Source organism: Megalobrama amblycephala, linkage group LG14, assembly GCF_018812025.1.
Source record: "Megalobrama amblycephala isolate DHTTF-2021 linkage group LG14, ASM1881202v1, whole genome shotgun sequence".
NCBI classification, from domain to species: Eukaryota; Metazoa; Chordata; class Actinopteri; order Cypriniformes; family Xenocyprididae; genus Megalobrama; species Megalobrama amblycephala.
In genome coordinates this window covers 40,896,386-40,947,788 of record NC_063057.1, presented here as the reverse complement: position 1 = coordinate 40,947,788, position 51,403 = coordinate 40,896,386, and the positions used below count along the sequence as shown (strand labels likewise).

The 51,403-nt window shown below is 38.3% G+C and overlaps 3 protein-coding genes across 3 annotated transcripts in view; all 3 read right to left on the bottom strand.

Moving 5' to 3' along the window:
- Window positions 1-8,483: 8,483 nt before the first annotated feature.
- On the bottom strand, window positions 8,484-14,663 carry LOC125245274 (gastrula zinc finger protein XlCGF8.2DB-like). The gene is made up of 3 exons (XM_048155813.1): window positions 14,607-14,663; window positions 13,853-13,991; window positions 8,484-9,754 (listed from the first exon to the last, which is right to left on the bottom strand). The coding sequence occupies exons 2-3, from the start codon at window positions 13,935-13,937 to the stop codon at window positions 8,877-8,879; spliced, it is 963 nt and encodes a 320-aa protein (XP_048011770.1). The 5' UTR covers window positions 13,938-13,991; window positions 14,607-14,663; the 3' UTR covers window positions 8,484-8,876.
- A 4,019-nt stretch (window positions 14,664-18,682) lies between these two features.
- On the bottom strand, window positions 18,683-28,524 carry LOC125245304 (gastrula zinc finger protein XlCGF57.1-like). Its single transcript, XM_048155834.1, has 4 exons — window positions 28,341-28,524; window positions 25,883-26,028; window positions 21,639-22,863; window positions 18,683-19,457 (listed from the first exon to the last, which is right to left on the bottom strand). Exons 3-4 carry the CDS (start codon window positions 22,612-22,614, stop codon window positions 18,835-18,837), a joined length of 1,599 nt encoding a protein of 532 aa, XP_048011791.1. The 5' UTR covers window positions 22,615-22,863; window positions 25,883-26,028; window positions 28,341-28,524; the 3' UTR covers window positions 18,683-18,834.
- Window positions 28,525-39,708: 11,184 nt separating this feature from the next.
- The window catches only part of LOC125245300 (tripartite motif-containing protein 16-like), a 14,631-nt gene continuing 2,936 nt past the window's right edge, over window positions 39,709-51,403 (bottom strand). The window contains exons 4-6 of the mRNA XM_048155831.1: window positions 50,777-50,941; window positions 50,580-50,628; window positions 39,709-41,648 (exon numbers count right to left, since the gene is read on the bottom strand). Coding sequence (XP_048011788.1) covers window positions 41,116-41,648; window positions 50,580-50,628; window positions 50,777-50,941 — 747 coding nt within the window. The 3' untranslated portion in view covers window positions 39,709-41,115. The remainder of the gene's footprint in view (window positions 41,649-50,579; window positions 50,629-50,776; window positions 50,942-51,403) is intronic.

Genomic DNA, 51,403 nt, shown 5'->3' with positions numbered 1-51,403 from the left:
TTAAATATAGTGCTGTGTGATTTTTTGCCACAGCTGAGACAATGAAGTATTTAAGGTGTGGAAAGGAAGGACATCAAGTTTGGTTTTGCCCAGAGCAAAACAGTGCTCCCCAAAATGGGGAAAATGTGGCCATAAAGGAAGCTGAGCCAATCTAAGGTCTCATGAAGTTTTAACTGCTACGGAAAATAGTACTGAGGTCAATGGAAAGAGTTATGATACTGATTAAAAGGCGTTGGATAGAGAAATGATGAAAGAAGTGATAGAGGCTATATGATAGATGAGGAACGTATAATGATGGAGGATGAAGAACTAGTGTTTATCCCTCTGGAGTCTGAGGCTGATTTGGGGCTTGGAGAAGTTTTGACATGCCCTGACATTTGTGCTTTTTTCAGTTGTTCATAAACATATAAATGACAAAAGTGTCATTACACTGTATTCAGCACAAACTAGGCTACAATAATATGTGAGGAACATGTATGTACATGTTTGTATTTTTGAAGGAATAATGTTTATGCGTGGTTACTGAAAAAATAAAAACTTAAGTCATATTAAGTCGTATTGGAGGTTGTAGACTAGAGTTTTTGCTTTAGAATTATGTAAAAATTATGCTGCCTACTCCTTCATATAAAACAATATATTGATTTAGTTTTTGTAAGACACTTTTTGTCAAGAAACACAGTATGCGTGGTGGCGTGAATCTGCATGAATAATGGGCCATTTACACCTGAGAAGACAAAGGAATCACATAGTAATGATCTGAAATGACTTGCATATTAATGAGGCCTATCAGTCAGGTAGGCTGTGAAAAAAACCCTCTGTAATAATGTCTCAGCTCATCATAAACAGCAATACTGTGAAATATTATTACAATTTAAAATAATGGTATTCTATTATATTCTTTAAAATATAATGTACTGCTGTGGTGCAAAGTGTCTGAACAATTATGTTACCTCTATGGCATTTCATATAGGCTTTTAGCTTAAAAGCATGCACATTTGGAGAAATATTGATGGATTCTTATATATTTATGTCAATTTTCTATACTAAGAAATAATATTTATTGTCATCACTATGAGTGCTGGATACTGTGTTTTTAATTCATACTTGCAGCCGGAGGGCGCTCTGTACACCTTTAGGCCACAAATTTATAATATAAAGAAGAAAAGGAACTAGGAACTAACGGCATGTCTTCTAGAGATCGCTAACCATTGCTTTAACATCCAAATAAACACTTTTCAAGACAATAAATACACCATCCATTTATTGCCTCTGAATTTGCATTTCTTTAGATGTAAGTGTCATTTTTTTGTCATTAGTATTCATAAGTTACAGTTCATTTTCTGAGAACTATCAGATTGGACTTCGTTCATAGGGAGACGAGAGATCACGCATCATGTTAGTTTTCTTTATTTTACAAAAAGCACAACATTGTGTTTTTATTCTGAGTGTACACAAATAAAAGAAGATATTCTATAGTTTCAATTGATATATTACTTATGTCTCTATGACAAGAAATGACAGAGTATTTTAAGTCTGTTTTGTTGCAATGTGAAAAAAACCCTGCAAAACGCGCCGGCGCGTTTTCAGACCTCAGGGAGTTAAAGTCTCTGTAGTGAAAAGGAAATCAAGACAAAGTGAAAGGGGTCAAATCAAAGAATCAACTATAGCGAAGAGTCAATAAAGGATGGAGAAGATTATTGTATTGAGGAAATTTCTGATGACTCCTTTACTGATACTACTTCTTTGGCCAGTTTAGTGAAAAAGAGCCCTTAGGTTATACGGCGTCTTTGACAGAGAGCCTAGCATGTACAGTATTGATAAAATACTGTGTTTTCTGAGCATTTCAATAATGTTTTTTTAACTGGATCCTACAATTTTCATAGAGTTCACATGTTTGTTATTGAGAGAAAGAGGGGAAGGAGGTTTTGTAAAGTCAGGACTTTCACAGATTAAAAAAGAAAACTATGCAGATCAAATGTAAATGAAACTGAATAGAAAAACTAGGTGTTCTGAACCATGCCCGATCGCGTTTGACCCCCAAAGCCCAGTTCATTTGACTTGTGTGATCGCTCCGTACCGTGCCCGGTAAATAATGTCCTGACTTTACCAAACACAAACTGGCGGGTGAATTCATATTGTTTTCTGCAGCAACAGAGAGTGAGCCTGCAGTAATGTACTGAGAGCAGAGAGAAAGACAAAAATTGAGGCTTCTGTTAGATGCAATGTAACTTGTGTTTAAAAAACACAATACTTCATTGTATAATTGTTTCTTACGATGATAGATCCCCAGTAAGACATACCACTGAAGACGAAGATGGATGATGCATATATTGAAGACACAACGCCCAACAGGAGAGTCAACAGACCAATCATTACCTCTACAGTCTGTATAATTAAGTAAAACAGTATCAAATTTTAAGGAATAATATTAAATATACAATATAAATTCATGGCAGCAGTACTGTCTAATATAAGCTGGACAATAAAAAATATTTAAAAACTTTTCTACATGTGTGGAACTGTCATTGTATGAAATCACATATTGCATTGCAGATGTGCACATTTGTCCATCACTTCACATTTTTGATAGTTTGCAACTCCTAAAACATTCTTCTCTGTGACCGATACTGTATATTTTACTATTTTACTCTGTAAATTATAAATCGTATCTTATATTACTGTTTTTTTTTGCAGTGTCACCAAAGCAATAAGCCATATTCTTCAATAAAGATGTGTATGCTTTACTGTGTACCATTCCTTTTTTAGAATGTATTCATTTACTATCCTTATTTCACACTGACATACACAGATAATTATTAGGATTTATGAAAAATGTCTCACCCCAAGGGCTTTTGGCTGACTCTTCAAAAATTCCTGAATCTCATGAAGAGGTGAAACTCGAGCTAGCTGTTGTCCATAAACAGGCACAGAAACATTTGTCCCAGTCCCTGATGTGGTTTGTGTCGGTGGTTGAACCTGGATGACAACTGTTGAAGAGTTCATAGTTCATGGGACATTCTTGATTCACAATCCAAAATTGACTGTACAAAATCATAGTAAATCAAACCATGAAACGGATATGATTATAAAATAGATTTATGTAAAACCCTATCCCTTTCCTTTCCACGTTATAATTACATTTATACAACAGTTCTGTCTGGTTCTCGAATCTGATTGGCTGATAGCCATGCGATATTTCAGTGATAACAGCACTCCAACTGCCTTTTCACCGTTTGTATCACTCCGCTTGAAGTGACCGTCATGGCGGCCGATCAAATCAACCGTAATTTTTACAAATACTACTTCTTGTACCACGAACTGTACTTTTAATAGTTTTTTAGGCGCGAATGTAGTTGTTTAGACCTGAAATATGTGACTCATATTTAATAACAGCGCCTATTTCACAATTTGTTTTGACGTTTTCGGAGATGCAAGCTCGACGGCCGTACAGTGCTTCTGTAACCGCCGACAACAGCTTCATCCCGGCCAGTGCCTCGGGGTTTTGCCGCTGGCTCTTATAGTGGTTAAACATGAGACATAATTCAATTTGAGTACATAGAACGGGCAATCTTTGGTCTTATTAATCTATTATTTGTTCCAGAGCAAGTCGAATTGTGCTATATTAAATTTGATAATAATAAACTTACATCCTTATATAGCATATTGGCTACAACTAGACGGGACATATCAGACTCTTCTCTGCTCTTCAAATACGTAAAACATTAAACTTTATAAACATATGGTTTTTTGAGTAAAGAAAACGCTTTACAATTTTTTTTCAAACATCAGATATTTATTTACCTTTGCATTGCACAGAGGAGATGTCCAAACTGCGTGCGCACTGTATTCAGGAGGTGAGGCAGATTAATGAGGCTTGATTGACAGTTTGAGGATCCAATGGAGTTAGGAGTTATTCTTTTCATTCGTTAAATATTTGTAAAACCCACATACCAGCGTAAATGGTGACCTTTTTTTTTTTTAATAACTAGTGCTTTATGTTTGACTGTACAATTGTGCTTATTTGTTGTTCAATAAATATTATTTTATATAATATGTCCATTAAGTAATATGGATTGAGTGAACATTACACTAATACGCCATTAGATGGCGGCAACACTTTACAGGAGAATGAGTCAGTGAAGCACAAGAGACTTTTAAATTGAAAGGAACTTTTGCAAAAGGAAGTTGTTTTAGCGCTGTAAAAAAGGACAAATACAAAGATCGCTTTCCTCAGCGGACATTCAAACGGACTTGTATAAAGGATATAATATTATGGACATCGACTTGAAGAATGAATGTAATGAAATATACCAGACACAGGTAATAGCACTCTCTCTCTCTCTCTCTCTCTCTCTCTCTCTCTCTCTGTCTCTCGCTCTCTCTCTCTCTCTCTATCTCTCGCTCTCTCTCTCTCTCTCTCCAATACTGTACAAAATTCAATGTGTTTCAATGAAGCGACTCAACGTTCCTTCGTTACTAGTTCTGAAGTGACGTTTTAGAATTAGTAACGGAGGCTTGGTCCAACTGTCAAATTCAGATTTGAATCCGTGGCGGAAGGAAGTAGTGCTGCACAAAAGAGGGTTTTAAAGACAATCCGTTGTTGTTCTTATTTATTTACACACTCGTGCCGTCGAACTGTTGTATAAACGCAATATCACACTCGTAGCCGTGCGATATGGCTGTATATCAGCACGCTGTGATTACCTACGGCACTCGGCCTGCGGCCTCGTGCCTACGGACGAATCACAGCGTGCTGATATACAGCCATATCGCACGGCTACTCGTGTGATATTGCTCATTTAATATTTGTTGTCTTCACATTGTTCAAAAGCTTATGAATGCAGTTATGATAATAGTATTATTACCATTGGTTAAATTATTGTTCAATTAATTTAACAATTCAAACACATGCGGCGGTTGACGGATCAAAACTATCCTACTCCAGCCACTGGCTTAAGTGTGAAGGAAACTTTTGTTATTTATCAACAGCTTTTGCTATATCAGTTTTATTTGGAGGCCTTATGCACTCTCCACTTTTTATCCAAATTGAAGGCACAACGTCAACCTCATTTGTGTTGTCAAAGATAGCAATGTGAAACATCTAGAGGCAAAATCAAGACAACATTTCTTAGCTAACTACAATACAAAAGCGAGTAGAACAACAACAAATTTGCTCTAGAATGGCAATCTCACATACTTCTGCAGCTTCTTTCCGATCATGAAACACTTGACATTTGTGGAGAGGATGGAAACCACAAATTCTCAAATCTTTAGAGTAGTTAGGATATTTAAAGAAGTGTTCTACCTGTTTATATTCATTGCCCACAGTGTACACCAATTCTTTGGACTAAAACCAACGTTTGATCAAATTTTACACAAGAATCTCTCTCTTAGAGCTTCACAGCTATATCATCAATAGCAAGAACTTTAAATTGACAAACTTGTCGTGAGAAGCAGTCTTCCACTGGCCCATCCGTATGCTCTTTATCCAGTTTTTGAGTTGCCTCTTTAATATCAGGACAGTAGCTGCCATTTTTCGTCTCTGATAATCTGCGTATCACCTGGCCCTCGTACCAATTTTTAAGGGAGATTTTCAAAGGGAAATTCTGATATAAGATCTAAATTGCAATGAATTTTGACATCTTCACTGAGATGCACCAGACCACGAATATCGTAAACCAAAAACTCTTCACCGTAAAGATGGCCAAAGTGTTCAATGAATTAAACCAACAGAGTATTAGCAAGGTAATACTCCATACAATATTTTGGACTTGCCAAAATTTACACACCTACTGACAAAAGCATGAAATTTCCATAGACCTAAGGCTGTAGAATACCCCTCAGCACAACTGGACCAGTTTATAACAAGAATTGGTGAAGTTCTGCAGCTTTCAATCTAGATCATTCCGCCAGTGCCCGTGGCCTTCGAGCAAACTCACTTGGAAACAAGTGACCATGTCAATGCCAACCTGGTTGTGTGCTGGATGTTGTGTGGTGATCTATTGCTTGCCTAAAACTGTCATCAGTTCTGCACCTTGCATTGACCTCAGGAAACGTCATTCTGTTTGATTTGTGGATACCCATTTGGTGGCAATCACATCCATGACATGCAGTGTGTGACTTCACACCTCTGATGAAGGCTTGAGCTGGAGTATCACACACAACAGAAACAACATTCAAAAAGAAGGTTATCTGCTTGAACAGAAACCCATCTCTCAACATTTTCAGCTTCTGAACCAGATTATGAAGATACTGAGCCAATGAATTTGGCTTAGAAGTGCAACAAAACAGTCCAATCAACACTGGTTTCTTAGTGTATCCTTGCAACAAACCAATAATTGGCCAAAACCATGTCCTAGTACTTTTGAAGAGGGGTAGACCATCAAAATTCAACTGTAGTTTAAAGGCATGTCTGTCTGGCACTTTAGACCAAACATTGTCAAGGAATTTCCAAGTGGAATTCAGAATCCCAAAATAATGGAACACACCAGCAGCTATACTGGTAATGTTGTAGCTTGTTTTTGTTTTCAGCAATGTTCTTCCATCCTTTGGCAGAAAGGGATGATAGACTTTGAGGATGCTGAGAAGTGCTGACAGTGCCATTTGAGGAATTGCTAAATCAATTGCCCAATCAGAAGCTACTGTCTCTTCACTTTCTTCAACACTAATTTCCATGTCAGATTCTCCTGAATAAACAACACAAACACTTAACACAATATTGTCACCCAACTTCCCTCCCCTATGCTGCACATTTTCAATAAGTTCATTGACAAGCCTTAATGCCCTTCTTTTCCATAAAGTCTTTTCCATATCGTGGCATTAATGAAGTCTTTCGTTCTTCAACCTGGATCAAACTAAAAAAGAATATTACAAATTATTAAAATATTTCATAGAAAATCTAAATATATTTTAATAGATTAAACTGAGAATCAAATGTCAATGACAACAAGCTATTTTTAGCCAGTATTTGTTTACATTTTGAACTAAGATCTGTAACAGCTAGCTATAATCATTCCCCCATTACAGAAACATAACGATGTTATGTTATACTGGATATTATATGTGCCTAATTATGGATTGTTTTATTTATTTTGAATAAAAATGCATATTTAAAACATATTTAAAACATATTAAAACTGAAGTAGAAAGATGTTTAAATGGCCAAATTTAAAAATCCTTTTCAAGACTTTTAATTACACCATTATTACACAAACCTATAAAAAAACTGTAACATTGTTCAAACAAACATTTATGATAATGCAGAATTGTTTTATGTAATCTGTTGAAGGCCGTTTAATATCTGTATCAATATCTGATAATAACGTCATCGTTTTTTTCAGGATTAGTGACATGTTAGTTGACCTAACAGGCGATGAGCGCAGCCATTTTAGTTTGTGCCACAAATTCATCCACTTCTCTGAAATGACAATAAAATAAGTGGCCATTGAACTTGGAGAAAAACTATAGTTACCTATACCTAGTGTGTTTCTGACATGAATAAAACACATTGTCAAATTATGTTTGAAAGGTTAATTATTGCCTTTTCCATATACATCAATGTGCATTTGTGTATTTAAATGTCTGCAACAAAAAATAAACATGTCTATTTACACAAAGTGCAAATAGTGTCCCTTGTTGGCAAATGCTATTAACACTAGCTCCGCCCATTAATGCCTGGTTGGACCACTCAAGTTTTTAAAAAGCTGTTTAAAAACAAAATTCAATGTCTTCAGTGGCACAGCATTAGCAAGTAGGGATCAGAGTTCTGGCTTTTAACATGATTAAAATCTGCCTTTTAACATGATTAAAATCTGCCTTTTGCTAAGCTCGCATTATTTTTATTGAAAATAAATGTTCTAAAAGTGGAAATAAACTGCGAATGAGTGTTTAATAATATTAAAAGTGTTTATTGGGTGGGGTTGGGTGGGAAGGAGTAGGCAGGGTTTTTATTCTCACAATAAGGCAGCATCCATTTAATCATTTTAATAAATATAATCATTTACATTCAATGATATTATTGCATCCTGTTAATGTTCGAAAAAACTGTGGTGCAAATAGTTTCTGTTAATATATAGATAGCATCTATTTACTTTTACATGGTGTAAATAGAATCTATTGCTATTTTCACTTAGTGTAAATAGCCGCTGCCATATATTTAATGCAGTGTAATATAGTTGTTTGTGAATGTAAAAGGTCTGCAAAGTTTTAAAGATCATAGTGCATAATAAATACATTTATTGTCTTCTAAAAGTAAGAACCGACTCAGAACAGCTTAAACGAGGTGTTAGGAATTCAAATCCCCCTTTTGTGACCTGCCACAACACAAAGTAATGCATTTGCCTAATTCATAATTAAATCATGTTATTACTGTATTACGGAAACAGTTCTGCTAATCAGCTGTTGGCCACTACTACTCAAAAATGGCTCCATTAATGCAGACTGTCTGTCTTTCTTACTATGTAATGATAAAGGATGGAGCAAGATTTGTTTTACAAACTTTAATGTTACATCAGTCATTCATGTTAGCGCTCGGCTAACATATGCACCGTTATTGATACAGTTAATGATATAGTTCACACATGTGCACCTCAATAAATTAGAAATATACACATGGGTTTGTTGATGGACTTGTTGCTGATGTAGAAGAAATCACAGTTGCAACATCTAATAATGTACATCAAACTAAGTAGCGTATCACTGAGAAACGTCCTGCTCAATTTCGTCCTTGTGATGGAGGTTTTGGTTGAATAACTAGTTCTTCCAACGTTAAATCATCAGGTCTTGCGCTCAAACTGACATTGAAAAATCGACGCCATCATTACGGTCCTTACAATGTGAGCAATTGCTGAGCTTCAAGAAGCCTCCAGAGCAGAGATTCACATAATGGGCTTTTTGTTTCTACGTGCAGTAACCGGTAGACCAATAACAACACTGTTATTTCCAGAATGAGCTTTCAAATGAATTTTCAGGTCTCTTCGATATGTGAAACTCATCTCACACTGAAGACAAATGAAAGGTTTCTCTCCGGTGTGAAGCCTCATGTGGACTTGAAGGTTTCCTTTTTCATTGAAACCTTTTCCACACTGTTGGCAGGTGAAAGGCTTCTCTCCAGTGTGAAGTCTCACGTGAACCTCAAGGTTTGATTTGCTCGAGCAAGTCCTTCCACAGTGAGGGCAAATGAAACGCTTCTCTCCAATGTGAGTTATTACATGTTTCATAAGGTGATCGCTGTCTGTGAAACTCATTCCACACTGATGACACATAAAACAGTTATCTTTTGAGTGAAGCCTCATGTGGCCCCTGAGGTTTAATTTACGTCTGAACCTCTTTCCACACCGATCACATGTGAAAGGAGATTCTCCAGTGTGAAGTCTTTTGTGGTAACTAAGCGTACCTAGATGTGCAAAACTCTTTCCACACTGTTCGCAGGTGAAAGGCTTCTCTCCAGTGTGAACTCTCATGTGAGCTTTAAGGCTTCCCTTTCCAGTGAAACCTCTTCCACACTGTTGGCAGGTGTAAGGACTCTCTCCTTTGTGAACTTTCATGTGAGCTTTAAGGTTTTCACGTTGTCTGAAACGCTTTCCACATTGAAAGCAGGTGAAATAACGTCTATCCCCTGTCTTTCGAGCTCTTTTTCGTGAGGAAGTCTTTTCAGTCTGTGAGCAGCTAAGATCATTTTCCCCAGTTATGAAATCATGTTTCTCTTCCTTTACATCATTCAGATCTTGAATCTCCTCGTTCAGCGGCATTTGGTCTAAAGTAAAAACAGATAAATATAAGTTTAAGCCCAGTTTAATGGCACAAAATGACAAATACATTCATACTCACCACTTTCTAGTACAGTGTAGCAGCGCATTAATTTAGAACAGTAAGTTTAATCAGGGTTGGAACTAAACTCATATTTACTGTAATTCTCACCTAGGGAGTAACATTGCTGTTTTTTGAAATCTGCTGCTTAACTAGAAGAAACTGAAGTCATTCACACATGTATCTCTCTCTTGATGACTCAAAATATAGCTGGTAGTGCAATGTGGAGCAGGAAGAGCAAAAACAGCTGGTTTTGAAGTAGGGCTGCAACAACTATTCGATAAAATCAATAATAATCGTTAATGAAAATCGACAACGATTCTCATTATCGATTAGTCGGGTCTGCCTACCGTGCACAGAAAACTTCTGCCAGACTCGTCAAATTACAGCACTGGATAATGCATTTCTATAGACAAAAATGCATCTAAATGCAAATTGAAAGTAGTGGAGGAAACAGAGTGAGCTGCTGCAGGAAAGGTACGTGATTAAAGCCGCCCAAAACATGAGAATTCTTTACTTAAAGGGGCTCTATGTAAGATTTCTACTTTAATAAAGCATAAAAATACCCAAATATGTTTGCAGATATTTAGGAAACATGCTAAGTTCACCTACTTGTTTCTCAGAAAAACAATGCTACAGCCAGATATTCTTCTTTGAAATGTGCGCTCCGTGTCGGAATGTCTGTCTTTGTTTTGGTCTGTACGAAACCTTGTGCTGATCGCAGATTCCACCTGACCTAAAAAACCTCTGCATCCATCTAAAAATCACTATGAACGACAGAATATTAAAACTCAGATAAATTGTCTGTCAATTGCGCTCCATCTTGTTGCGTGTCCTCAAGCTGGCCACCCGCGTCTTTGAACGAGAGGGCGAGGCAAACAAAATTGTGAATTTGGACTGCAGTACCTATTTCGACCACTGGGTGTCATCCCTACATAGAGCCCCTTTAAAGCTTCAAGTTAATGATGCATGTGCGTACTCGGCACAAAACGTTCATTCTATGGCTATATCCTTATCTGTAAATTTCCATTTTGCATAAAGGCTTGTCCTGACAGTCTGCATTAAACGACGCGCACACCTGCGTCAGACAGAACGTGGTAGAGAAGGATATTCAGTGCAAAAATATTCATTTTGCTGAAATATTTCATGTTGCTAAAAGTTAAATGTAGATTTACAAAAGTAAACGTGTCATTCAAGTATTTTATGAGAGTAGTACTGCCACCCAGTGTAAGGTTTGTGCCACAGCTGTCCTAAACCATCAGTATTAGTGATTACTAAAATAATTTTTCATGTTTCAGTAATGGTTAATCCACCAGTATGTGTTATTTAGTCACAGCAGCATTTCTAAAGCTACAATATAATTATTGTTAACATTCATGAATTCCATTGTACTGTTTTACAAGAAAGGCAGGAAAAAAGTAGAGCACTTTATAGGTGTTTTGTTTTTTCAGATGCCCAATTACAGTCAATAACATTAGAGAGTTCAGTTTTTTTTTTGTATATTATGTCTGAATAATGACTATTTAGTTGTTTTAGTTTGTTATTTGCCAAATAAATGGCAATAACTTTTTTAGTTTTAAAGAAGTTTGATAGATTCCTAAAAATATATTATAACAAAAAAATATATTTATAATATAATAAATCTAATAAATTTAGCACTGTATGTTCATAGCATTCAATTGGCACATTTGTTTGAAGTACATTAGGCAAGACGTGCAATAGTGTTTTTTGTAATAAATAAATAAAATTAGGATTTTTATCAAAATAAACGGGGAAAAAAAATCGGCCAACTAATCGATTATCAAAATAATTGTTAGTTGCAGCCTTATTTTGAAGTATAGATATGAATAAACTCAAAATGAACAGAAGTTCAGATGAGAACGAACGCAGAATGAATAAAAACATTTATTTCTGATACAATAGGAATAAAGACGAATACATTGCTTACCCAGCAGTACAATGCTTAAAGGAATAAAAATGACAACATTATACACAATTTTATAAAGTTGTAGTACACAGGATTTAAACCAAGCGGCAACCTCCCCCAGTTTCTCGTGAAGCCAATACGGAAGTAACTTAAACTGCGATTCATCGACTGGCCGCTAGGGACAGGCTGCAAAAGGGAGCAGAATCTCATTGACCATCATGTTAAAACAGCCAAGTTTACAGCAGAAAAAAACATGTTTACACTCTGGTTCATATTGTGGGTTTGGTCTATACTGCTAATTTTGTCCTTCATGACAACTCTGAGGGGGGTGAATTTTTTTATAACTCATCCGTTTAAATTATATTAAGCCTTAAAGTTCTGCATAATTAAGGGCGTGGTCACTTGAGTGACAGGTGGATAGGCACTGCTGTCTGTGAGCCGTCATGTTACCTCAGCTAATTCCAGCCGCTGAATTTGGCATCTCAGCCGTGTTTGTGCCTTTTTTCTGGATTATTTTATACAATGTATGGCTTGCTGCATACTCGAGACAGTTGTCAGTCTGTGTACATGTGCTCGCATGAGGAAGATAAACAGAACGTTGTTGGATCGTCGTGGCATTGGCTAAAAGTTTTGTTCCTGAGATTTACTACAATGACAATACCAGGAGGATATACAACTCCGACAGCACTGCTTGGATATTATAACTAAAACTGCTGCACTATTTTGAAAAATTATACTTTGGACACGGGCTCATTAGTTTGAGAGAACATTTGAGAGTTATACAGATATCTGGTACCTATATATGTACGTATAGAGTTTTACATTATAAACGATGTTTTATGTTTTGAAATGGACATTTTACCCAAGTGCAACGGATTGGATTCATCTCGCGATCTCTATTTCATTAAAGGTATGAAGTCCAAGTTGATTTTTTTTTGTGTTATTTGCACACCCCACACAAATTAATTAGCCTACTGGTGTTGGAGCATCTATAACGTTATCTTAAAAATCACCGTAGATTTACAGTAAACCTTTAGTACTTTCTAATGATATTGTTATCTTTATTAATATTTTAGATAGTATCTAAGATAGATAGCTAGGGCGGGCACGGTTTCAGCAACAAGTCGCATGGGCTCCAACTACGTCCCGCCACTTTGCCCATTTTCAGTTATCCGTGAGTGACGTGCGGTCACGTGCAGCTAAGATGGCAGCGGCCTCATTGTTGCGTCAAAACTGCTGTTCAGAACTCTATGGGTGACGTCACAGACACTACGTCCATATTTTTTACAGTGTATGATTTATGAATAATTAGCGTCGCACACCTGTAGGTGATAGATAGGTGCGTAGGAAAGAAGACTGGTAAAGTCAAAATATGAAAAAGTGTATGATTTAAACACATAATTTCTTAGTCAGGTGCCCGTCAATCTTCATTGCGCACAAGGTAAGATGTGTTCACACTGATGCTGAGGTTCAGAAGTCACAGTAAGAATCAACTCAAAATAAAGAATTTGTATATAAATGCACTGCATATTGTATTTATTAAATTCAGATTATAATATTCCTTGAAAAGGCACAATGTCTGGAACGGAAGCAACTTATGCATAATTTTTAGGGATAGTACCTTGTCAAAGAAAGAGAACAAGCACATAAAAGTATTACTTAACATTTTAACCAGATTAGCTAAGATAACTTAATGCTATGGTAGTTTATGGTTAAGCTGAAGAGCCACAGTAGACAAAATGTTATCCAATTATAATGCTAAGCTAACTAGTAAGGAACGCTTAACATTAGTGAGGCATTTCTCAGAAGCAAAAATCAAAAATTTGTTCTGTCATTTTTCTGCGGCTCATTCCAAATGATCATCTAATCAGATTTTGGACAAAATTTATAGGAGGAATAATGAAAAAGCATTTTTCATTCACTTCAAAAAATGGTGGACAAACAAAATAATGTGAAGTAAAAAAAGAAAAGAAAAAAAAGACATATGCAGAATTGGTTCAATCCAAAGAATTAAAAGACATATGGAAATCCAAATTTATAAGCATTTTTGTAAAAATCCTTATATCACTGGAACACTAGGTAGCGCTGTGTTCAGCCCAACATGAGAATAAAACTAACCTGTTTGTTCCTCATTATCTTCTTGTTTGACTCTGAATGTTTCTTCAATCTTCATGTCTTCACTCTCCTCTTTAATAAAAGGCATCTTTACGCACGTGGATCTCAGTCGCTTCACCAGGAGTTTTTCTGTGTGTTTGTCCTGTTTAAGATGAGAATAATTAATAGAAAGAAAAATAAATAAATCCCAACTACATCTAGTTCAGTTAATGGACAAACATTAGACAAAAAGACATTTAAAAACTAAAAACTAGAACTATATGAATAAAAGAGCACAAATTAAATAGACATAGACACGATCGAATTTATCTTATATATAAATTAATAGACTGCACTTTCACGAAAGCATGTTGGTTTGCATTCATTAATCGTCTGTGTTCGTTAGACTCGCTGAATCGAGCGTTTCGAATCACTGAATCATTTCAACTGACTCGGAGTTTCAAAAGCTCCGTTTCTCCATCACTACTCGCCAGTGACCAAATTCGTTAGTTATAAAGAGATTGACGATAATAGGAAGAGAAATGAGTCGCAACTTTTCTGTTACTCATGTGTTTATTTATTATTTAATTGAGTTTCCAAAAGCTCCGTTTCTCCATCACCACTGCGCTTTGCTCACGTTTTAACGGTTTGTTAATGGTTAAGCAGAACAACGCAACATTCAGTGATATACAATTAATTTCATAGCTCTCATAAAGCTATAAAACAGTCTGCAGTGTTTGTTTCGACATAAACACAAGAAACGCTATAAAACACAAACCTTTCTTCAGCCGAATCACAACAAATGCAGGAGCGTGGCGCAGCCTTATGACGTCACATCAACACACCAAAATAAAAGTAAATACCGGTCAAAATTATGGGCACGATACAGTTTTTCAAGTCTTTGAAAGAAGCCTCTTATGCTCATAAAACCTACATTTATTCTACCAAAAATACGTAATATTGTGAATATTATTAAAATTTACAATAATGGTTTTCCATTTTAATATACCTTAAAATGTAATTCAAAAAGCTGAATTTTCAGCATCATTACTCCAGTCTTCAGTGTCACATGATCCTTCAGAAATCATTCTAATTTGATGATTTAATACTCAGTTATTATCAATGTTGGAAACAGTTTTGATGCTTAATATTTTTTGGGGAAACTTACACTTTTTTCAGGTAAAAACAAAAAACTTTAATGAAGAAGTATCAACTCCTACTCTATCCCAAATGCTACCTTCATCATTGCTGTTTTAATTTTAAAGTTTAAAATTACCAACAGAGACTTAACTATTAAATTCTAACATATTAAATATAATGAATATATGATACTATAGCTGCCTCCTTATAGTCAACAACAATTAAAGGTGCAATATATAACATTTTTGCAGTAAAATATCCAAAAAACCACTAGGCCAGTGTTATATATTTTATTCACTTGAGCACTTACAACATCCCAAATGTTTACAACTATTTGTAAATTGGGAGAAAATTGCAATTTTAACCAAGGCTCCGGGACGTGTGAGGAGTCGCCTGTCGCCTGTTTCTGGTTTTATTTTGTAGAAAACATGGAAACACCAAAGACGCTTTAATATTTACATGTTTTAATAGACAAGTGAACAACTGTTTTGATATATTTATAGACAGAAAACGAATTATTGTTTAAATGAATGATTTTCTGTGAGTACCATGCTTTACCATGCCTCAGAGAAAAACACTATTTTGTGAAGTAGCTAACATAGCATAATCAGATGCAGCTTTATTTTTAGTAACAGTAATACAGCATTTTCTCCATCATACAATATGTTTTAAAATGAATTGCATGCCATTTATCAACACAAGCAGTGTTTAACAGTGTCTCACAGCAGCCGCCGAGCGAACGATCAGAGTAACGTTATAAAATCATTTTGATGTATCTAATATGATAAACACAGCTGTGTTACCTCATACTCATGACCGGAAAAGCGGAAGCGGCACCGGCGACTGTGTCATAATAAAAGTTCCGCTGCTCGTGAGGCGTGTGTTGCGCAATCGCTCCAGCGGCCTCGTTCAGCTCCCAAAAACACTCGGTCCTGCTCTGCTTCATACTACAGTAACGTTAATAATCGCATCCATGAACATGATTTCTTCCTGAATCCTATCCTGATTATTTCCACCGAATAATCAGATTTCACGGGACGTTTCAGAGTGAAGTTGTGATCCATAAACAATAGATTATCGCAACAAATTGCGAACGGCTTCATCTCTCAGGAGAAGCTTTTGTGTGTAGCTTGCATTGAACTCTCCTAGGTTCTGGAAGCTGTCCTCCATAAAATGACACTTATTCTTCTTCCACACAAAAATTTGGTGCATAACTCGTCCCACACCATTTTTTTACAGACCCATGAATGATTGATCAAATTGTGCAGCCTATTGAGGAGAGTGGGTGAAGCAACCACCCCAACCACTTAGGAACCAGTTCCCAACATGGAGGACTGGAGGGCCATCATTGACCAGTTCCATGTGTGCTGGAATTTTCCCAATTGTCTTGGTGGCATTGATGGGAAACAAGGATCTTTAACTACAAATCCATCTACTGACTGGTTCTCCTGACTGTTGTCGATGCCAACTGTCTGTTTAGGGTTGTGGATGTTGGGGGCTATAGCAACATCAGTGACAGTGGGAACCTCTGGTATTCAGCATTTGGAAAAGTGCTCAGAGATGGAAAGCTTGATTTACCACCAGATGCTGCTGTCCCAGGAACAGAGCAATGGGGGCTTCTCCCCTCTGTGTTTGTGAGGGATGATGACAAACCTCTTGCGGCCATACCCTGGACATCACATCCCACCAGAGAGATGGGTGTTCAATTATTATCTCAGCCAGGCTAGGTTGATAGTTGAGTGAGCCTTTGGCATCCTCTCTGCCATGTCATCGCAACAAGTCCAGAGGTTTCAGTGCATGTTGAACAACTTCCTGTGCAGCCATCCGAGGTACTGTGTGCTTTCTTTAAACAGGAGGGTCCAGTGCCATGGCAGCCGAGTACATAGAGTACACCAAAGATCTTTGCAGATCCAAAAACCCAATAGCTCTTTTAAGAACTATCCATATTTTGTCTTAAAAGTATACTTTCCGATGACATCATTAAAATTTATGTTTATGTTTTATATTTCATTATCATCCATGTGTCATAATACTACTACTAGTGTTGAAATGAGTGGAATATCATGAGTTAAGTAAAAATGGCATCCATAGGTAAACATTAAGTGATTGTATTATGTGTAGACATACCACTGCATGAAATCACAACCATAAAAACCTTAGTGTTATATAATACTGATATTCTATATGAACAAGTTCAACCAGAACGTGATTCCGTATTCTTAAAAAAGCTTACGTTAAATGTCCTACACCTTCCCTATTCTACTTTCAGAAGGAACGCGGAGCCAGTTACATAGGGAAGGTGTAGGACATTTAGCATAAGCTTTTTGAAGAATATGGAATCGCGTTCTGGTTGAAGCACTTGTTGATGTGATCATTTGTGTAAAGCATATACATTTTCATTTTTTTTTTCTTTTAAAAAGGACCAATCTTTCTCTAGATGAGACCCTTATTCCTCGCCTGGTATTGTTTGAAGCTGCACTGAAACTGTAATTTTGACCTTCAACCATTTGGAAGCCATTGAAGTCCACTATAAAGGAGAAAAATCCTGGAATGTTTTCATCAAAAACCTTCATTTCTTTATGACTAAAGAAAGAAGGACATGGACATCTTGGATGACATGGGGGTGAGTAAATTATCAGGAAATTTTTATTAATTTTTCATTTTTACCCTCAATAAACATAGACGCCAGAGCAATCGTGTAGTGATTATATTCACCAACAGAGTGGGCTGTGCAGCTACACTGCTACATCACGCACACTGTTCATGAAGAACGTAACCTGGACCAGAGCGCCACCTTATTTTTTTTGCTTATTATTAGTAGTAATTTAACCCTCTTTTTTATTGTCTTATTTTGTAATGTGACCTCGACCAACTAAACAGGCCAAATGAACCAGAAAAGATTTCCATGTGAAAGAAGGCGGAGCTTCCGCACACACCTACCTGTTACATAATCGCCACGGACCAATGGTATAACGAAGGTGTTTATCAGCCAGAGCAAACTTTTACTGAAAGTTCGCTTTGACAAGCTGTTTTGAACTCCCAAAATGAACTCCAAATGAACTCTGTTTCGGCTTGATTTTGTTCTAACTAACATCACATCAGTTCACTTGATTTCGCTTGAAGTATATCGGGGCCTTTAGAGTAAATTAAACACACTTTAGGGCTGCAACAAATTATTATTTTGATTATCTAGTGATTACTGGAACGATTAATCGACTAATTGTCGATTACTCAACTAGCAATTAGTAAAAATATTGAGTTAAACTTTAATAAAACAAGGAAATCTCTTCAGCTTTTGAAAGTGTATTTTCAATGAATTTGTTAAAAAAATGTTAAACTTATGTTAGAAACTCTGATTAAGTGATTATATTAGAGATGGATTCATTTCAGTATGTCGTACTGTATCTTTATGTAAAGTATGTATACTTTCTGATGTTCATCCATGTTTATTTCATGCTGTAATAGCAGAGAGGAAGAGACAATAGGTTCTCGTCCCGCTTGACCTGAGGTGCTACAGTGATCTGTCACACCACATTAAAGAGAGACAAAACCGCATGTATTGTTTGAATCCCATAGTAAAATTGAAAGAATTTAAAAGCTCAGACTTTGCTCCTGATGGCACTGGGGATATTCACCAAGATTGCCAGCAAAGGTATTTTGAACTTTTAACCCCTAATAAAGAATGAAAAAGAACTCTGCCTGAGTCTATCAGGATGCTTCTGTGAAGCTCAAGGTTCCTTTATTTCTGCAAGTTTTTCCACAATAATGGCACATGAAAGCCTTCTTTCTGGAGTGAGTTATTACATTATTCATAAGGTGAATTCTGTCAGTGAAACTCATTCCACACTGATGACATAAGAGCTCTTTCATACATGAATCTTCACGTGGTACTTAAGGGTTACTTTACTTCTGAAAGTCTTTTCACAGTGACAACATTTAAATGGCTTCTCTCCAGTGTGGACTCTCATGTGCCTGTGAAGGGCTGCTTTATGGATGAAACTTTTTCCACATTGTTTGCAGCTAAAGGGTTTCACTCCAGAGTGAATTCTCAAGTGGACTTTAAGGTATTCCTTTTGACTGAAACTCTTTCCACACTGTTGGCAATTGTAAGGCTTCTGTTCGGTGTGAATTTGTATGTGTCTGTCAAAGCTTTCTTTCCTATTGAAACTCTTTCCACACTGTTGGCAGGTGTAAGGCTTCTCTCCAGTGTGGACACTCATGTGCCTGTTAAGGGTTCCTTGATGGCTGAAACTTTTTCCACACTGTTTACAGCTAAAGGGCTTTTCTCCAGTATGAATTCTCATGTGGTATTTAAAGTGTCCTATTTGACTGAATCTCTTTCCACATTGAACGCACTTATAGGGTCTCTCTCCGGTGTGAATTCTCAAGTGGAGTATAAGGTGTCCTTTCTGACTGAAACTCTTTTCACACTGAGTGCACTTGTAAGGCTTCTCTCCGGTGTGAATTCTCATGTGCCTGTTCAGGCTTGTTCTTTGAGCAAATCTTTTTCCACACTGCTGGCAGATGAAAGGGCTCTCTCTTTTTATATTTCATTATCATCTATGTGTCATAATACTACTACTAGTGTTGACATGAGTGGAATATCATGAGGTAAGTAAAAATGGCATCCATAGGTAAACATTAAGTGATCGTATTATGTGTAGACATTACCACTGCATGAAATCACAACCATAAAAACCTTAGTGTTATATAATACTGATATTCTATATGAACAAGTTCAACCAGAACGCGATTCCGTATTCTTAAAAAAGCTTACGTTAAATGTCCTACACCTTCCCTATTCTACTTTCAGAAGGAACGCGGAGCCAGTTACATAGGGAAGGTGTAGGACATTTAGCATAAGCTTTTTGAAGAATATGGAATCGCGTTCTGGTTGAAGCACTTGTGATGTGATCATTTGTGTAAAGCATATACATTTTCATTTTTTTTTTTCCTTTTAAAAAGGACCAATCTTTCTCTAGATGAGACCCTTATTCCTCGTCTGGTATTGTCTGAAGCTGCACTGAAACTGTATTTTGACCTTCAACCATTTGGAGACCATTGAAGTCCACTATAAGGAGAAAAATGTTTTCATCAAAAACCTTAATTTCTTTACGACTAAAGAAAGGAGGACATGGACATCTTGGATGACATGGGGGTGAGTAAATTATCAGGAAATTTTTATTAATTTTTCATTTTTATTTTCAATAAACATAGACGCCAGAGCAATTGTGTAGTGATTATATTCACCAACAGAGGGGGCTGTGCAGCTACACTGCTACATCATGCACGCCGTTCATGAAAAACATAACCTGGACCAGAGCAGAGTGCCACCTTATTTTTTTGCTTATTATTAGAAGTAATTTAACCCTCTTTTTTATTGTCTTATTTTGTAATGTGACCTCGACCAACTAAACAGGCCAAATGAATTTCCATGTGAAAGAAGGCGGAGCTTCCGCACACACCTACCTGTTGTGTAATCGCCACGGACCAATGGTATAACGAAGGTGTTTATCAGCCAGAGCAAACTTTTACTGAAAGTTCGCTTTGACAAGCTGTTTTGAACTCCCAAAATGAACTCCAAACGAACTCTGTTTCGGCTTGATTTTGTTCTAACTAACATCACATCAGTTCACTTGATTTCGCTTGAAGTATATCGGGGCCTTTAGAGTAAATTAAACACTTTAAGGCAGTAACAAATTATTATTTTGATTATCTAGTGATTACTGGAACGATTAATCGACTAATTGTCGATTACTCAACTAGCAATTAGTAAAAATATTGAGTTAAACTTTAATAAAACAAGGAAATCTCTTCAGCTTTTGAAAGTGTATTTTCAATGAATTTGTTAAAAAAAAATTAAACTTATGTTAGAAACTCTGATTAAGTGATTATATTAGAGATGGATTCATTTCAGTATGTTGTACTGTATCTTTCTACATACTTTCTGATGTTCATCCATGTTTATTTCATGCTGTAATAGCAGAGAGGAAGAGACAATAGGTTCTCGTCCTGCTTGACCTGAGGTGCTACAGTGATCTCTCACACCACATTAAAGAGAGACAAAACCGCATGTATTGTTTGAATCCCATAGTAAAATTGAAAGAATTTAAAAGCTCAGACTTTGCTCCTGATGGCACTGGGGATATTCACCAAGATTGCAGCAAAGGTATTTTGAACTTTTAACCCCTAATAAAGAATGAAAAAGAACTCTGCCTGAGTCTAGCAGGATGCTTCTGTGAAGCTCAAAGTTCCTTTATTTCTGCAAGTTTTTCCACAATAATGGCACATGAAAGTCTTCTTTCTGGTGTGAGTTATTACATTATTCATAAGGTGAATTCTGTCAGTGAAACTCATTCCACACTGATGACATAAGAGCTCTTTCATACATGAATCTTCACGTGGTACTTAAGGGTTACTTTACTTCTGAAAGTCTTTTCACAGTGACAACATTTAAATGGCTTCTCTCCAGTGTGGACTCTCATGTGCCTGTGAAGGGCTGCTTTATGGATGAAACTTTTTCCACATTGTTTGCAGCTAAAGGGTTTCACTCCAGAGTGAATTCTCAAGTGGACTTTAAGGTATTCCTTTTGACTGAAACTCTTTCCACACTGTTGGCAATTGTAAGGCTTCTGTTCGGTGTGAATTTGTATGTGTCTGTCAAAGCTTTCTTTCCTATTGAAACTCTTTCCACACTGTTGGCAGGTGTAAGGCTTCTCTCCAGTGTGGACACTCATGTGCCTGTTAAGGGTTCCTTGATGGCTGAAACTTTTTCCACACTGTTTACAGCTAAAGGGCTTTTCTCCAGTGTGAATTCTCATGTGGTATTTAAAGTGTCCTATTTGACTGAATCTCTTTCCACATTGAACGCACTTATAGGGTCTCTCTCCGGTGTGAATTCTCAAGTGGAGTATAAGGTGTCCTTTCTGACTGAAACTCTTTTCACACTGAGTGCACTTGTAAGGCTTCTCTCCGGTGTGAATTCTCATGTGCCTGTTCAGGCTTGTTCTTTGAGCAAATCTTTTTCCACACTGCTGGCAGATGAAAGGGCTCTCTCCAGTGTGAACTCTCTTGTGGACTTTTAATTTCCCGTCTTGAACAATAGCCTTTCCACGCTGAGGGTGTGTATAAGGCTTCTCTCCAGTGTGAGTTCTCAAGTGCCCTTGAAGGAGTACTCTTTGGATAAAACTTTTTCCACATTGTTTGCAGGAGTAGGGTTTCTCTCCAGAGTGAATTCTGAAGTGGATTTTAAGGTGTTCTTTTTGACGGAAACTCTTTCCACACTGAGGGCATGTGTAAGGCTTCTGTTTGGCGTGAATTTTTATGTGCGTGTTAAAGCTTCCTCTCCTACTGAAACTCTTTCCACACTGTCGGCAGGTGTGAGGCTTCTCTCCAGTGTGAACTCTTATGTGGTCGTTAAGGTTTCCTTTTTTACTGAAACTCTTTCCACACTGTTGGCAGGTGAAGTGACTCCTAGACCCAGTCTTTTGAGCTCCTTTTTGTGAGGAAGTATTTTCAGTCTGTGCACAACTCGACGATTTTTTTCTAGAGTGAGTTTTCAAGTGGATATTAAAGTGTCCTTTTTGACTGAAACTCTTTCCACACTGAGGGCAATTGTAAGGCTTCTGTCCAGTGTGTATTTTCATGTGCCTGTTAAAGCTTCCTTTCCTATTGAAACTCTTTCCACACTGTTGGCAGGTGTAAGGCTTCTCTCCAGTGTGAACTCTTATGTGGACGTTAAGGTTTCCTTTTTTATTGAAACTCTTTCCACACTGTTGGCAGTTGAAGTGACTCCTAGACCCAGTCTTTTGAGCTCTTTTTTGTGAGGAAGTCTTTTCAGTCTGTGAGCAACTGAGAAGATTTTTCTCCAGTCTCCTCTTTCAGTGCCATCAGGTCTAAAAAAGAGAAGTTAACCACACTGTAATGGCACAAAGCATCAGACATCAAAACATTTATACATGTAAAGCATCAAAACCAACACACAAGGCCGCAGTTACACTGCATGTTTCATGGTTCACCCATTTTTTCCTCCCATGTGGCACAGATTGGATATGACACCACAAACATGTAAGGAGGAAAAAAGCGCAAGAATTCCAATATTCTCTGATCAGGTTTCAGGTCTCATTCATTTGTGGAAATAAATCTGGTATGAATCGGATACATGCATTAGCACCTGCCATGTAAGCAGACAGATCCAATATTTCCCTGTCAATGCCAAGTCATACATCATTGAAAAAGTGACTTTTTTTTAAATATCTTGTGGTACAGATATATCTATAACAAATGAAACATCTAACTGACTAGAAAAGTATTATTTTTGTTCGTTTGTGTTAAATAAAGGGCAATCTGGCACTGAAATGTGTTGCTTGTGTGCTTGTTGCCTCTGTTGTCAGTGATGGCAGCTCATGCACAGACGCGCGCTTTAGTCTAGTTGTGAAGACTATCCTTATTCATTCCAGTGAAACCACAAAATAAAATACAACATGTCCTTGCCCTTGATATAGAATCATTAATGAATGCATTTGATTTTAAGGAGTAAAAAACCTATACGAGGGAGGATTTGAACCCAGAACCTCTGACATGCTTAACAAAAGTTCTACCACCGGACTAGGTATTTTTCTAGGTGGTAAGTGGTATTCTTCTTGCATGCATCCGTGTACATATTCACTGTGTGAAAAAATGTGTACTATATTATTATTTTGATGTAATGATAAACTATTGCATTAAAATGCTTCTATGAATTCCATGTCAATAAATTAAACTCAATGTACTATTAAAATTGATTTTCCCTCGCTAAGTGTAATGTAAATACTGATATTGGATACAGGTCACTTTTTAAAATGATGTAAGCAGGTCATCAAAAAAATATAGGATATATAGTAAAAAAATCGGAATTGGCCAACAAGACTTGCAGTGTAAATGCGGCTCTAGATCCTATACCCACTAAGCTACTATAGGAGGTGTTACATGTAATCTGAGAAGCCTTCACAATATCGAATCATGAAACAACAAAGAGCTATCCTTAACTATGACTGGAGTCATATGGATTTACGCATTAATAACAGCAGCCTTAAATACATGTTTGATAGTTAATGCATTAATTAACATTAAAGGATTAGTTCACTTTTAAATAAAATTTTCTGATAATTTACTCACCCCCATGTCATTCAAGATGTTCATGTCTTTCTTTCTTCAGTCAAAAAGAATTAAGGTTTTTAATGAAAAAATTCCAGGATTATTCTTCTTATAGTGAACTTCAATGGCCTCCAAACGGTTGAAGGTCAAAATTAGTTTCAGTGCAGCTTCAAAGGGCTTTAAACGATACCAGACGAGGAATAAGGGTCTTATCTAGCATTTTTGAAAAAAATATAACTGTATATGCTTTATAAACACAAATGATCACCTTGCACGTGCTTCCGCTTTCCGTATTCTTCAAAAAGCTTACGCTGTATGTCCTACGCCTTTCCCTATTCAACTTATGGAACGAACGCGGTGCCAGTTCCGTTTTTTTCCTTAAGTAGAATAGGGAAGGCGTAGGACATAGAGCGTAAGCTTTTTGAAGAATACAAGGCCATTGAAGTCCACTATAAGGAGAAAAATCCTGGAATGTTTTCATCAAAAACCTAAATTTCTTTTCGACAGAAGAAAGAAGGACATGAACATCTTGGATGACATGGAGGTGAGTAAATTATCAGGAAAATTTTATTTTAACATGAACTAATCCTTTAATGGGTAAACCAATCAAACTCCATGTTTGATTAGACCAATCTATGTACTATTTACACTATTTAATCACCTTTTATTCAAAGTTAGGGTATTTCTTTCTTCTTTTTTTACAGAGACTACCCCCATTGTTAATTAAAAGTGCCATAGAATGGAAAATTGTATTTTATTGGAAATTTTTGGCATTTTGTGTGAATGTAGATCATTTTGACAATGGTGTCGTCTGTACGCTGAAAACTCGAAAGGAAAAACTTCTCCATTTTAAGCATATCGTTGTCATGCAAACATACCCTCAGTCAATGAACAATGAACTCGGTCATCTCTGATTGGCTATTGGGAACTGAACTGCAATTACAGATGGAACAGCTATCAATTTATTTTTTATTTTTATACAAAAAACACAGTAACCACAATTTTAAATGCATGTTTTGATTTTCTGTAACATGCTCTTGATTTACAATGGGCAGCATAATCCACTCCACCTCGGCATGCTGTAAATATTTTATTCATACAGTGAAGACTATGCTGTTTTATTTTTAGATTTGATTATTCAAGTTTTACTTGAACACTGCTGTTAAATATACCTATTGTACCTGAAAATATTAAAGCAGTTTATTTCATTTGCATCTTTTTTGCATTGCATTTGTCCATGCTGGTGTTCTCATTACCTTCTGCAATAAATAAACAATTATTTTAATATTTTTTTCTTTGAATCATGTGATTTCAATGGAGGATGTGATTTAGTGCAAGAATATGATTGCAGTATTGAAACAAAATGTATTTTTTGTACAATATTTCATGTTCCAAGTTAAGGTCATTCAACAGCATTTATAGCACATTGTCATTTAAATAATAATAATATTCTTCACAAGTAAATATATTGGTTAGTGAGGCAGATAAAATAGAAAAGAATGGTATCAAATTTGAGGCCATAGAGCCAAACACTGAACTGGAGCCAAAACACAATAGTACAAACACTTCAAGGGGTCTCAGTTCAGTTCAGGTCTTTTAAAGAGGACTCAGTGTGAAAACACTGCCTGTTTTAGATCACCTAATGAGAGTTACACATTCTGACTACTGAGGTGAAGTTTGTGTATGCACATCCTTTGGATTACTTTAAATAATCATGTGTAAGTTTTTGATCATTTTCAGGATTAAATGAGTGAGTTCAGCTTTGAGAATGAAACTAACCTATTTGTTCCTCAGTATCTTCTTGTTTCAGACTGAACACTTCTTCAATCTTGATGTCTTCACTTTCCTGTTTAATAACCGCCATCTTTATAATAGTGTCACGTGGATCTCAGTCGCTTCACCAGGAGTTTTTCTGTGTGTTTGTCCTGTTTAAGATGAGAATAATTAACAGAAAGAAAAATAAATCCACACTAAATCTCTGGGTGTGTCTCAATCTGCTCTAGTTCAGTAGTTCAGAGCACTGGTGAGAGAGTCAGAGTGAGAGTTAATGGGTCATTCTACAGAAACGTCCACTTTTCTGTCCCTAGACTTTTCAGAAATATTACACTTGAAAAACACTTTAGGATTACAATTTTTTTATATTTTAATATGAAACAATATGTTATTTGAACAATTACACCTTCTTGAGCCATCAATGTGGCAATATTTGTTTTTTAATTAATTATAAAAATTCCAAGCGCCACAGAAGTGCTCGTCCCCACAGTCATATACAGAGGGAAAGAGCTTTATTTTCAGCTCACAAACAGGTTTTTCTACCATTTTAATTACAATAATGTATACATAACTATCAAATATATAATGTAATTGACATAAAAAAAAACAAATGCTGAATAAATATTATAAAATATTTAATGAAAGTAGTGTTCCCCTGGTGTTGTGTCACTGGTGTTACCTTTAACAAAAATCTCTTATTTTGAAATAATAAAAAAAATCACACTGATGACATGACTTGACTTCCTTGTTCCTATTTCCTGAACATCAATGAAGAAAGGCCAATGGAAAGTCCACTGTCTCTTTTCAGTTATCAGAAATATTAATTAGAAAATCATAATTTCATATGAAGATTTTAGTTGAAGTCACTGGTGTGACCTACTTTATTGTTAGGGAATTTTAAAAAACAGGAATACAAATGGATTTTATTACTTGATTTAGTGAATATATCATGATTGACAACATGTGGATTGATACCTTGCAGCAGCCATTTTGTAAAATACATTTTTCATAAAAAATGTCACCGGTATTACCGTCACTGGTGTTACCTGTTTATAGATAAACTTTATTTAAAGATATTCATTAAGTTCTTTTGCATAAAATAGCACTAAGATTACATGACTATAACTTTTCTTTCTCATTGTTAATCCTTTGGTCAGATATGGCTAAATTAAGGGTATATGGCTAAATTCAGTGCAGCGACTTTACAGACAGCGTATTTTACAGACAGTTTTAAAATGTTGTTTATGATCTTTTACTGACTGCTTTCACTAAGTGTCAATGATAGTCTTTGATTGTAAACCAAATGTAAAAATTTAGTCCAATCTACTTAATTATAGTTGAAAAATAAAGATCTTTGGTCTTATGTATCACTGGTGATACATTTTGTCACTGGTGTTACTGTTTTTTGTCTGTCACATTAAATAAAATGTGTCATGTGACATGATAATAATTTTACATCCATTGAATTCTGCTACACTCAAGAATTAAGATTTAAAGGATTGCATCATTACTTTTTTATAACGGTTTTTCAAATATTTTCATTGTTATAGCAAATACATGGTTGCGCAATTGAATTAACATCATTCAATCACACTTTTAACTAACCTGATTAAAATAAAAAACACAATATTATTTTTTGCATTATCATTATTATTATTATGTAACTCTGACTGCATGTGTTGAAAAAATTGAGACAAAATATTTCATAAAAATGTTTAAAAATGCCAGAGAAGTAAGGTAACACCAGTGACAAAAAAACTGGTACATGCAGTCTTTAAATAATTTTTTTTTTTTAAATAATTAAGCTGTCATTTATGTGTATTCATAAAGTCAAAGTGTAATAATGTGGTCTACGTTTAAATGTTAGAAAAAGAAATACATTTTAAGACATTTTGTTATACCAAAAGTGAACGTTTTTGTAGAATGACCCATATGCACTTAAATCACCTGATTAGACTAAAAACACTCAAAAGTTACTTGCAAATAAAAAAGAACAGCAGAATGCTAATTATACCAACTCTATATGATTTACATTTGGTCTTTAATTATTTCTGAATTATATTTAATACAACACTTTCATTACGAAATTAGCAGTTGGTTTGTCTGAATTATTCATGTTTGCATTTACACTGTTTTGATCATCACGTCACGCCAGCGCTCGGTGATTCAAGCGAATCGAATCACTGAATCATTTTTGCTCCGTTTCTCCATCACTACTCGCCAGTGACTTAACTCGTGTTTTTGATAAACTTATTCACGATATAGGGGTGAAATGAGACGCACCTTTTCTGTTAAACATAAGAGGACGCGATTTACTTGACAACATTAATGTTCATTTGTGTTAGATAAAGTATTACAATGTTAAATTCAATAATTAAGCAGTCTTACATTGTTAGCAAAACATTAAACATACCCGAACGGTTTGTATCAGTATAAACACCGTAAAAAGCATAAGAACACAAACCTTTCTTCACCCGAAATCATAACATATGCAGGATCGCGCGCGCAGCCGTATGACGTCATACTGGAAGACAAAATAAAAGTCCTGGCCTGCGTCTCAATGTGCATTCTAAATAATGTATGACATTAGTAATATTCAATACTATTTAGGGTGGATAGTATGCACACTCTGCTCTTCTTCTTCTGTTATTTAAATGGCAGTTGACAAACCAACTATAAGGTGAATTTTCTGCCACCTACTGAATTGAAGTATGGAGCACAACCAAGCGGCAACCTCCCCCTTTCTCTCGTGAAGCCAATACGGAAGTAACTTAAACTGCGATTCATCGACTGGCCGCTAGGGACAGGCTCCAAAAGAGAGCAAAATCTCATAGAGTCCCATGTTAAATTGGCCAAGTTTATATCTATCTATATATATATATATATATATATATATATATATATATATTATATAGTGAATCTAGAGAGATTTACAAGAGAAGTCATGATCTACATGAGCTCTTAGATTTTCTTCTTTGTTTGCTATTTTGAGCTGAGAAATAGATTAAAAAAATCTACAAAATCTACAAGAATACCACATACAGAAGTGAACTTTGATGAAAATGGACTCAGAAAGTATAGTATTTTTGTTTTTAAACCCAAATAATCAACGCAGAGGATCAGAGGATCAGATTTCTAGCAGCAGGCCTGTTGGAAAATTGGAGGGAAGTTTTAAAACAAGAGAAGATCCACTTATTCACAGAGGGAGAAGCAGTGAGTACAACTAAAACTGCCCTGGGAATCTTTTTTTTAACCTGGTTTGGTTGTTTTTTGCAAATATATGGGCATAAAATTGACATTTTTATATTTTTCTAAGCTAAAAATGCTAAAAAGCTAAAACTATGGCTAGCCCACACTCTAGCATTCCTCAATGTAGCAATTCAAATGAGCCAGAGAGAATCAACCAATCAGGGCAGCAGCCACAATCACCCCACGACCATATACAGATGAGCTCAGACTGTGTGCCCATACACTATCCCTCTGAGATCAAAACTGACTCTGCAAGGAAAAACTACAAGCAGAAACTTCTTTCAAACAGTCCAGAGACTCTGTTTGCGGATCTGTTCAAAACTGGAGAAATCTGCAACCTTATTTTCTTCTCTGATCACCCCAATGCCTGGCATAAGGCCATCATCAACCATTACCCCTCTGTAAAGAAAGAAGGCATCTGTAATGGCTGGAAAGTCAAAATTAGAGAACCACATGACCCTGACAACACTGTGATGACTGTGAACATCTATAAAAATGGCACAGTCATGGTACAGGGGAACCTGAAATTATTCCAGGCGAACTATGAAGCTATGAAATATGAGAAGGCTTTACTCTCTGAAAGTCTGTCATCTGAGCAAAATGCACAGAACAGCACCTCAGATCTCAGGCCCAATCCTACAGAAACTGCTAAAAGTGAAAACATCTCACCCTCCCTGCTCAAATCTATACCTCTACTTCAGGAGCACTTCACAAAGCTGGAGATGGAGATGGTCCAGCTCAGAGAAACTGTGCTTAAACAGGAAGCAGTCAGACACATGTCATACTGAGCTCAAGCAGAACACAGAACACTTAACACAGAGACTGACAGCCCTCACACAGCAAATGAGAAAGCTTCAGAAGGAGAAGGACAGCTATCAGTGTGAGCTGACTGCACTGAGACTTCAGCTACAGGACAGAGAACAGTCCACACTAGAGATGAGGCAGCAGCTGAGAGAGATACAGGAGGAGAGAGAAATAGAAAGCAGAATCCAGCCCTGAAAGAGCAGCTGAGAGAGATCCAGGAGGAGAGAGAGACAGAAAGCAATGAGATTCAGACCCTGAAAGAGCAGCTGAGAGACATACAAGAGAAGAGAGAGACGGAGAACAGTGAGATCCAGGCCCTGAAAGAGCAACTAAGAGAGCTTCTCCTGGCCAGAAAAGAACCAGAGCAGACACACAGAGCTCAAACAATGCCCTCCACCCCAGAGCTTTCTAACACAAGGAGTCAACACCCACCCCTCTGTGCAGAGAGACCCAATCCAGACAGCTCACAGCCATCACAGCGCCCCCTGTCAGGCTCCCCTGTCCCAGCACAACAGCATCAGCCCTCATCTCAAAGCAGACCAGCACCATCCAGCACAGAGGAACCTGAAATAGCTCTCCTCATTGATTCAAACGGCAAATTCATCGACACAAAAAAACTTTTCCCTCGACACAAAGCTGTTAAATTCTGGTGTCCCACCACTGACAAAGCCTTGGAGCTCCTGACAGAATCTCAACTAGGTCGGCCCAGTCACATCATAATCCACACGGGTACCAACGACCTGCGGAGCCAACAGGACAAAGTGTCTGACTCCCTCAGAGCCGTCGTGGAAAAAGCTAGAAAAACGTTCCCTAACTCAAAAATCATCCTGTCCACTTTACTTCAAAGAAAAGATTTCCATCCCAAAACAATCAATAAAATAAATTCCAGCATCTCCAGACATTGTGCCCTTTTGCCTAACGTCCACTTGGCCCACCATCCAGACCTGGACACTGACTGTCTATATGACCACGTCCACCTTTACAAGAACCTGGTTCATATTTTTGCAAAGAGACTCAAAGATGTCACTCTGAACAGGAGTGACCAGACAATCCCCAGGTGGAGCAGAACCAGCCCTAAACCAGCCAATCCGACGAGACTCACTTCAGGAAACTACATCGCAGCCAACACCTCATCCAAAGCCCCGGCCAGAGCACCTCCCAGAGCTTCAACACGCAGACCGGATCCATACGGACAGAGACTGTCCTACAACAGCCCCGCAGCTCCAACAGCTGAAGCCCGTCCGCAGCAGAGCCCGGCCCAGCCAGGCAGACTGAGCTACGCCCAAGCTGTCAGCGGAGGAGCAAACCGAGCTAACGATGAACTTCACGACATCCAACACATGCTGAGTATCATCTGCTCTCACTTACTAACACACAGTGGACAATGGTAAAAAAAAAAGAAAAGAAAAAAAAAGTTAATTTAGATTTGATTGTTGTTCCTAACATTACTTTCCACAATTCATTGTTTTTCACTCAATATACTATACATATATATATTTTCTATCAATCTCTTTTCTCAAAATGGCAAACAAACCATATTGTTTAATTTAAAAGTTTGTGATGAAATCACTCAGCTTTTCTACATGGAATATCCAAGGTCTAAACTCCTCAATCTTTGGTCTAAAAAGTAGAAATCCTGACTTTATGAGAGAAATTCAAGACATAGATGTCATAATCTTGCAGGAAACCTGGTGTAGAGGAGATGTGTTCACTGGTTGTCCCTCAGGATACAGAGAGATCATATTACCATCAGTCAAACTCACATCAGTCACACAGGGGAGAGACTCAGGGGGGATGATAATCTGGACTAAATCTGAACTATCCATAGAATCAGTCAAAAAAGATCAATATCACCTGTGGCTGAAAATTAAAGAAGGAATAATATCAACATCTCAGCCTGTCTTCCTTTGTGCCACATATATACCCCCCTCGAGTCTCCGTACTTCCAAGAGGAAACCTTTCAAACCATAGAATGGGAAATCAGCCATTTCCAGGCCCAGGGAAATGTGCTGCTTATGGGTGATCTGAATGCCAGAACCGGAGAAGAATTCGATTTCTTAGAATCACATGGTACAAGATTTATCACTGGCAGTAATAACCTATTCCCTTGTTACCCCACCAGACAAAATTGTGATCACACAGTGAACGCTCACGGACGGCAGCTGCTGCAGCTCTGCCGAGGACTGGCTCTGTACATCGTCAACGGAAGACTGCGAGGGGACTCGCTCGGCCGATACACCTACAGCTCAGCTCTTGGTAACAGCACCGTAGATTACGCAATCACAGATCTCGACCTTTCTTCTTTGAGAGCATTCACAGTCAAACCCTTAAAACCTTTCTCAGACCACAGCCAAATCACCCTTTATATAAAGCAATCTGAAACATCACCCAAACCAATTAAAACACCATATCAAATGAACAAAATAACATCATTTAAATGGACAGAAAACAGCGCCACTAACTACATCAATGCTGTTGAATCTTCAGAAATTCAATCCCTCTTACATTCATTCCAAATACAGGTATACCCTAAAAATCAATTCGGCATCAATCAGGAAGTACAAGATCTAAACAACATATTCTACAAAACAGCACGAAAAAGTAATTTGACAATTGTTAAATCAAAGAAAAAATATTTAGAAACTGACAAATGGTTTGATTTGGACTGTAAGGCTCTGAGAAAAAACCTCAGAAATTTATCAAATCAAAAACACAGACAACCAGATAATCCCGACCACCGCCTTCATTACTGTGATGCACTAAAACAATATAAAGCCACACTCCGTCGGAAAAAAGCACAGTTTTTGCAAAACCAGTTTGAAGAAATCGAAAAGTCTATAAATTCACACAAATTTTGGGAATAAATGGAGATTACTATACAAACCAAATCAAGAAGTTCTGGCAATCCAAGATGGGGAGAAGTGGAAAAACCACTTCCAAGAAATTGTATAGCCCCAACTGAAATTCTAAATTCTAATCAAAATGAAATAATAAATAAACTAGACAATTTGGAAAGATCAATTAAAGCAAATCAAAACCCCTTAGATTTCCCCATAACAATAATAAGAATTGGAAGACAAATTACGGGTCCTTGAGTCCAAGAAAGCCTGTGGTGTTGACAGCGTCCTGAATGAGATGCTGAAACACACAGACCAAAGCTTCAAACTGGCCATGCTAAAACTGTTCAATGATGTTCTGAGTGTCGGGTTTTTCCCTGAGATCTGGAACAAGGGCCTCATCAGCCCTATCCACAAGAATGGTGACAAATTAGACCCCAACAACTACCGAGGCATCTGTGTGAACAGTAACCTGGGGAAGGTTTTCTGCAGCATCTTGAACACGAGACTCCTAGACTTCCTTATGAAGCACAATGCCTTGAGTAAATGTCAAATTGGCTTTCTCCCAAAATGTCGCACATCCGATCACATTTTTACATTACAAACACTAATTGATAAATATGTACATCAAAACAAAAGACAAATTTTTGCTTGTTTCGTTGATTTCAAAAAAGCATTCGATTCAATCTGGCATGAAGGATTATACCTAAAACTTATTGATAGTGGAATAGGGGGAAAATTCTATGATTTGATCAAATCAATGTACACAGCCAGCCAATGTGCGGTTAAAATTGGAAACACGAGAACCGAATTTTTCCCCCAGGGGCGTGGAGTGAGACAGGGCTGCAGTTTAAGCCCCACCCTCTTTAACATTTATATCAATCAATTGGCCAATATTATAGAAAACGCTCCCATTCAAGGTCTCACTCTACATGACACAGATATAAAGTGTCTTCTCTATGCAGATGACCTGGTGCTCCTGTCGCCCACTAAAGAGGGGCTTCAGGACAGCCTGAATCTTCTGGAGGATTACTGTCAGTCCTGGGCCCTGACAGTCAACCTCCAAAAAACTAGAATCATGATGTTCCAGAAATGCTCCAGATCTCAGGGACCAACACACACATTCACACTAGCACAAAGAACCATTGAAAGCACAAAAACATACACTTACCTTGGCCTGAAAATAACTCCAACAGGTAACTTTACTTTGGCTGTGAATGAACTCAAAGAGAAAGCTCAAAGGGCTTTCTATGCCATTAAAAGATTCAATTAAAATTGACATCCCAATCCAAATTTGGCTCAAACTTTTCAAATCTATAATTGAACCTATTGTTTTATATGGCAGTGAAGTGTGGGGTCCTTCTATAAAATTTGATTTCTTAAATTGGGAAAAACATCCGATTGAAATTCTACATTTAGAATTCTGTAAAAGAATACTCAAAGTCCAAAGAAAGACGCCAAACAATGGATGCAGGGCAGAATTAGGCCAATACCCTCTCCTTCTAAACATCCAAAAAAGAGCCATCAAATTCTGGAAACACCTAAAAACAAGCGACCCCAACACATACCATTACAAAGCCCTAAAACACCAAGAGCTGAGCGTAAGTAAGAGTCCCCTGTGCCAGCTGGTGCTGAGACTGACTGACCTCACACCCGCTGAGATCTGCCAGCCTCAGGACTCACACACACTCACACACATTCGGCTTACACAAATTATAAACACAGAAAAAGACAAGTACATCACCCATTGGACAAACACCATTAAAAACCAACACAAACTGGAATGTTATTCGGCACTAAATCGAGACTACGCTATTGCGAACTACCTGAGCACAGTGAGTGATGCGAAACTCAGGAAAACACTGACGGTGTACAGACTCAGCGAGCACAGTCTGGCCATAGAGACGGGCCGGCGCAGACAGACCTGGCTCTCCCGTGAGGACAGACTCTGCTCGCACTGCATCCTGGGAGTGACGGAGACGGAGCTGCACTTCCTCACAGAATGCCCAAAATACCAAGATATCAGAGACCACTACTTCCCCAAAATTAATAAAATATTCCCCCAATTTAACTCCTATAGCCCAATCCAAAAACTATATTACATTCTTGGTGAAGAAGCCAAATGTTCCAATATAGCTGCAAGATTTGTTGCATCTTGCCATATCCTGAGGGACAACCAGAAAGAAACAAACAGCCAGTAAACACATCCCCATTAGACCTACACACTGTATATACTGTATATAATGTTCAAATTCTAAGTTCAGTTATTACATGATTTCTGTATTATAATCTTTTTTATTTATTATTTTTAGAATTATTCTATTTTGTTACCAAAATTATTTTTATTTATTTTATTATTTTCTCTACATAGGCTTTACTCAGATGTTCTGTTATTCTAAATATTTTTCTATGTTGGTTAAATGCTTTGGCAATACAAATTGTATTTTTTTTGTCATGCCAATAAAGCTATCTGAATTGAATTTATAGCAGAAAAAAACATGTTTACAAGTTGGTTCAAATTGTGGTTTTGGTCTATACTGCTATTTTTGCCCTTCATGACAACTCTGAGGGGGTGAATTTTTTTTATAACTTATCCGTTTAAATTATATTAAGCCTTAAAGTTCTGCATAATTAAGGGCGTGGTCACTTGAGTGACAGGTAGATGCCGCTGCTGTCTGTGAGCCGTCATGTTACCTCAGCTGCAGCTGAATTTGGCATCTCAGCCGTTTTTGTGCTTTTTTTCTCGATTATTTTATACAATTATAAAATATGGCTTGCTGCATAATATTCGAGACTGATGTGTGTCTGTGTAGATGTGCATGCATGGGGAAGAGACACAGAACACACGTTGTTGGATCGTGGCATTGGCTGAAAGTTTTGGTTGTGAGATTTACTGCAATGACAATGGCGGGAGGATATCAAAATCCGACAGCACTGCTTGGATATTATAACTAAAACTGCTGCACTATTTTGAAAAAAATATACTTTGGACACATTTGTTTGTTAGATACGATCGCTGCTCAGATATTGCATCCTTTCTTGAAGAACAATGACAGAGAGCAGATCATTCAGAATAAATGTGACATGTTTTTTTGTTTTGCAATGGACATTCATATTTTACCCAAGTGCCACGGATTGGATTCATCTCGCGATCTCTATTTCATTATAAAGGTATGAAGTCCCATTTGATTTTCCATGTTGTTATTTGCACACCCAACACTACTGGTGTTGGAGCATCTATATCTTAAAAAACACTGTAGATTGACAGTAAACCTTTAGAACGTTCTGATGATAAAACTTATCTTCATTAATATTTTAGATCGTATCTTAGATAGATAGCTCCTTTGCTGCTAACATGGTCACGTCGAGCTAGGCAGGCGTGGTTTCAGCAACCAGTCATATCAGCTCAAACCACCTCCCCGCCTCTTTGCCCATTTTCAGTTATCCGGGAGTGACGTGCTGTGACGCGCAGCTAAGATGGCCGCGGCCTCATTTAGGCGTCAAAACTGCTGTTCAGAACTCTATGGGTGACGTCACGGACGCTACGTCCATATTTTTTTACAGTCTATGAGCACAACTTGGTTGCAGACACAAACAAGATTGTATCTTTCAAAAAATTCCTCTTCAGTTCTATAATTTGTCCCTTCTCCTAATAAACCCTTAAAGGGTTAGTTCACCCAAAAATGAAAATTCTGTCATTTATTACTCACCCTCATGCCGTTCCACACCCGTAAGACCTTCATTAATCTTCGGAACACAAATTAAGATATTTTTGTCGAAATCCGATGGCTCAGTGAGGCCTGCATAGGGAGCAATGAAATTTCCCCTCTCAAGATCCATAAAGGTACTAAAAACATATTTAAATCAGTTCATGCGAGTACAGTGCCTCAATATTAATATTATAAAGTGACAAGAATATTTTTGGTGTGCCAAAAAAAGAAAATAATGACTTATTTACTGATGGATGATTTCAAAACACTGCTTCATTAAGCTTCGGAGTGTTATGAATCAGTGTATCGAATCATGATTCGGATCGCGTGTCAAACTGCCAATGGCTGAAATCACGTGACTTTGGCGCTCCGAACAGCAGATTCGATACACTGATTAATTTAGTCCAACAAACATCCACAAAAGACATGCCATACTTACGTGATCTGATATGCTGCATCACGAACAGTTTGTAAAGATCCATTTTGAGAGTTATATTGTGAACTTCTGTAGTATTTATGCAATGTTTAATTTAGTTGCGAGCTTGGGGTCAAGGGAGCATGAGCATTTAAAGGTGTACACACATAAATCAGAGCATTTTTCCTCCCACCCCAAAATAGGCAGTTAAAACATGGTATAATAAAAGATCTATGGGGTATTTTGAGCTGAAACTTCACAGACACATTCTGGGGACACCTTAGACTTATTTTACATCTTGTGAAATGGCCGTTCTGTGGCACCTTTAAGCAAAAACATTTTTTTTTTTTTTTTCTGAAAACAAGACAATAATTTTTACTTGTCTAGAAAATGCTTCTTGATTTAAGAATTTTTAGATATTTGGACTGGAAATAAGACAAAAACTCTAATTAAGAAAAGCATTTTTGCAGTGTGTTTTAAAGGAACACTCCACTTTTTTTGAAAATAGGCTCATTTTCCAACTCCCCTAGAGTTAAACAGTTGAGTTTTACTGTTTTCGAATCCATTCAGCTGATCTCCGGGTCTGGCGGTACCACTTTTAGCATAGCTTAGCATAGTTCATTGAATCTGATTAGACCGTTAGCATCTTGCTCAAATGACCAAAGAGTTTTGATAATTTTCCTGTTTAAAACTTGACTCTTCTGTAGTTACATCGTGTACTAAGACCGATGGAAAATGGAAAGTTTTCTAGGCCGATATGTCTAGGAACTATACTCTCGTTCCACCATAATAATCAAGGAACTTTGCTGTCGTACCATGAGTGCAGCAGGAGCAATGATATTACGCAGTATATACAGTGGGTACGGAAAGTATTCAGACCCCCTTACATTTTTCACTCTTTGTTATATTGCAGCCATTTGCTAAAATTATTTAAGTTCATTTTTTTCCTCATTAATGTACACACAGCACCCCATATTGACAGAAAAACACAGAATTGTTGACATTTTTGCAGATTTATTAAAAAAGAAAAACTGAAATATCACATGGTCCTAAGTATTCAGACCCTTTGCTCAGTATTTAGTAGAAGCACCCTTTTGATCTAATACAGCCATGAGTCTTTTTGGGAAAGATGCAACAAGTTTTTCACACCTGGATTTGGGGATCCTCTGCCATTCCTCCTTGCAGATCCTCTCCAGTTCTGTCAGGTTGGATGGTAAACGTTGGTGGACAGCCATTTTTAGGTCTCTTCAGAGATGCTCAATTGGGTTTAAGTCAGGGCTCTGGCTCATTCAAGAACAGTCACGGAGTTGTTGTGAAGCCACTCCTTCGTTATTTTAGCTGTGTGCTTAGGGTCATTGTCTTGTTGGAAGGTAAACCTTCGGCCCAGTCTGAGGTCCTGAGCACTCTGGAGAAGGTTCTCGTCCAGGATATCCCTGTACTTGGCCGCATTCATCTTTCCCTCGATTGCAACCAGTCGTCCTGTCCCTGCAGCTGAAAAACACCCCCACAGCATGATGCTGCCACCACCATGCTTCACTGTTGGGACTGTATTGGACAGGTGATGAGCAGTGCCTGGTTTTCTCCACACATACCGCTTAGAATTAAGGCCAGAAGGTTCTATCTTGGTCTCATCAGACCAGAGAATCTTATTTCTCACCATCTTGGAGTCCTTCAGGTGGGCTTTCATGTGTCTTGCGCTGAGGAGAGGCTTCCGTCGGGCCACTCTGCCATAAAGCCCCGACTGTGCTCTTAGGAACCAAAATTTTTTTGTAACCTTGGCCAGATCTGAGCCTTGCCACAATTTTGTCTCTGAGCTCTTCAGGCAGTTCCTTTGACCTCATGATTCTCATTTGCTCTGACACGCACTGTGAGCTGTAAGGTCTTATATAGACAGGTGTGTGGCTTTCCTAATCAAGTCCAATCAGTATAATCAAACATAGCTGGACTCAAATGAAGGTGTAGAACCATCTCAAGGATGATCAGAAGAAATGGACAGCACCTGAGTTAAATATATGAGTGTCACAGCAAAGGGTCTGAATACTTAGGACCATGTGGTATTTCAGTTTTTCTTTTTTAATAAATCTGCAAAAATGTCAACAATTCTGTGTTTTTCTGTCAATATGGGGTGCTGTGTGTACATTAATGAGGAAAAAATGAACTTAAATCATTTTAGCAAATGGCTGCAATATAACAAAGAGTGAAAAATTTAAGGGGGTCTGAATACTTTCCATACCCACTGTACATAATTGTGTTCATCAGAAAGAAGAAAGTCATATACACCTACAGTAGGATACCTTGAAGGTGAGTAAAGCTTGAGGTAATTTTCATTTTAAAGTGAACTAATCCTTTGTCGTTTATCGTTAATATAATTATATTAATATATATATCCTGCCAGACCACCTTCTGCATTCTGTAAGTTGCAGGACGTAGCGTAAGCATTTTGAACTGCAAGAGTTTTACACTTTCTTTGTAAGTTGAATACGGAAGGTGGAGTAGGGAATTTTACAGTTAAAAACCCAAAGACCAGATATGATGAATGAAGACCTGGAGTCAGAGTTTGAAAAAATAAATTAAAGAAAATTTTACTGATGAATAGTTTGCACTTTCATCAGCAGAAGCTAGCTTCAAGTCTCACGCGGAGTTTTTCGGCCGCTCTGCGTACATTCACATTTCCACAACAATTATACTCTAACAAGAGTCTACTAACTACGTTATTACTTTGGTTAAACAGATTTGATTGGTTAAGAAAAAAAGACAAAATTTGTAATCTTCCACACATGGTCATCAGCACCTGTACTGAACACTTAACACACATTCACAAATACACATGATTCACACCTTCTTCAAGGCTGAAGTTGGCCCAGGCTTTAACTATAAACAGGAAAGATTCCCAAAACATACTGATAAGTTGTACTTTTGTCTTAGTGTGTAACGAAGGGTCAGAAGCCATGGGATCCATGTGCAGCTTTAATGTAGACAATCATAGTATAACAGGCAAGGGTAAATCACAGGCAACAACAGTATCACAGACAAGGCAGAATCGTAACGAAGGGACAGGCACAGGGTCGGGCTGGCAGCAGACAGAACTAGTGGTATCCAGAAAAACACGCAAGGAGTCAGATGGGCAGGCAGCAAGATGTCGTAACAGAATAAACAATCCAAGGTCGCACATGGGAAAACAATACACATGGGAAAAAGCTCAGAAATGTCAGCCGTGGCAAAATAAGACTTTGCGGTGTGTGTGTGTGTGAGTGTTTTATAGTCCACCAGAAGGGGATTAGGTGCGCACGTGATCAGCGCCAGGCAGTGGGTTATGGGAAATGAAGTCCGGATGAATTTAGTACTCCGGTGACGGAACCCTCATGTGGTGATCGGAGGGAGCCACAGAGGCTGCATTCGTGACACAGTGACAGGTACAGACAATATTCATCATCATTCTCTAGTGTTTAAAGCCAGATATCTGACCTTAGAACTTGTTAAATATGAATATTTTTCTTACACAAACGCATTGCTTCAGAAGGCCTTTTTTTCACCCCTGGAGCCGTGTGGAGTACGTTTATGATGGATGGATGCACTTTTTTGAGCTTCAAACTGGTGGTTTCCGTGCACTGCCATTATAAGCATCAGAGTGATTATTAATATAACTCCTATTGTATTCATCTGTTAACTTCTGGTCTCCGTGTGTTCAAGGGTCTGGTAGTGACTTTGTCGCATTTAAGTTTAACCAAGTAATTTTTGTGATATCATTTACTGTGTTATCAAAAGGTGTGTAGAAGTTATGAAATGGCCATGACGTTTCTTGCTAGAAACCTCATGCCAATACAGTAAATGGTATCACTATACCATAGTGATTTATAGTAATGTGGCAATCTCTACCATGGTAATCTGTGTACAGTATAGCATACATACCGACTGTAATGTAAAGTGCTGTATTTGATGCCATCTGTCTCTCTTCTAATGTATTTCTGATCAGTCTGATGTTATAGTCATTGACTCTTTCCCTGCCAAATTGCATATCTCTCTGTCACACACTCTGATCTCAATGTCTATATGAGGATTCATTACACACATTTATTCTGACATGTTATTTCACTGACAGCAGTTCAGCTGTAGTATTAATATAAAGAAGAGAAAATAAGAGACTCTATAACATCTCACTGTTACTAATTCATCATGAGCTCAAAGCATTATGGGTAGAATCTCTCTACTGTCTATTCTGATTCATCAACACAGTTTCACTGAAGATCCAGTATAATAAACACCAAACCCAGGATAGAGCGGTTGAGTGAATGTGGTCTGGACTGTGTGGATGAGGCTCATTGTGTCTCCAGAGACGCTGTAGAAGGACAGAGTTCCTGCACTGTGATCCACATACACTCCTATTCTATTGATGATGGACTTTACTGGGAGTTTAGTATGTATGTTATTGTGTCTGAATGAGTAACTGGAGGAAGAGCAGATCAAACTCCAGGACTGATCATTATATCCAAACCCACACTCATTACCCGATCCCTTCCTGCTGATGCTCTTATATGACACTGATATATACACATAATTATTCCCACTCCACTCAATCTCCCAGTAACAGCGTCCACACACACTCTCTCTACACAACACCTGAAGATTATATCCATCAAATCTGTCTGGATGATCAGGATACGGCTGCTCTGTGTTAGTGTAAGTAATCACTCTGTTCCTCTCAGACAGACAGAGAAGTTTATTCACTGTGTTCAGATCCAGATTGAGTTGATGGGAATCTGATGGAGATAAAACACATCAGAATCAAGAATCATGAATCTGATCTTTTAATGTTTCTGAACTCTTCATGATCAATATATCATCAGTGTCTCAGTACAGTTAATCAGATATCCTGTGAAAATCATCATTTACATCAGTGGATCACAACATTTTTTTATTAATGTTGGTTATTATTCTGTGTTTATTATAATTTAAAGGCCTATCATTAAAATTACACCATTCAAATGTTTGAGGTCAGTATGATTCTTTTTTTTTTTAACTGATAGTTTAATTCACCATTAAATTAATTCAATAATGAGTGTAATAATGCGATTTACAAGTTTTAATCATTGTAGGTCTATTATTGGTGATTTTGAACTTTCTTCAAATTTCTATCTGTTTACCCAAAGATTAAAGAGACTTGATACAAAATCCAGTTTAGCATAAATCCATAGTGGAATTTTCCCAGAAGATCTTTCAGTTTCTTACTTTTCTGAAACTCTTGAAGAGCTTTTTTTTTTCTACTGTGATTTTACCTCTAATATTGTCTGTTAATATATAATATTGAATGTTTTTAATTGGCTTTCAGTGAAAAATAATCATATTTATTCATTAGTTTTAGAAGATTTCCTGTTTTTGAAGAATATATTGAATCCCCAGTTTAGTGCTGTCCTGATTCACATCTTTGTTAAAGTTCATTCCATTTTAACTCTCTGGAGTCTGAGGCTGATTTGGGGCTTGGAGTAGTTTTGACATGCCCTGACATTTGTGCTTTTTTCAGTTGTTCATAAACATATTAATGGAAAAAGTGTCATTACACTGTATTCAGCACAAACTAGGCTACCATAATATGTGAGGAACATATATGTACATGTTTGTATTTTTGAAGGAATAATGTTTATGCGTGGTTATTGAAAAAACAAAAAACTTAAGTCACTGAAATAAGGCCAAAAAAAAAAAAGTATATTAAATCTGTGTTCACAAGACTTCTGGGTATTGGAGGTTGTAGACTAGAGTTTTTGCTTCAGAATTATGTAAAAATTATGCTGCCTATTCCTTCATATAAAACAATATATTGATTTAGTTTTTGTAAGACACTTTTTGTCAAGAAACACAGTATGTGTGGAGGTGTGAATCATCATGAATAATGGGTCATTTACACCTGAGAAGACAAAAGAATCGCATAATAATGACCTGAAATTACTTGCATATTAAGGAGGCCTTTCAGTCAGGTAGGCTGTGAAAACAACCCTCTGTAATAATGTCTCAGCTCATCATAAACAGCAATACTGTGAAATATTATTACAATTTAAAATAATGGTATTCTATTATATTCTTTAAAATATAATGTATTTCTGTGATGCAAAGTGTCTGAACAATTATTTACCTCTATGGCATTTCATATAGGCTTTTAGTTTAAAAGCATGCACATTTGGAGAAATATTGATGGATTCTTATATATTTATGTCAATTTTCTATACTGAGGAGTAATATTTATTCAATATTTATTGTCATCACTATGAGCACTGGATACTGTGTTTTCAATTCATACTTGCAGCCGGAGGGCGCTCTGTACACCTTTAGGCCACAAATTTATATAAAGAAGAAAAAGAACCAGGAACTAACGGCATGTCTTCTAGAGATCGCTAACCATGGCTTTAACATCCAAATAAGCACTTTTCAAGACAATAAATACACGATTGAGACAATGCATACAAGTATTGACTCAGAATTTGCGTCTGAATAGCGATCCCTCCGTGGGCGTGGCCGCATTAGTGGATAATGAGCTGAATCACGGACTTCTGACATTACTCTCTTTTCATACAGATTACATAAACACAGAATGTTTGTTTTCGATTTGACTTGCACGATTTAAAACCTGACAGTTCAACATTTCTTTAGACATAAGTGTCTTTTTTTTGTCATTAGTATTCATAGTTACAGTTCATTTTCTGAGAACTATCAGATTGGACTTCGTTCAGAGGGAGACGAGAGATCACGCATCATGTTAGTTTTCTTTATTTTACAAAAAGCACAACATTGTGTTTTTACTCTGATTATACACAAATAAAAGAAGACATTCTATAGTTTCAATTGATATATTACTTATGTCTCTATGACAAGAAATGACGGAGTATTTTAAGTCTGTTTTGCTGCAATGTGAAAAAAAACCTGCAAAACGCGCCGGCGCGTTTTCAGACCTCAGGGAGTTAAAGGTGCTAAAGAGGATGTTTTGTTTTATACATTTTTGCAATATTACTTGAAACTGTCTTTACTAACTGATAAAAGACTATTTATTAGGTGCACTGAAAGGAATAATCTTAATATACATCATCTGTGCACGAGGTAGGGCCTTAAAAACATCAGCCAATCATTTACGCGATCATCGCGTAAACGATTGGCCCTCTGGCTTGTCAATCACTGCCGTGACGTTCCTTGTGAGAGACGTGCGCGGATTGGCCCTCTGGCTTGTCAATCACTGCCATGACGTTCCTTGTGAGAGACGAGTGCGGCTGCGCGCTCCAGTAACTTTCCACACTCTGCAGGCGCCGCATGCAATGTTTTTGTCAGGAGACAGGAGTAACAACTGCAGATTATGAGTTACCTGTGGTGAGTCCGACATAATGAATCCACTAACACAACACAGCGAATGCCGGTGGTAAACACTCGTGTTCTAATACGAGTGTTTACGAGTTTTGGGAGGCGTTCCTTCAAAGGAGGGGGGTTGTTCTTACGCATGCGCTCATTTCAAAAACTCCGTAACAGTCTTTGGTTTCTCAGTCGACGAAAAGATCCTCTTTAGCACCTTTAAATCTTTTTAGGCCACGTACACACTGTAAGTTTCATGAGTGACAACCGCATTTTCGTTACATGTGTGTACGGAACACGACTCACTTTCGAAAATGCGATGATTGACAGCTTGGAAACCATAGCGACGTTCTGGCGTCTCTCGTGTTTGACGTTGTCAACAATGTATCTGTTATCGTGACCAAAGTAATATTAAAGTGACAAAACACTTGTTATTTTCAGCAATTTAACACACTAACGTTATACATTCAACGGAGGCGTCGTGTTTTGTTTATGCTTGTACAGCCTGTTTCACACAGAGCACTCTTTGTGTGTTTTCATGGTCACTCATTATAAGCTTTTTGGGCTTGTTGTTTAAGCTCATCTCATAAAGCCAACGGGTTTATTGAGTTACTAAAGTGAGCAGACATGAATCGCGATATTTTGGTCTTATTTTCAGCATAAAGCATGGATTTATTACAGTTTATTACGGGCTTATTCTTGTTCGCTGATTTTTCTAGCAAGATCTGGCAACTCGAATGAGAAAAGGCTTGTGCTTTCCCTGTGATTGACCGCACATACAGAAGACACATCTTCTACGATGAAGGTTAAAAAAACGTCATTAACAACCAGTTGTTCAGTTTGGTTCTGTACACACTGCATAGAATTTCTGTAAATGCGGTTGTCAGTACCTGTATTTTTCGCGAGTTAACGCGGTTGTCACTACCGTATTTTAATGAACTGTGTGTTTACGGAACGCGATTAAGCACTAAACGGTGAACTGACAACCGTGTGTACGTGGCCTTATTTCATACTTCCAGTGCCAGTATACACTTCTATTTCTTTACCTTTAGTGTTCCTTGTGTACCGGCACTTCCGACATGTGTTATATTGTGTCTGAATGCTAAATGCAGAAGTTTTTTTCACTGGAAGTTCAGCAGCTGCACTACAGAAAGCTGACAGAAACACTAAAGTAAATAGTTGTTGCTATGGAAATGAAAAAGTCTATTCTGGTCACACTGGAGTAAACTGGCAGGTCCCACTCTGACGTGAACGGCGCTACATGTCGTGTCACCACAAAAGCACATACAACCCATTATAATCAATGATTCTGTCTACAATAGACACGTATCAACTGTAAATGGATGCTATGTTCAATTTCTGACGCAATCCGAGCACTTTTTGCAGGTAATTACAAGTTTGTAAATCTTTGGCATTTACATGCCTTTAACAAACACCTCCCAAGAACACCTCAACATCCCCTAATGTTCTCTGAACGGCCCGTTGAGAAACGCTAATTTACATGATCAACTATAACACTGTCAAGTTTCCTTTACCTTCTACTGGAAGAACGCCCCGGGTTACTTCACTGCAACCCTGTTCCCTGAAAAGGCAGGAACAAGAAGCTGCGCTTTATACAGTGCTTTGGGAACGTCTTTAGTCGTGACCAGCTGTGAATATATGTGTAAAACAACGTCAATGAAATTGACCTATATTTATAGCCTTGCGTGACATCATTGGAATGCGTCTTGAATGAGGCTATAATTAGATGTGCCACCTGTACATCAGCAGATATTTTGTCTGAAGAGAATCCAGGGACATCTCAGTGCGGCAATGAAGCGCAGCTTCTCATTCCCGCCTTTTCAGGGAACAGGGTTACAGTGAAGTAACCCGGGGCGTTCCCTTTCAAAGGCTACACTCTAAGCTGTGCTTTATACAGCGCTATGGGAATGAGAATACCCACGCCACAGCACTGTGTGTCCGGACCCCCTGGCTGTGAAGTGTGTCACAAAGCGCAGAAAGTCTCAGACACTAGCTTGCGATGTTCACTCAAGGACGCAAGAGCCCGGAGTAACATGAACATCCAAACTATAAAACCTGTGAATGTGTGCAGTGAGGACCAACCTGCCGCATCACACACATGTTGCAAGGGAGCGCCCCCTGCCAAAGCTCTAGAAGGGGCAATTCCCCTGGTGGAATGAGCCCTGATACCCGTTGGCGAAGTGTGACCATGCGCCTCATAGGCAAGGGCAATAGCATCTCTCACCCAATGTGACATGGTCTGTTTCATGGCGGCCGCACCCCTGTTATGGCTGCCATGACAAACAAACAAATGCTCTGACTTACACTACTGGCTGGTGCGGTGGACATAAGTCTGAAGAGCACGGACTGGACACAGTCTGTGAAGTCTCTTCTGATCCGGCGTTGTGAACGCCGCAGGGCAGAAGGCTTTGAGAGTGACTGGATGCAAGGTCGAGGAAGGTACCTTCGGCAGAGAGTCAGGATGAGGATGCAAAATAGCTTTCACCATTCCTGGGGAAAAATCTAAGCAGGATGGCACAATGGACAGAGCCTGCAGATCCCCAATTCTTTAGGGAAGTTATAGCCATGAGAAAAAACATTTTTAGAGTTAACAGCTTATCAGAAACTGACTCTAATAGTTCAAAGTGGGTCAACCAGGCCCTTCAGGACTATATCTAGGTCCCTTGAAGGGGTCCTGGTTCTAGGAGGAGGCCTAAGCCGCCTGGCCCCTCGAACGAAGCGAGAGAGCAGGACATGCTTGCCCATAGGCACCCCATCAACCAGAGTGTGGCAAGCCGAAAGAGCAGCCACATAAACCCTGAGAGTGGCAGGGCATGCGCCTATTGATAATTTCCCTGCAGAAAATCCAGAACTGTAACAATCTGGCAGTTAATTGGATCTACATTGTGTGCAATACACCATCTTCCAAAGACACCCCATTTGTTGGCAAAACTTTATTTAGTGGAGAGAGCCCTAGCATTTAATGGTCTCAATAACATCAGGTAAAAGCCTGTGTCCCTCAGTTGGTTCCCCTCAGGGGCCAAACATGAAGGTTTCACATCTCTGTCAGGGGATGAAATATTGTCCCCTGCACCTGAGACAAAAGGTTTCTCCTCTTCGGTATCGCCATTCCATTCAGCCAACGTGGCGCTATCAGAAAGAGGCAAGTCCCTTGTTGGCGAAATTTGGCTAGAACTCCTGGGAGCACAGAAACCTGGGTGGTAAGAAACCTGGGAGGAAGCTGGGTGACTCCGAAAAGAAATAGAGTGGACATTGCGCTGACTGTTGGGGTGCGAAGAGGTCCATCTGTTTCATAAAATCTTTACCAGATTTGTATGACTACCTCGGATGGAGTTTCTACTCCCCCGTCGGTATGCTCTGTCTGGATAGATATCTGGGGATAAAAATCACCCTGAGGGACAGGAACTTGTCCTGAGCCCAGAGCAGATGCGCTACACTAGCCTGTCTAGACGTCGCAAACGCAGTCCACCCTAGCGAGTCCATTAGAGGCTACTGCAGTAATGTCCACCTGCACTAGGACATGCTAACCCCTTTACTGGTGGAGAAAGTACTTCAGGGCCAGAAATACAGCCATCAATTTGAGGCAATTGATGTGCCAATCGAGATGATGACCTCACCATATCCCTTTGGACTGGACAGCCACCTAAGGCCGCTCCCCAGCCCGTACGGGAAGCGTCTGTTGTTGGCATCTTGCAACATCAATGCATATAGAGTGGGACCCAAGGTGAAGAACCGGGGTCTGAGCCACATAGAAAGGGAACGAAGCCACAGCGCATAACCCTTACCATATCCATAAAGATGGATTTTAGAAAGTGCACGAAGCATTAGGTGTGATTACCATAAACATGGATTTTAAAGGGCACGAAGCACTCAGCGGGAATTGCTTTGACAAAACCTCTCGGCTCTGAGCCACAACTGAAATGTCTCATATGCAAGAGGCCCATAGGAATCACCGACCACCCTGAACAATGTCAGGCTAGGCCAAGATTGCACTGTTCTGCAGTATCAAGAAATGTTAGGTCTCATGGCATCAACCATGCCATGAGACCTAACATTTCTTGATACTGCAGAACAGTGCAATCTTGGCCTAGCCTGACATTGTTCAGGGTGGTTAGAATGGACTCGACTCGAGCGGGAGACAATTGTGCCCACATCGTGGTCGAATACCATACGACCCCTAAATATGTAATTTTCTGAGTAGGACAGATAACACTTTCTTCTCGTTTAGTCTCAACCCTAGAGAAACTAGATGGGCTAGTACGACATCTGTGTTATAACACCATTGTTTGTGACTGTGCTAGTATTAGCCAGTCATCCATGTAATTTAAAATGTGAATGGCCTGGAGTCACAATGGAGCCAGTGCTGCATCCATGCATTTTGTGTATGTGCAGGGGGGTAATAAGGCTAGGCCGAATGGAAGAACCCGATATTGGTAAGCTTCACCCCTGAAAGTGAACCTCAGGAGCCTCCTATATTGTGTCAATATTTCTATGTGAAAATATGCATCCTTGAGATCGATCATGACGAACCAATCGTGATGTTGGATTGTGACACGATCATCTTTATGGTTAACATCTTGAACTTGAGAGCTTTGACTAAATGGTTTAAGCCTTGAGGATCTAAGATTGGACGCAGCCCCTCGTCCTTTGGGAACTAAGAAGTATCTGCTGTAGTAACCTGACTCTCTCTCTAGAGGGGGAAACATGCTCTATGGCCCCTTTCTTCAGAAGAGATTGCAGCTCTAATGACTGTAAAGTCGCTTGCCTCAGCTTCATGGTAGTGGAGCCCACGGCGTTGAAACCCGGAGGACGATGAATAAATTGGATTATGTTTCCTTTTTCTACTGTCTTTAGAACCCACGCAGAAATCCCTGGCAGTAGTTTCCACGCTGCCAAGTTGTCTGAAATGGGCACTAATTTTGATACTTCCCTTTGAGGGGATGTTAGATGTTCCGCGTCCTGATGTGTTCATCAACGGAAAACCTAACATTTCACTGAAAACCACTGTCCCCCGAAGCACCAGAGGTGGCGGGGAAGGAGGGTTTATGTGAAGATATTGAGAAGGGGAGGGTATTAGATATTATGAGGCTGCTGAGCATGACGAGCTGGTCCCCAGATTCACGAGGGGAAGCACAACTTGCCACAGTCTGCTTTTTAAGGCTTTCTTAGCAGGTCAGCCTGGTCCACCTGCAACACTGCCATAGTGTGCAGAGCAGTACCAGCCTGACACACTGATTGAAACGCCTTCCCACCAGTATGGATGTTATTATGCATAGCTTGGTGGGGAGTGCTGTCTCTTTAAGTGACTATGAGCTCCAGAGAAGAGATAGCTCGCAAGCGTCTCTTCAAACTGGAGCATCATTGTATAAATCACATGCCCTTGCACCCGCAATAGTCGAGCGAGTCGACGTCAAGGGTACAAAACACATTTATATTAGAAATGTTTGGGGTCTGCTTGTGTTTCACTGCATGAATGACCACCCAGAGCACTTCCCTTTTTTATCACGGGAGGAACGCTCAGAGATGGACAAACTTATATTCCATTCCATTCCAACGGAAAACACTTCAGTGTCCTCTGCCCGAGCCGAAGAAGTGTCAAAGCACGCTTCGGTCTCGGTAAAAGGACATCACGGTCCGGACACAGAGAGAGAGAGCAATAAGGATGAACCCGTCTCTCGCTCCTCAGCCAGATCTCCACACGAGCCCCACGATCACATTGTGGGTGCTGACCCTTTGAAATAAGCAAAGCGAATGCAAAGCACTTCAACTGTGAACATTCCCAATGCTCGCACTCACCCTGTTACAACGCAATGGCAGCGTGCTCTTCCCCAAACCAACAAAACAATATGGTGTGTGTCCGATTCGGAGATGGAACGCGAACACGGAGACACACACCGTTTGCTTTGTGCAGCAATGACTTTCTCTCAAATATATAATATCATATATTTGTGTTCACTTTTCACTTGTCAGACAGAGTTGAAAAAGGAACAAGGGGAGAAAAAGTTCTGCGCTCTGCCTGTCAAATCTAACTCCTAACAAAGTGATGAAGGAAGGAAAGAGTTTGAAGAGATGCTTCACACACACTTCACAGTATGGCCTCTGAAGACAAAAGACCTGCTGATGGTACAGGTGGCACATCTAATTATAGCCTCACTCACGAACACATTCCAATGACCTCACGCAAGGCTATAAATATAGGTCAATTTCATTAATGTTGTTTTACACATATATTCACAGCTGGTCACGACTAAAGAAGTTCCCAAAGCACTGTATAAAGCGCAGCTTAGAGTGTAGCCTTTGAAAGGGAACATGAACAAACTCAGAGTTTCTTAGTAACTTACATTGTAGGAAGTCGTTCCTGGTTCTGGGAACAATGTTGGTGAAAGTGAACTGTGGAAATCAACAGACATGAAGAATTTAATTATCATGTCGAGAGAAAATGATCCCTGCATCCGTTCCTAAGACATTTCTAATATGATCTTCTACATGATATGAGATGATGGAGGATCATTTCTGAGAGCAGATGAATCTCCAGGACTTTACCTCTGTCAGAGATCTTCTTCAGCTCCTCTTTGCAGAAATCCTCCAGTTTGTCTCTCAGCTGACGGACAGATTCTCTCACAACATCAAAAGAGGAGAGAGAACTGAAGGGATCGTCATTTACGTCTGTAGATTCAGGAGGAGCTGAGAGAGACTGGAAACTCTACAGAAAACAGAAATCAAAGCTCATCACCTCCACACTTCAGCCAATAACCTGCACTACTATCAGATTTGAGCAGCTCTTGTTGATCTTTAGTAACTTTCCTCAATCCAGCACTTTCACAGCATCAGCTTCATTCTTCTCATGTTCATTATATCATATTGAAGACTTCAGATGCAAAAGCCTTTAAGTGCCATCTGAAATGTTCTTCTAAAATGAGCATTTTTATCAAGCTTGTATGTTTAGGTTCGGTAAATTCACTCTAATTGCAATGAAAAGGACCTTTTGCATCTGAAGTCATATATATATTATACACACACTCTAAAAAATGGTGGGTTAAAAACAACCCAAGTTGATAATGGACAAACAAAAAATTATTATTGTTTGCTTAAAATTAACCCAAAATATGTTGGAGATGAACATTTATTAATACGTTTAATGATAACATTTATTGATAAGTCTAAT

Excerpts from the sequence above, each read along its gene's own strand:
- LOC125245274 (XM_048155813.1), bottom strand. The coding sequence starts at position 13,937 with ATGCCTTTTATTAAAGAGGAGAGTGAAGACATGAAGATTGAAGAAACA. Across the intron at positions 9,755-13,852 it reads AGATAATGAGGAACAAACAG|ACCAAATGCCGCTGAACGAG; the intron begins GTTAGTTTTATT and ends TTTTTACTTTAG.
- LOC125245304 (XM_048155834.1), bottom strand. The coding sequence starts at position 22,614 with ATGAAAATACACACTGGACAGAAGCCTTACAATTGCCCTCAGTGTGGA. Across the intron at positions 19,458-21,638 it reads AAAGAGTTTCAATAGGAAAG|CAAGCCTGAACAGGCACATG; the intron begins AAAGCTTTGACA and ends TTGCTCAAAGAA.